We start from the raw sequence: 71,709 nt of genomic DNA on the forward strand, positions 1-71,709 counted from the left end.
CATTGCTTTTCCTGATTTGACTGCTGATGTTCAGAAGACCGAAGAATCGATGTACCGAGGGAGCCTTCGTGAATATCAAGCTTTGATTCCTTAAACTTCCGTCAAAACCAACATATCCAGCTACCTCCTCTAATGTAGGAGTGAGCTCGAAGTCAGAGAAACGAAAGACATTGTGAACAGGGTCCCAAAAAGTTACTAATGCCGCAATCAGATCATCACGGGGTTTAACTTTCATAATGTCCGGGAGATTTCCCAAATGCTTGATGACCCACTTTTGACCATCTTCGCCTAATTCACACCACCACATTTGAAGCTGGAACAGAAACTCCTCTGTATTTGCGGAGGAGGGGTTTTGTGTGGTGCTCATTTTGTATCTGAAATTTAATTTAATAAAGTCAAGACTCATTTTGAAAACATACTCTAATCATTTTCAGTCAAAACTATTTTCAAGATTTAAAACTATTTTTTGGGAATTTTTCAAACTATTTCCAATATTAAATACCTTTATTTCAAGATTTGAAAGCTATATTTTATTTTTATTTTATATTTATTTTTTTTTAATTATGAAAAACCCATTTTATTCCTCGGCTCTTACCATGATTTCATTTAAGCCGGTCAGCAAGCATGTTCGAGGCAAATGAATGCACATATAGCAAGTAGGATGCATCAGGATGGTCTTTTTATTTCGGGTTCACCTGTCTTAGACAGACCCAACCCCTGTGTTGAGTCCCCTAAGTCAAATGCACGTGATGCAAATAAACGTTCCTACTAGGGATCCGGTACATGACTGAGTTATTCTAAGTGTAAAACCTGAGGTTGATTGTTCTACCCTGGCTTACCCAAACAGACAGTTTGAGCCGAAGCGGGGGCAACGTACCGGGAGCACGAAAGTCTGCCCGGCCTAGTCACTTGTCCCAACTCCGTCTTATTCGGTATGACTTTAACAGAAAGGTGGGTCACGCGCACGTGTACACCATAAATTCAGAAGACTCAGAAAGAAGGGGGTTTCATAACAGTTGTATATATTCACAATTCAAATAATATTAAAGCGGTAAAAGCATCATTTAGCACATTAGGCATACATCATGTAAAAAATCAGATAATAAATAAAGCCAAATAATAACAATTATTCTAAGCTCGAATTCTTAACCCTGAACCAGTGGTTCTGGGCATAATCCCCAGCAGAGTCGCCAGAGCTGTCACACCTCCTTTTTCCGCACCTCATGGGGCGCAAGGGAGTTTTTCCAATTAAAGGACAATCGAAACGGGATTTGTTTATTTATTTCAGAGTCGCCACTTGGGAGATTTAGGGTGTCCCAAGTCACCAATTTTAATCCCGAATCGAGGAAAAGAATGACTCTATATTACAGTCTGCGTACCAGAAATCCGGATAAGGAATTCTGTTAACCCAGGAGAAGGTGTTAGGCATTCCCGAGTTCCGTGGTTCTAGCACGGTCGCTCAACTGTCATATTCGGCTTGATTATCTGATTTTATACAAGTGTGAACTTATGTGCAAAATTTGACTTTTAACCGCTTTTATCATTTACTGTTTTTTATCAAGAATTGCAACGTTGTGAAAATGTATCTCGAACCGCGTTACAATCAATGTACCCGTGGTCGTCGACACACTTTGACTCCGTTGAGATTTGGATTTGGGTCACATCAATGCGCACCCGAGTTTAAGGAAATTAAATTATTAAAGGCGCGCTTAAAGCGACTAGCGTATTTATTTTGGGTAGGACCGTGGAATTTTACTAAACGGTCCATCCCGAAGTCTAAACAATTTTTAAAGCAAATATTTACTGAGGGCCCCGCAATTTGTATTTTTATTTGGCGAGGCTCATCTCATTCTTATTTTTTAAAGGAATTTGCGACTTCATGGACATATATTTCGAACCACGTCACAATCAATGTACCCGTGATTAGAAACACATCTCGAATCCGTCGAGATTCGGATTTAGGTCACATAAATGCGCACCCGATTTTAAGAAGGTAAAATTATTAGATACGCGCTTAAAGAGACTATCGCATTATTATTCTGGGAGGGCCGTGAGATTTGCTAAACGACCCATCCTGGAAACTGAATGCTTCGATAATATACATTTAACGAGGGCCCCGCCGCTTGCGCGTTTTTATTTATTTTTGTCGAGGCTCATCTCGTTCTTATTTTAAAAGGATATCCTATAGCAACTACGTTTCTTGTCGCGTTTGTCTCTACTAATTGAAAACAATAGATAGTCCTAGTTAATTATGTGCTTGCAAGTTATCTATAACAACATTCAGAAAAGCTTGAAAATCAGAAATGAGGCTGCGTGTACAGTCAGCCGAACAAATAATCACGGGCCCAAATCCAGCCCATGCGTGATAGGCCAGACCTGGGCCACTGCTTGTTCGATGCGGGCCTGCCTGGTCTGTTTTGACCTGGGCTCGACCTTCATGAGGTTGAGGCCCTGAATTTGTGTTCTTTGTTTTAAAGGTGTGGTTTAATCAATTATAATAAGGCAGTTTATCAAAAGAAATGAACTTAGCTAACAATGGATGGCTTCATGCTTAGCATGTATTAAAGAATATGCTACACGATTAGACTAAGTCTAAGATACAACCCAATGCATTGGGAATACTTTTAACTAGCAGCATACATATACAAACTGATATTCAATTACCATGCATTGATATCTACTAGGCGTGCAAGCTACTTCCAGCATCCAAACAAGAATAAAATTATTCTACATTACATGATATTTAATGCAACAATCTATGTATAAAAAGACATTCTTCAGGTCTTTTCATTTGTATTCATGCTCAATTTTCCAATTACATCTGACAGTGTATTAGGTGTGTACCTGGTATAGAGAACAAAAAGAAGAAAGGAATGGTCAGTCGGGCAGTATGCCACAAACACAGCAGCAGCAGATGCACAGCAACAGCACAGCAACAAACCAACAACCACAAGTGTTTTCCACAGTCCACAGACAAACAGCAATAATTCTCAGAACAAGGAGAACCAGCAGATGATCGAGTACCAAACAAACAATCCCAGGAAAGAGTAAGGAAACAACAGGAGGGACAAAGTGTTCAATGCAGCAAACCAACAGTTTGACAATCACAAGCAGCTCAGTCAGTGCCAAAGAAACAGAACTTGGCCAAGACAGCTTGACCAATATGAACTCTTATATAGCTCTCATACAGTGTTTGGTTACAGTGTTTTACTGAAATTTTCTTATGTTTTCAGTCTTTTTCTTTAAACTCACAAGATCTCTCTCAAGACTAAAAATTCCAGCCCCTTTTGAGTTCTGAAATGGCCTATTTATAAGCCAAACGACCAGTGCAGTCAAGCTGCCTGGATTCTGCCATTTGCAGACTACCCATACCCTTTAAACCCATGCTTAAACATCTTTTGGTGCCAGCCCTTTGTTCCCCACGCCTGGTTTATTCTTTAATCAAGAGTTATGGGTTCATTTAAGTATTCACTTTAAAGCCCCATACTCTTGTGTCTTGTTCCCCATTGGTATTAGTTTAATCCCAAATTAGTACCCTACTTGTCAGCTCATTTAAACTAATCATTTTGTCCTTTTCAACACCCCAGAATACCCTTGTTAGCCCTTGATTATTACTGCCCTGCCCATTGCAGTATCAGGGCATTTTTGAACTTCTGAAAGTTCAATTTCAGAACTACCCTGGACTGAACCTTTTCAGTCATTTTTGCAATGCAAACAAACTTATTTCAGACAATGCTAGGCATTCAGTCAGTGACAATGTTCAATTAGTCATGTGACATTATTAGCTCATTCGATCCATTAGTTATAGAAAACTAATCGACGACGTTTATCGAGTCGACTATACTAATTATAACAGGTAATAATCAGTCGTTCAAATAAACAAACACATACAGGGACCTACAGGCATCAAACAACTTTTGTTCAATTATTGGGAACCTATATGAACTATTTATGCGTCGACTAATCTAATCGAACATGTATATCACAGAATACATTCAAAACATACACAGAAGACAATCGACCAAATAAAAAGGTCTTTACAAGGACGGAAGAAAACAGAAAAATAACAAAAGAACAAACAAACACAACGAAACATGCTGACAACTTAATTAGAACTAAACAAAGGGAAAGGAAAACTTACCGAAAAATGTTTAAACCAAACAGACCCAAATCAGACTCAACTTTGACCATTTGAGGCCGAACAAATTTTAACCAGGGTGTTCTCACATGAGAACACCTTGGTTAAGATCCATTAAACCTCAAACCCCTTTCAAGACCGGCCGGATTCCCCAGGTGCATGTGTTCTAAGGTCTGGATTTTCAGATCTGGTTTTTTAGGAGTTGTGGGTAGATTCGGACCAAACCAAGTCTGGTTTGGTCACGAGGAGGGTCCGGGGAGTGTCTGGTATGAAGATGGGGTGGTTTGGTATAGGTCCGGGTTCGACTCGAATCTTCAAATGAAGATTCGAGACGAGGGAAGGTGATTCGAGGCTAGGGGGTAACAGATCCATGTTCAGGAGAGTGAGGGGGTCTTAGGGTGTTCAGGAGGTGGTCACCGGCGTTCGTGCCGCTGGGTTCTGGTGAAAGGGAAGCTAGGGCGGCTGCTAGGGTTTGGGGGGGCTTCAGTGTTTGGGTGAAGACGATGAGTGGAGGGGGGTTCGAATAGGGGCGTGGGGTATGATAGAAGGCTTATATACGGGGAGGCTGATTCAATCCTGGCCGTTGGATTGATCACAATTGATGGCCAGGATTGGGGAAGCTTAACCATACGGTGCCGTTTGGTTAAGTAGGGGGGTCGGTTAAAATGGGAATGGGTCGGGTCATGAGGGCCAATAAAGGCCATCGGATCAATGGAAATGAATGGCTCAGATCAATCGTCCCTGAAACGACGTCGTTTGGGTTCGTACTTGGACAGGCCTAGTTTGGACCGGACTTGTGCTGGTTTGGGCCCATTTTTTTGTTTTATTTCCTAAGCCTGACCCGATTTTCATTCACTCTTTTTGTTCTCTATTATATTTTTATTTTATTTTTTCTTTTAAAACAAAAATGAAATAACAATAATAAAACAATGAAATTAAAACCAACAACAATGTAACATTTTAACACAATTATCACAAAAATATTTAAGTAAGTTAACTAAAAACCTAGAACGAACGATGCACATATATTACGGTTTGATTACCAGGACAGACATACTTTGTATTTTTGATTGATAGCATCAAATGTAACATGGACTGAACCACCAATGACTGATAACACGCGTCACGAACAAACGAAAAATTGTACAGCGGAGTCATTTATCACTATTTTTGTTTTCTTTTGGAGCAACTGTCCATGAAGCAAAAATCACGTGCTTACACCTTATTGGTAATCAATTGTGTTTCTCCAAAATAGTATAATTGGCTCTTCCAGAGCTCTCAATTAATTTTGTACTACCACATATTCATCAACATTCATATGGTCATATATCTCTTTCAAGGAGAAAGTTATATCATTATGATCATGGTCAAAATTATATGCAAGATATGTTTCTTGCATTATTGTTGTCCTTTAATAATCACATTGCCAAAATATTCTGGCGTACAATAGGTACGTGACCAATGACCATTCATGCTATAATAATGACATTATTTTCTTATATCATCTTAACCTCCTTTTAGAGGTGAGTATGGTATATTCACTACCACTAGCACGTTCATATTCTTCCAAGAATGAATATGTATTCATAAATAAGATGTTGTCACATTCACATCATGAATGGACCATAATCATCTATATGTGCTTTATAAAATCTCATGTCAAATCGATGACAAACATTACTTTCACAGAGTGAAGGATTATTTTGAGAATCCTTGTTATTCTCATTACTCAATGATGACGATTATAATTTATTCGTCTATTGCCACATCCACATCCATTGATACATTCATAGTAGTAATTTTGTCTTCTTTCAGATTTATCACACACTGCTATCACATTCTCTAAAGGGAATGAGAATGGAGCAAATTCAATGGGACGGGTTTTCAATTCTTTGCCCACAATCATACATGAATTTGATCATGGCAAGACATAGAAATTTTACCACTTTGGGTGGTTATAATTTCTTCAAACTCCATTAGAGTTGCAATCAAAATTTATCGTCTTTGCTTGTATTTAAAATCAAAGTTTAGAATGTCAAGATTTTAAAAGAGAAAAGTAAAATACTTACCTTAAATCCAGAATTTAATCATGAAGGAAGTTCAAAGAACAATTGACAATCATTATGCTCAATCCCAAAGCTTCTACTCAATTGGTTAGAGTCTCGTGCTGATAACGTGTTATGAAACAATAAAAGAAGAAGAAGGTATTGCAGAGCAAAGTAGAGAGAGAATTCTTATTGATATTGAGATGAATTATAATGGAATAGAACCCTCTATTTATAGGGAGAAAGTAACTTAGTCATCAAATAATAAACCCTAGAATCTCTCTAAATATAAACATTCACCGTAAATAAAATTCTATTTATAACAATGTCATTATTAATAACCGCAACAAATGGAAAGGAAATGCAATATCTGCAACTAGAAGATTTTTCATTTGCTATAAGTATCATATACATACAATTATCCTTTGAAAAGGGATATATTCATCATCCTCGAAATCGTTTGAATAATTCTTTTATCAATTTCTTTCAAGCAAATGCATCTAGTATTTCAAATTGTATCATTCTTTTTTAAAGGAAAAAATCACTCTGTTATAATACTAACTAAATCGCATGAATATCTGTCTCACGTTACCGCTGTCAATGGCCATTGACAGGGGCGGAGCCACAGTATTTATTGTGGGTTCGACCGAACTCAATAAAGTTTTATTCAAATCTTGTATTTGTATTAAGAAATCCAATGAATACATAAATATTACTCCTTACAGTCTAAAATAAGTGATTTTTTTTGGATGTTTTCATACAGATTAAGAAATTCACCTTTTAGCATTAATTAATAATACAATTGACCATATTAACCTTTACAAACACTCCTAACACATATTCTAATACTAGTTACTCCAAGGATAATGTAGAAAAAAAATAATTAATTCATTCTTAAAATCTGAAAAAATTCCTTATTTTGGACCAGCCAAAAAATCACTTATTTTGGACTGGAGGGATACTAATTTAGAATTATAATCTCGAACCCATTAAAATAGTAACCGCCTCTGCCCATTGACCACTCTCCCACTCTGATAAATAGCCGCTCTTTTACCTGAGAACGCCGTTGGAACCGGTCTATCCATTTTTGAGCGCTTTATCGCCCTCGTTTTCCTCTTATTCACGTCACGTCCTTCTTTCTACTCCTGCATCACGCAACACACACACACACACACCGACACGCACTCTCTCAATGAGACCCTCTGGGGCGAAAAACAACTTCCTGCCACCTGGGCTAGTTTCCAATCTTCAGGAAGTCCTTTCCAGCAGAAAGGGTGGTGCCCAAAATCAGCCCAACAATGAACCCGCTTCGTCCAGCTCGGTTCCACATGATGCTGGCGAGGTTGACAATACAAAGCCTGTAATTCTGGTTACAAATGGTGATGGGATCGAATCCCCAGGCCTTACCTATCTTGTTGATGCTCTCGTTCGTCAAGGCCTTTACAATGTTCATGTCTGCGCTCCTCAATCGTGAGTTTCCTTTTAAATTCCTCTCGCTCTCCCTGTAACTGATACGTATTTGTTCACATAGATTACGTTTTTTTTCATTCTAATATAGTAGTGGTAATAGTTTATTAGATTGCATAAATAGATTTAATGTTATAATTTGCTTGCATACCAAACAATCCTTAATAATCTATGGTTAATGCATTCCAAATGCTGTTGTAGAGATAAATCAACAGCAGGCCACTCTTTTACTCTGAAGGAAACCATTGCGGTTACTTCGGCTGAGATTCATGGTGCTATTGCTTATGAAGTTTCTGGTATCACACTCTTACTGTTGGTTTTAGAAGTATATATATTTTGTTCATTGTTTTGTTGTAACGTTTGATATCAATTTTTACTAGAGCTTTGTAGGAATACACTTGTATTTTGAAACTATAGATATAGTATTTCAACTCTAACATGTTAGGCCGTTTGAATTTGTTCTGGTATTAGGGACTCCTGTAGATTGTGTGTCATTAGCCTTGTCTGGGGCACTATTTTCCTGGTCCAAGCCTATGCTGGTATTCTTTGACATGCTTCCAGTTATACTGTTATCCTATTTCGTCTTTTGGGTTTGGTATTGCTTACCCGCTGAGTATCCTCTGTTATTTCTTTCTGCTTGGACTTTTAGGTGATAAGTGGAATCAACAAGGGATCAAGTTGTGGCCATCATATGTAAGTAGAAATTTCTTTTGTGACCTTCCTGTTGTCTACTAAGTACTAAGTACGGACCATGTTCATTTTTAGTGGTAACTCTAAGTTAGCACAGTTCTTTTGCTTGAGATTGTTTTATTATTACTACTGCTCATATTAAAGTTGTGAATTGACATGTTCTTGCTCTTTTATTTGTTACTTTTATATACAACAACAAAAAACCCAGTGAAATCCCACAAGTGGAGTATCTCCTTAGAATTTTCTGATTATCTGTATTACTTCACTGTTTCCAGGTTTTACTCAGGTGTTGTAGCTGGTGCAAGGGAGTCATTGTTCAATGGTGTCCCATCTTTATCGATATCACTTGACTGGTATTTGCCTTTCATTTATGGTATACTGCTGAAGTTTTGATTACTCTTGATGGTCTTAACAATGCATACCCATAATCTACTTTAGGAAGAATGATGAATGTCAAGAAAGTGATTTCAAGGATGCTGTAAGTGTTTGTTTACCGTTGATAAATGCAGCCATTAGAGATATAGAGAAGGGAGCTTTTCCCAAATGTTGCTTGCTGCATGTGGAAGTTCCAAAATCTCCTCTGACAAACAAGGTCTGTTTTATTGTCACCCTTGGGCCGCTTCTTCCAAATGAAAAATAATAAAGAATATGGACTTGTGGTTCATTGATCAGACCAATTAAAAAGGCGTACATCCATTTGACACGGCTATTTCTAAAACATTGTGAAGGATGTTTGTGTGAGTCTATTGGTGTTGGGGTGCAAAACCAAAGTTTCGTCTTCGTTCCCTTTGTCACCACGTTCCGGTATCAGGGCTTAGAGTTGTGTTTGTATTAGCATATTGTATCTCTTCATATATGTGGATACAGAGAGATCATTTTTGTCCCTTTACGTCACAGGGGTTTAAATTGACCAAGCAAAGTCACTGGAGCCCTAAGCAATGCTGGCAAGCTACTTCAGCAAACAGGAATCCAGCTGCCGGACATTTTCTTCCCAATCAGCAAAGCATTGGAATACAGCTCGCGCAACTAGGACGAGATGCTTCTGCAGCAGTGAGTAGATGTCATAGTATTTTGCTTAACTGGTCCTTTACTGGCATGTAGTGACCTCGATGATTGATGATGCTAAAAGCAAGTTTATGATATTGCCTCTAAGTTAGTGACAACCCAATTGCATAATATTGCTCTTTAAGTTAAACAAGATCAAGAATTAAGCTATCCCTCATCCATATATCTGAAAGGAATTTATATGGAGTACAAATTCTGTTGAATATTTAAAAAGTAGTGTCCAGAGCTTAAGGCAAGAGGTAGTAACTTCAAAGCTGATTCATTTCCCAGTTCCCAATGTGTTGAGTAGTATCTGAGTGGCTCTTTTGACTCCATTACAGTATGCAATAAGGCAACATGCACATAAATGGGTCTAAATACAGTTATTTGTGACATGCCTTTGCAGTTTATATATCTTCTCCAGTCATACCTCTACCTTCTCATTTTTCTCAGGGTGCCGCCCGTCGGTTAGCCACTCAGAAAAAGAATTTAGAGGAGGTTGAATCTGTTGGTGTAGCAGGGAAATCTGATCCCAACCGGAAAGTCAAGTATTTCAGATTGGAGGTAAGGAAATATTTTCCAACTCTATGGAAATATGATATCGAGTTGGCTGTCTTGGATAACTAATAGAGGAATCTTCAGGTTATTTTTTTATAGTGAAAATGCAATTTTCAACTTTATCAATCTCTGTCAATGGAAAAGAGGGATCTTATGTATCAGAATGTGTTAAGTGATTTTCATGCTGTCAGATATATGCTTATTGCACTGTCTCTGTGACTATAGAGCATGCTTGTTCTTCTATTTGGGCTGTCATATTTATGTCCTCGGATGTTGCAAAGTTGTGGTTCTCACAGCCAAGCGTCACATGTTTCCATCTACTGATTTTTCTCATCTCGATATCTTTTTATGTGGTACCAGTTGGTTCTAACGTTAAGTGAATGACCGTATTGATTATTTGCATTGCAGTTACTTGAAAAGAAGCAGGAAGAAGGGGATGAGGATTTAGATTATAGAGCTCTTGAAAATGGCTTTGTAAGTTTATTACTCCTATCCTTGATGTAATTGTCCTTTTCCACATGGTGCTGGGAGGGAGCTTTGGAGTTTCTTAGCTTGTTCTCTGCCCTTGTAATCATATGTAATGTTACAGTTTAGACAATCTCGCGCTAGTGGATTTGCTGTGTCTTTATATGCCTTGATCAGTTGATGTTAATGTGCTCAACAGATAGCGGTCACTCCAATCTCTCTTGTGATGCATGTGGAAGCAGATGTTCATGCAGCTGCTTCAGAGTGGATTTCTACTGCATTAGAAGTTGAACAATGAAATTCATCCAGTCAGTTGATCAGTTTTTGTATATTTCTAGATGAATTTGTTCCAGTCATCTATGCAAAATCCACCTGGAGTCATATTGGTGATGCCTTCACTGTTTATTTACTTTTGTCTATTGCCTCATCCTTTTGAATTTTGTAGTGAAGCTAATCCATCAGCTTTTAATTCAAAAGTGCCAATTTTTTGCTTGGTACCGCGAGGTTGTGTTGTAGGCTGCTGCTTTATTGACAAAGTGTGGGTAGGCAGGATGGTTAGGTTATTCTTTTCTACCTTGTAAACAGAAAACAAAAACAGCCAGATGAGATTACCTGACTAGATGTTCTACTGTCTGCTCTTTTATCTTTTTACCCTCTTTAAAATGTAGCTCTTTCCAACTTGGGCACCCTCATATGATGAAGAAACTCCACAAAGAGTTGGAAGAAGTAGACTTTAATTTTTGTTATGCAAATCCTTATACACTAAACGAGTGATGGAAATCCAAATATTCTTTTAGACATCTCATCTTCGGGTTCTTTTCTACAATTTTTGTGATTGTTGTGTACTTCACCTGCTATTCTGCAGATACTGCAGTGATAATACATCCATGCCTAATTAGATTGGTATTTTTTCAATAGTCTCACTACATATACAATTGACCTTTTCTTTTCTTGTTTCTTTTTGAATGTGTGTGTTTGCAGTTCAAAGTTAAAAGTGGAAAATTATACTAGCCTCAACTAGAGGTGTGTGCTGTGCGCTCAAATATTTTGCAGCATGTGCAGAAATTAGCATAGTCTGAAGTTTCTTTTTTTCTTTTTTGTTGAATCTGAAGTTTCTTTCTGTGAAAATACTCCATTAGCTTCTTTGTGGCTTCTTGGTGGTTGGTTGTAGTTTTCTGATATATGCCATTTATTTCGATGCTTAAGCTCTACCAGCACAATATGATACAATAATCCATTAGAGAAGATCTATTAAAAAAAGGAAAAAAAAGTAAGCAGAAAGAGAAAGATTAATACATTTGAAGAAGTGAACAAATAAATAAATCACTATAATAACAAGCGTTATCATTTTTTTATATTTATACCAAATATTATTTTTTTTATTATCTATATATACATAATTACATATTAACGAAACTTTTTGATGAAGCGGTGGTGCCTGCGCACTGCTGATATTAGGATATATAAAATTTCACTAAGAAATGATTAAAATTACTTGTATAAGCGATTTATGAAAAAATTAGCTCGAATGCCAGTTTTTGATCCGCTTCTAATATTTAGTCACTGTGATTTAGTCTAGAGGTATGATCGTCCAAATGATGTTTCCTGTATTAAAAAGCGGCTAAAGTGTAATTTGTTTTGAAACGTTGGGCCAAAGCTTGATTAGTGGTTCAAAAAGTCAAAAATTTGCAAAGATATGACATTTTTTGGTGTGGTCTATAATTTTTGACTCATGTTTATCCTATTGTCACGATCCGAATTTTCCATCCTCGAGAGTTGTGATGATGTCTACTCGTGAAAGCTAGGCAAACCAAGTACTATGGATTCACTAACTCCTTTATTCAGCCCTTTTTAACAGTTTAGGTCAACATGCGATCAACCGTGAAATATTAACAGTAATTAAATATATGCGGAAGACGTAATCTGATAACTTAGCCAAAAACCAGTACGACAATACCAAATACATCTCTACCCGGAATCAGAGTCACAATATCACGGACCCTCTACAAATGCTACAAACAATTGTCTGAAAAGAAAGATACAATTTATCTCTGAAGTAAATGAAAATAAAATATAAGGATAGAAGAGAACGTCGGGGCCTGCGGACGCCTACAAGACTACCTCGGGATCTCTAACTGGACTGAAAGCAGCCACCCAAAGTTATGGTCCGAAAGCTGCCGCTCCGGGATCTGCACACAGTGCAGAGTGTAGTATCAGCACAACCGACCCTATGTGCTGGTAAGTGTCTGGCCTAACCCCGGCGAAGTAGTGACGAGGCTAGGACCATACTACCAACTAAACCTGTGCAGTTATATAATATACAGCAGAAAATAAAACAGAAATAACAAGTAAAGATGGGAGGGGGACATGCTGCGGGGGAATGTCATTTATCAATAGTAATTCAAGAGAAAAGCATAAGGACAATTTAGAATTCACGGCAAAAAAGAGTAAGGAACTTGTAACCAATAAATAAGCACCTTTTATTATCTATTGTTGCGGCGCGCAACACGATTCAAATCATAAAAATACTGCTACGACGTGCAACCCGATCCAATTATATTATTGTTGCGACATGCAACCCATTCCAAATATAATATTGTTGCGGCGTGCAACCCGTTCCACTTATACAGTTCAACACCAAATCACAAAGGGAGTCCCGGCAAGGGATCAGTAAAGAAACAACATTATCCCGGCAAGGGAACCGACAATATGAGTAAATACGTCCCGACAAGGGAAAATCAGCTATAACCAAACTTGTTCCAACATCTAACTTCCTCAACTAACACCAATACTCAATCATAAGTAATTTCCACGAGAATAATCATAATCCTTGCTCAACACAGAGAATCAACAACTTAGGCATTCGTAGTAATTATTAAGAACAGAACAATTTTACTTTACGACTCACGGTCATGCTTGACACCAACGTATAGATACTCGTCACCATGCCTATACGTCGTACCCAACAAATAACACGTAGTAAAAGGACACAACTCCTAATCTCTCAAGCTAAGGTTAGACCAAACACTTACCTCAAACTTCCACGGCCAACTCAAACCTCAAACACCGCTTTTCCTTTAGAATTCGCCTCCAAACAACACGTATCCAGTTCAAATTAATTTAACAACATCAATGAATGCTAAAGAATTCATACACAATGCTTAATTATAGGTTTTCTATCATTTTTTGCAAAAAGCCCAAAATTGACCCGGGGCCCGCTTGGTCAAAACTCGAGGTTCAGATTAAAACCTCGATCACCCATTCACCCACGAGCCCAAATATACAATTAGTTTCGAAATCCGACCCCAAAACAAGGTCTAAATCCCAACTAATCAAAAAGCCCTAACTCTACCCAAATTCCTAATTTCTACCATAAAAACCCTAGATTTTAGGATGAAAGTTGATGAAATGCAATGGGAAATCGAAAGAAAAAAGGTTTAGAATCATTTAGCGATGTTTTGAGGAAGAAATTGTTCTTTGAAAATCGCCTCAATGCTCCCAAATTTTGAAAATATGAAGTAAATGGGTTCTGCCCGTTTTTGCTTCTGTTTTAAAATCACTAGGCACACCTTTATCGCGTTCACGATGGGTGTGTCGCATTCCCGATGGGTCAGGCCCAATTGGCCATCGCGTTCGCGATCACAGGCTCGCGTTCGCGGAGCTTTGACTCCTCGAGCCTTCGCGTTCGCGGAGCTTTGACTCCTCGAGCCTTCGCGTTCGCGGGCCACTGGCCGCGTTCGCGTAGAACAAAATCCCCTTCCCCCCTGCCCAGGCCCAAAGGCCTTCGCGCTCGCGATAGCAGGTCCGCGTTCGCGAAGGGAAACATCCCCAAGGCTTCGCGTTCGCGTATAAGGAAAATTCTTTCAGCCTGACTTACCCTTCGCGTTCGCGAGAGTCCTTCCGCGAAAGCGAAGAAAAACACACCAGAACACCAGAAACTAAAAACCTGCAACTTTTTCTAAGTTTAAAACCTTCCGAAACTCACCCGAGTCCTCGGAGCTCCAAACCAAACATGCATACTAACTCAAAAACATCATATGAACTTATCCGTGCGATTAAATAGACAAAATAACATCATTAACAAAGAATTTAGCATAGAAATCTAAGAAAAACCTCAAAACTTTCAAAGTATCAATTTTTACAACTACGGGTCCGAATCATATCAAACGACTTCCGTTTCTTATCAAATTTCACCAGCTCGACTCAAACCACATATGAGACCTGTACCGGGCTCCGGAACAAATATACGACCCGATACCAACAACTTCCTAATATTTTTCATTTCTAAAAACTCATATATTTTCCAAAAAACAATTTTCTTTAAAAAAATTATTTCTCGGGCTTGGGACCTCGGAATTCGATTCCGGGCATATGCCCAAGTCCCATATTTTCCTACGGACCCTTCGGGACCGTCAAATCATGGGTCCGGGTTCGTTTACCCAAAATATTGACCGAAGTCAACTTAAATTCATTTTAAAGGCAAAATTCATCTTTTTCACAGATTTTCACATAATGGCTTTCCGGCTACGCGCCTGGACTGCGCATGCAAATCGAGGTGATGCTAAAAGAGCTTTTAAGGCCTCAAAATGCAGAGTTTATTTCTAAAACAAGTGATGACCTTTTGGGGTCATCACATTCTCCACCTCTAAAACAACCGTTCGTCCTCGAACAGACATAAGAAGGAAGCACCTGAGTCAGGGAAAAGATGGGGATAACAGCTCCGCATGTCGGACTCGGACTCCCAGGTCGATGCCTCAACAGGCTGACCTCTCCACTAAACACGAACAGAAGGAAAACTCTTCGATCTCAACTAACGAACCTGCTGGTCTAGAATAGCTACCGACTCCTCCTCATAAGATAAGTCCTTGTCTAACTAGACAGTGCTGAAATCTAACACGTAGGATGGATCGTCGTGATACTTCCGAAGCATGGACATATGAAACACTGGATGCATGGCTGATAAGCTCGGCGGGAACGCAAGTCTGTAAGCCACATCTCCCACTCGATCAAGGATCTCAAACGGGTCAATGAACCTAGGGATAAGCTTGCCCTTCTTCCCAAATCTCATCATGCCCTTCATAGGCGACACTCGAAGCAATACCCGCTTATCGACCATGTAAGCCAAATCACGAACCTTACGGTCGGCATAACTCTTTTGCCTGGACTGATCTATACGAAGCCTATCCTGAATAATCATGACCTTGTCCAAGGCATCCTGTACTAGATATGTACCAAACAACCGAGCCTCTGACGGCTCAAACCATCCAACTGGCGACCGACACCGCCTGCCATACAAAGCCTCATAAGGAGCCATCTGGATACTCGACTGGTAACTATTATTGTAGGCAAACTCTGCTAAAGGCAAAACCTGATCCCACGAGCCTCCAAAGTCAATGACACAAGCTCGGAGCATATCCTCCAAAATTTGAATAGTCCGCTCGGACTGCCCGTCCGTCTGAGGATGAAACGATGTGCTCAACTCAACCCGTGTGCCCAACTCTCGCTGAACTGCTCTCCAGAAATATGAGGTAAACTGCATACCTCAATCCAAAATGATAGACACGGGCACACCATGAAGACGAACAATCTCCCGGATATAGATCTCAGCTAACCTCTTGGAAGAATAGGAGACTGTCACAAGAATGAAATGTGCTGACACAATAACCCATACTGCATCGAACTTCCTCTGAGTTCGTGGGAGTCCAACAACGAAGTCCATAGTGATACGATCCCACTTCCACTCAGGAATCTCAATCTTCTATAAAAAACCACCGGGCCTCTAATGCTCGTACTTAACTTGATGACAGTTCAAACATCGAACCACATGTGCAACAATGTCCTTCTTTATTCTCCGCCACCAATAATGTTGTCGCAAATCCTGATACATCTTAGCGGCACCCAGATGAATAGAGTATGGGGGACTATGGGCCTCCTCTAAAATCAACTCTCAGAGTCCATCCACATTAAGCACACAAATTCGACCCTGCAATCTAAAAACTCCATCATCTCCTAAGGTAACCTGCTTGGCACCTCCGTGATGCACCGTGTCTTTAAGGACACACAAATGGGGATCATCACACTGTCGATCTCGGATACGCTCCAATAAAGAAGAACGAGAGATTGTGCAAGCTAACACACGACTGGGCTTAGAAACATCCAATCTCACGAACTGATTGGCCAAAGCCTGAACATCCAAAGCAAGCGGCCTCTCACCAACCGGAATATAAGTAAGACTACCCATACTGGTTGACTTCCTACTTAAAGCATCGACCACCATATTGGCCTTTCCCGGATGATATAAGATGGTGATATCATAGTCTTTCAACGGCTCCAACCACCTTCTCTGCCTCAAGTTTAGCTCCTTCTGCTTGAACAAGTACTGCAGACTCTTGTGATCTGTGAACCCTTCACATGCCACGCCATACAGATAATGCCTTCATATCTTCAATGCGTGAACAATGGCTGCTAACTCCAAATCATGAACTGGATAGTTCTTCTTATGAATCTTCAACTACCGCGAAGCATAGGCAATGGCCTTGTCATCCTGCATCAACACCGCACCAAGTCCAATACGATATGCATCACAATAAACTGTATATGGCCCTGAACTTGTGGGCAAAACCAACATTGGTGCCGTAGTCAAAGCTGTCTTGAGCTACTGAAAGCTCGCCTCACACTCGTCCGACCACCTGAACTGGGCACCCTTCTAGGTCAACCTGGTCATTGGGGCTGCAATAGATGAAAACCCCTCCACAAACCGACGATAGTAGCCTACCAAACCCAAGAAACTCCGGATCTCTGTAGTTGATGCGGGTCTAGGCCAGTTCTTGACTGCCTCTATCTTCTTCGGATCAACCTGAATACCCTCTGTTGATACAACATGACCCAAAAATGCAACTTAACTCAACCAGAACTAACACTTCGAAAACTTGGCATACAACTGACTATCCCTCAAGGTCTGAAGAACCACTCTAAGATGTTGCTCGTGCTCCTCCCGGCTGCGGGAATATATCAAAATATCATCAATGAAGATTATCACGAACGAATCCAAGTAAGGCCCAAACACTCGGTTCATCAAATCCATAAAAGTTGTTGGGGCATTTGTCAACCCGAATGACATCACCAAGAACTCATAATGCCCATACCGAGTGCGGAAAGCTATCTTAGGGACATCGGATGCCCTAATCCTCAACTGATGGTAGCCAGATCTCAAGTCAATCTTCGAAAATACCTTGGCACCCTGAAGCTGATCAAACAAATCATCAATCCTCGGCAATGGGTACTTATTCATGATTGTCACCTTGTTCAACTTCCGGTAATATATACACATTCGCATCGATCCATCATTTTTCTTAACAGACAACACTGACGCACCCCAAGGCGAAACACTAGGTCTAATGAAACCTTTTTCAAGCAAGTCTTACAACTTCTCCTTCAACTCTTTCAACTTAGGCGGGGCCATATGATATGGGGAATAGAAATGGGCTGAGTGCCCGGAGCCAAATCAATGTAGAAGTCAATATCCCTATCGGGTGGCATACCCGACAGGTCTGAAGGAAATACCTCAGGGAACTCACAAATAACAGGCACAGAATCAATAGAAGGAACCTCGACACTAGAATCATGAACATATGCCAAATATGCCAAACACCCATTTTCGACCATACGCCGAGCCTTCACATAAGAGATAACACTACGGGTAGAATGATCAGGAGTCCCTCTCCACTTTAAACAAGGTAAACCCGACAATGCTAAGGTCACAGTTTTGGCATGACAGTCCAAGATAGCATGTAAGGTGATAACCAGTCCATCCCCAATATGACATCAAAATCAACCATGTCCAGAAGTAACAAATCTACACGATCTCAAGACCCCCAATCACAACTATACATGAACGATGGACTCGATCTACCACAATGGAATCACCTACCGGTGTATACAGATATATAGGGGCACTCAAGGAATCACTCTAGGCATGACCAGATACAGTGCAAAATAAGATGATACATAGGAGTATGTAGACCCTGGATCAAATAGGACTGAAGCATATCTACTACAAACCAGAATAGTACCTGTGATAACTGCATCGGAAGCCTCAGCCTCAGGCCTGGCTGGAAGAGAATAACATCGGGGCTGGGCCCTACCACCCTGAACTACATCTCTGGGACGACTTCTGTTGGCTGGCCTCCACCTCTAGCTGATTGACCTCCACCTCTAATACCTATACCTCCACCTCTAGCACCTCTACCCCCAACCCTAGCTGGCGGAGCTGGCGGTGGAACACCTGGTGCCTGAACCATAGCACGGGAACCCTGCTGCTGCGAATGAGTACCCACCAATCTCGGACAAGCCCTCTGGATATGACCATACTCACTGCACTCAAAGTATCCACCTGAATGCGACGGCTGAGGAAACTGAGACTGACCCTAGCAACCTAAATAACCACCCCGAAAACTCTGGAGCGGCGGTGCACTTATAGGAGCTGGTGGTACACTGTAGGGCTGCTGATTAGAATACTGCATGTAAGAACCACGATCACCCAAAGCGCCGTGAGAAACCTGAAGTGCTGACTGAAAAGGCCTAGGAGGATGGCCTCTACCATACGAATCCCTACCTCCAGATGAGGCACCACTGAATCTACCTGAATGACGAGGCCTCTTGTCAGACCCTGACCACCCTCCTACGACAGAACCATCTCAACTCTCCTGGCCACATTGGCCGCCTCCTGAAAAGAAATCCCACTCCTTGTCTCCTTAGCCATCTGAAGTCGAATCGGCTGAATAAGTACCTCAATGAACCTCCTTACCCTCTATATCTCTCGGTGGGAAATATGATAAGAGCATGATGGGCCAAGTTGATGAATCCGGTATCATACTGAGTAACGGTCATAGAACCCTACTGTAGACGCTTAAACTGCCTCCGATAGATCTCTCGATAAGTGATAGGGAGAAACTTCTCCAGAAATAGTTGAGTAAACTGCTCCCAAGTCATGGCTGGCGATCGGGCTGGTCTGGCCAAACAATAATATCTCCACCAAGTCTTGGCGGATCTAGTCAAGCGAAAAGTAGCAAAGTCGACCCCATTAGTCTCCACTATCCCCATGTTCCTGAGAACCTCATGGCAGCTATTTAGATAATCTTGGGGATCCTCAGAAGATGCACCGCTGAAAGTAGTAGTGAAGAGCTTGATGAACCTTTCTAATCTCTACAAAGCATCGGCAGACATAGCTGCTCCATCGCCGGTCTGAGCTACCATACCCGGCTGAACTGCTCCAACTGGCTGAGCTGCTGGAGTCTGAAACTGGGGAGCCATCTGCTCCGGAGTGCGAGTAGCAGGAGTCTGGGCTCCTCTTCCAGCCTGAGAGACGGCTGGTGCTACAAGAAGCAAGTCTGCTTGGGTGATACTCTCCATAAGGCCAACTAGATGGACCAGAGCACCCTGGAGTACCGGGGTAGCAATAAACCCCTCTGGGACCTGAGCTGGGCCCACCGGAACTATCTGGGTCGGTACCTCATCATCAAAGTCAACCTGAGGCTCCGCCGCTGGTGCTGTTGCTCTGGGCTGAGCTCTGCCCCTATCACGGCCTCGGCCTAGGCTACTGGGGGCTCAGGCTGCTGATCGATGGATGAGAAAGTACGTGTTCTCACCATCTGCGAAAGAACAGAGTAAAAATTCAATTAGCATTAAGAAACCAAACCGCACAACAGCAAAGAATAAATATGAAGTTTTTCCTAACTCTGTAGCCTCTGAGGATAAATACAGACGTCTCCGTACCTATCTCTCAGACTCTACTAAGCTTGTCCGTGAATTGTGAGACCTATGTAACCTAGAGCTCTGATACCAACTTGTCACGATCCGGATTTCCTACCCTCGGGAGTCGTGATGGTGCCTACTCGTGAAAGCTAGGCAAGTCGAGTACTATAGATTCACTAACTCCTTTATTTAGCCCTTTTTAAAAGTTTAGGTCAATATGCGATCAACAGTGAAATATTAACAATAATTAAATACATACAGAAGACGTAATCTGATAACTTAGCCAAAAACCAGTACGATAATACCAAATACATCTCTACCCGGAACCGGTGTCACAATATCACGGACCCTCTACGAATGCTACAAATAATTATCTGAAAAGAAAGATACAATCTGTCTCTGAAGTAAATGAAAACAGAATATAAGGATAGAAGATAACGGTGGGTCTTGCGGACGCCTGCAGCACTACCTCGGGATCTCTGACTGGACTGAAGGCGGTCACCCAAAGCTATGGTCCGAAAGTTACCGCTCCGGGATCTGCATACAGTGCAGAGTGTAGTATCAGCACAACCGACCCCATGTGCTGGTAAGTGTCTGGCCTAACCCCGGCGAAGTAGTGACGAGGCTAGGACCAGACTACTAAATAAACATGTGCAGTTATATAATATACGGAAAATAAAACAGAAATAACAAGTAAAGATGGGAGGGGGACATGCTGCAGGGAAATGTCATTTAAGCACCTTTTATTATCTATTGTTGCTGCGCGCAACCCAATCCAAATCATAAAAATACTGTTGCGGCATGCAACCCGATCCATATCATTTATCATTGTTGTTGCGTGCAACTCGATCCAATTATATTATTATTGCGGCGTGCAACCCGATCCAAACATAATATTATTGCGGCGTGCAACCCGTTCCAAATATAATATTATTGTGGTGTGCAACTCATTCCACATATATAGTTCAACACCAAATCACAAGGGGAGTCCCAGCAAGGGATCAATAAAGAAACAACATTATCCCGGCAAGGGAACCGATAGTATAAGTAAATACGTCCCGGTAAGGAAAAATAAGCTATAACCAAACTTGTTCCAACATTTAACTTCCTCAACTAGCACCAATACTGAATCATAAGTAATTTCTACGAGAATAATCATAATCTTTGCTCAACATAGAGATTCAACAACTTAGGCATTCATAGTATTTTTTAAGAACACAACAATTTCACTTTACGACTCACGATCATGCTTGATACCAACGTATAGATACTCGTCACCATGCCTATACGTCATACTCAACAAGTAACACGAAGCAAATAGGACACAACTCCTAATCCCCCAAGCTAAGGTTAGACCAAACACTTACCTCAAACTTTCACGGTCAACTCAAGCCTCAAATACCGCTTTTCCTTTAGAATTCGCCTCCAAACAACTCGTATCTAGTCCAAATTGATTTACAACATCAATAAATGCTAAAGAATTTATACTCAATGCTTAATTATAGGTTTTCTATAAATACATTTTTCATTTCTAAAAACTCACATATTTCATTTAACAACATCAATAAATACATTTTTCATTTCTAAAAACTCACATATTTTCCAGAAAATAATTTTCTTTAAAAATATTTATTTTTCGGGCTTGGGACCTCGAAATTCGATTCCGGGATACGTCCAAGTTCCATATTTTCCTACGGACCCTCCGGGATCGTCAAATCATGGGTCCGGATCCGTTTACCCAAAATGTTGAACAAAGTCAACTTGAATTCATTTTAAAGGCAAAATTCATCTTTTTCACATATTTTCACATAATAGCTTTTCGGCTACGCGTCCGGACTACACACGCAAATCGAGGTGATGCTGAAAGAGGTTTTTAAGTCCTTGGAACGCAGAGTTTATTTCTAAAACAAGTGATAACCTTTTGGGGTCATCACACCTCTAGGCAGAACTTCAAGGTCAAAGTTGAAAAAGTTGCCCACGGGACAAGCGAGAAGCAGCACTTGTTAAATTTGTAGTTCTGGCTCAAGCGAGGACAAAAATTCAAGGCCATCCACTTTGATGGCTATTTGTGTACTTCACCCTCAAAAAGTGGCTATTTACCCATTTGTGCACTTAGGCCCAACATAATTGGGTTAGAGACCGACGTCTAGAAGCCAAGGCCCAGGAGAAAGATCGGCCCATACAGGCAAGAAGTTCTTTTCATAAGGAAAATGGAGGAAATTGGCAGCAGATGCGGAAATAGGGTTTAACATTATTCTGTATCAACTATCAAGTATAAGGAAATGTCGCAATGGCGGCTCCATAATGTTTGTGGCCTAAAGTGAAATTTAATAAGAGATCTTATACTTTTTTATTAGTATATATGCACACATGACACACTTATACAAAAAAAAAAGATAGTGTTGCCATTTTTTTATACTTGTTATTTATAGTATAACATGCTTAAATTATGAAACCTTTAACTTCACATAGTAGTATTATCATTTATATTAGTAAGAGGTAACTTAAATAAATTGGATGTAAGACATGTATTTTCAATATGTTACCTTTGATTTTGTTGTAAAAAAATATATTTACTAATATGAAGATCTAAGTAATTTAATTCAAAGTTCTAAAATATTTTTAGTGTTAAAGAGTAGATAGTCTTCCTTTCTTTCTTTCTTTTGTCCAAGGTTTATTGTAATTTTTTTTTTTGGCAAACTTTAATATTGTCTAACTTGAAATAAAATCATAAAATCCATTATTAAAAAATTTTGGGGACCTAAATTAAAGCTTTACTAGTCTCCTAATCGAGCCACATGTCCATCCCCCTGCTATTCTCAATCAAATTTTATACAAGTCTCAATTAAGATAAGACAACAGTAAGTGAATGTGTTATTTAGTTACCAAATGTGAATAGAGCTGTTGAATAATACGTTCATGGGTAGTGGTCTATAAATAATTGTTGATCGTTAATGAGGGCGGCTCAACGGAACTGGTGGCTTAAAACTAAAATATATTAAAAGACCCCGAAATTCTTTCATAATATCCATATAATATTGAGACAAAAAAGTGGTGAGAGAACAACGTATAATATGTGGGTTAGGCGTAAGTCATATGGTATTGAACTCCCTGTAAAAATATATAGTATTAAATAAAAATGGTAAAAGAATTGAGCCTAGTATCGATCGTATTTTGAACCTTACAATAATTTTTTTTTGATAAAACTAACATTTTATTTCATCAAAAAAACTGTCATTACATATCCAGGTTAATGCTGACCATTAATCTCCTATTAACTATTTATATACATAACACTAATCTACACTACTTCATAGTGACTATATCTCGCCTAAAGAAAATTATTTAAGCTCTCCAATTCCTTTTGCCATTTGGTTTTCTTTCTCCCTTGTATGTGTATATGCATAGCAATTTCCTTGCATACTTCATCTATGTTATATCTACCTTTGTTGAATCTAATCGAGTTCCTTTCACGCCAAATGCAGTAAACTACCATCGCGAAAGTTGTTGTAGTCATTTCTGCTTTACAGTTCTTCCTACTTGCCAATTTGTTCATCCAATTCAGCTTATCTTGCCAGCTTCCTATCTGTCTTGTGATGCCAAGCCATTTCAATACTCTGTCCTATAATTTGTGAGTTTTTGGACAACCAAAGTATAGATGCTCAAAAACTTCCATGTTGGTTGCACAGAACACACATTCTAATGGAGCTTGAATTCCAAATTTCATGAGTTTATCTACTGTAGCTAGCCTTTGATGAATAGCCAGCCATAGGTGAAATTTGAATCTAGGATGAATATTTATATGTAAATGAATGCTTTTCCACATAACTTTTGGAAATTGAGGCTGCATTTGAACATAAGCTCTATGGATTTGGAACTTGCCTTGCTTTACTAAGGTCTCCAATGTAGATATAAGGCTATTCTGTCCCGGCCTCATCTGCTTCACATCTTCTCTTGCCTCAATGATCTTCCTGATCACCCATGCTACTGCTTTGGGTGTGTCCATTTCTGCAATGTCTCTGTTCTTTATATAATAATTGTGAGCCCATTTGATCCACAATGTATCTTTCTTCATAGCCAATACCCAGAGATGTTTCAGTAGTGTTGCTTTATTCCATATCTTCATGTATATAACATTCAAACCTCCTGTAGCTTTAGGCTGACATAACGTATCCCATGCAATCAAAGCTTTTTTTGAGCATTCTATTGAGCCAGTCCACAGAAAGGTCCTACATATAGTTTCTATCATCTTCATAATCTTTTTTGGCAACAAAAAAATTTGAACCCAATATGTTTGTATTCCAAACAGCACATATTTGATGAGTTGAATTCTCCCAGAATATGAAAGCAACCTGGCTGACCAGCATCTTACTCTTTTAGTTATCTTTTCTACCAGTGGTAGACATTGGTGAATATTCAGCTTTCTTGTCGACAATGGAACCCCCATGTACTTAAATGGTAAAGATCCATCTGCATATCCAGTAAGCTTCATCAATTGCTCCTTTATATGCTGTGCTATACCAGTAATATATATGGAACTCTTTTTTGCATTTGCTTGTAGCCCTGATGTAGGTGAGACTCCATTAAAAGCTTCCTATAATTTAGTAACTGAATTTATATCACCCCTGCAAAACATTAACAAATCGTCAGCAAAACATATGTGTGTTGCTCCCAGCTTCTTGAATTTGGGATGGTATTTGAACTCCTTTTGTATAGCCAGTTAGTTCATCTCCCTTTGTAAATATTCCATAGCAATCACAAAGAGATAAGGAGACATTGGATCTCCTTGCCTTATTCCTCTCTTAGCTGGGAAAGGTTTGGTCAGTCCCCCATTTAGAACCAAAGAGTAGGATATTGTTGTCACACATTCCATTATCCATAGGATGAATTTCTAAGGGAAGCCAAGATCAGTAAGCATGTACCTAATAAATTGTCAATCAGTGAATCATAAGCTTTCCTTAAGTCTACCTTGAGAACACATCTTGGAGATAAGTCTTTCCTATTGTAGTCATTGAAGAGTTCATGACTGAATAGAATATTATCAACAATACTCCTCCGTTCTATAAAAGCAGACTGTGCTTTCCCAATTATAAGCTCAATCACCTTTTTGATTCTTTTAGTCAGTATCTTAGCACTGATTTTGTATACAGTAGTGCAGCAAACAATAGGCATATAGTCCTTCACTATTGTAGGAGCTGGAACTTTAGGGATCAAAGTTATGGTTGTACAGTTCCATGCCTGCTTCATCTTGCCTGTTTGGAAAAAGAATAGCACAACATCATATATATCTTGTCTCACTTCCTGCCAATGTTTTGTGAAGAATTCTATTGGGAATCCATCCACTCCAGGGGGCTTTATCATTTGGCATGTCCTTCACTGCTTCATTTATTTCTGCATATGTGATATCCTGAATTAGGTCTTGTTGTTGTTGCATTGAGGGGCACTCTCCTTCTTTGATGAATTTGGTATTAGGACATGGCTTTAGACCTGTGGCTTTTCCCATAAGCTGTTTGAAAAAGCAAGTGAATTCTTTTTCTACAGCTTTAGGGTCAGTGATCTTAACTCCCAATTCATTATATACAGAGGTAATTGTGTTCTTGTTTGCTCTGATCTTCAGCTGTGCATAGAAGTACTTGGAGTTTGAATTCCCATGATCAATCCAATTAACTCTAGCCTTCTGTCTTAGTATTTTCTCCTCTATGATTCTCCATTTCTCTAGATCTTATAGTGTTTGCTTTTCATGATCTATCCATACTTGGTTGAAAGGATCAAGTATCAAATTGGCCTGTGCACACTCCAATTTCTGTCTAATTTGGATCAATCTCTGTTCATAACTTGTCATCTCTGTTCAGCCCTCTAGTCTCACCTTTCAGCTTTTGTAACTTCAACCAGATACCAGACATAGGATCATTTCCCATCTTCTGCTTCCAAATTCTTTCTACAGTAGACTTAAACTCTTTGTGCTTCATTGTTACCATGTACAGCTTGAATGGCTTGGGATATATAGTATTCCTTCTCCATATTTGAACCAAGATTGGTGAGTGATCTGACACTCCAGGTTCTAAGCAATCAGCTTCTACATGCCCATAATCTTTAGTCTATTCAAAATTGCCAAAAGCCCAATCAATCTTACTGTATACTCTATCATTTGCACTTTGCTTATTACACCAAGTAAAGAAACATCTCTTAGTCCTCAATGGGGTCAGTTGCATATTATCTATATAATCCTTGAACTCCCGAACCTCATTCATAGTGACTGGTTGTCCTAATCTATCATCTGTGGTTAGGACATTGTTGAAATCACCACTTATGAGCCAGGGGATTTGAGTCTACCTCCCTAGCTGTTGCGGACCATTCCATAGACTAGCCCTTTCTTGCAATTTGTTTCTAGCATACACTACAGTCAACATAATTTTGTATCCAGTCACTGGTTCCATCATTAAACAATGAATGAATTGCTCATGGACTTGAATTATGTTTACTGTCAAATATGTTTACTGAACCTTACGATAATTTTCTCTGGGATTTCTTAGTTAAATAAAATGAGACACAAAATAACTTGATTACTGGTATGAGGATCTATCAAATGTGACAAAAAGGAATAGCTAATTTAGAGAATTTGATTTTAAATTAGAAGGTAAAATAGTAAAAAATATGAAAAAAGAAAGAAAGAAAAATAGAATTTATTTAATTTAGTGAGAGAAAAGTTTTATCCTATTAACTCATTCAATGCTACATCTACTAAATTTAAATAAATATTAGAATTTAAAATATTTTATCAATAATTTTATAAATATAAATTACATATATTATATAATAATATAGTAGTACTTTATATTTTGAGAAAACTCCATCAAAATTTTAATAGCACATATTTTTATCCACTTACAAAAAAAAAATGTTTACCTCTTATAGCAAAAGTTAACACCTTATTTATTTTAAATAAATACCATTTTAAAAAATTATATTCTATAACCCTTATTGCTTTTTTTTAATATGACGAAATCAAAGTTTGTAGACATGGCTGGTTATCTTCAATCGAGGAATTTCAGAAGGAAAAATCCAAATTGCTGAAGAAAGAAGCAGAAAGCGGTAGTTTGGGCTAGCCACTAGAATTGCTTTTGGGCAATAAATTGTGTATTGTAATTTTGGGCTAGTAGATGATATAGATTTGGCCCGAATGGCTATAAATAATATTTGCTCTTATATTTTTGGGGCCTTAAATATTTAGGGCCAATAGCTTCACTTGCCTTACCGTGGAGCCGCCCTTGAAATGTCGTCCTCTTCGTCGAAAACCCTAATTCGGACGGGCGTTTCTCTGATAACCCGTTTGATGAATCAAAACTTAAGATTCTCAGCTCAAAAACCAGAAATTGCAAATCAAACCCTCACTTCTAGGCTTTTCCCATCTCTCTCCTCTCAGTCTCCGATTCCTCTTCATTTGCCTCAATCCGACGTCGATTCGTTCAAAAAGGTTTCCTCTGAAGGTTTCTTATATCCCACTGGCCTCCCTTCTCTCCCCTTTTTCCTCCCCGACGGTAAATCTCCTTTTCCCTCTTTATATTTGAATTTACAGTACGCTTTGGTGCAATGCTGGTATTTAGCTGTAAAGTTTAGGTATGTGCAATATTTATTTATTTCGTTTCGGATATTTTCAGTTGTAGCAGTTCTATCCGAAAGATGTTATTTATTTATATAATTTAAGCTCCAATACTTTATGCTCAAAAGCTACTTAAATTCAGCTAACCTGAATGGGCTCATAGTTGATTGATTGATTCTGATTTTTTTTTAAGGAGGCACATTTAGAAAATACCTTGCACTCTAGGGTGCTAATTGCTTGGGTTTAAATGCAATGACCGCATTCTGAATGTTTATGTGCGGGTTGAAGCTTGGGTTTCAACCCGGAATAAGCTAAAAGTGGGTACATTGAGTTGATTTTTAGTGGGTTGAAACAGGACGAGTTTACCAGATTTATAGTCCAACCTAGGGATGGCAAAATGGTTAAAAGAAAACGGTTAACCACCCATTTTATTCACTAAAAAATGGGTTGGATAATGAACTTTTTAAAAACGGATCAAATATGGATAAGAACCATATTATCCATTTAGAAAATAGATAACCAATGAGTCTAACTTTTACATTTGTAAAGTCTCAAATTGGGGGTTCCTCAAGTTAAAGAGACTAAGAATTCTCCCAAAAGTGATCATATGCAAGAAGTCATGGATAATATGGTTACCCATATTATCCGCCGGTTAACCTATTTTTTATCCGTATTAAATATGGGGCAGGTCGGATAATTTATCAGTTTTTTCATTACCCGTTTTCAACCCGAATCATATCCGACCCGGCCCACCCGTTTTGCCGCTCCTAGTCCAACCCATTCATGTTTATGTGTGGGTTGAAGCTTGGGTTTCAACTCCTTGTGGGTTTGCAATAATTTCTCTCTTAGACCTACAATATACTAATTTTATAACTTGAGGAATTTTTATTTATTTTCAAGGCTACAGAACTTAGAAAAAGATTGAGACTTTTGAACATTGCTAGATTGATTTCTTCCTTTTCTGAATATGCTTGGCTTTCGTCACTTTGTTATTTTTTAATGATGCTTAAAAAGTCGAATTGCTAACTACGTAATGTTTATTAAAAGAAACAGAGAGCCACTAGCAACCTAGATAAATAGTTTAGTTTTCTTTGAAATTTAGCTTAGTAATTTTCTCAAACTAGAATGGAAAAGGAGCTCTCATATTTTAAACTTGCTACTCCCCCTGTCCCATTTTATGTGAATTCTTTTCTTATTAAATTGTCCCAAAAAGAATGACACCTTCTAAATTAGAAATAACTTAACCTTAAACTTCTCATTTTATTTTTTATGATATGATTTATAGCCACAAGTCTTGCTTGATTTGGAGCACAAGTTTCAAAAGTCTTTCTTTCTTTCTTAAACTCCATACCCAATTAAATATCATCACATAATTTGGGATGGAGGGGGTATATATCTATGAGTTGCTTGCTCCTTCCTTCGACCAGTTTGGTTGTGTGAACCATCTTTGTAAAAATAACTATAATTTAATTTGTATTGTTTGTTATTTCATGTTTATTCATTTAAACCATCAGAGACTTGAATACAAAGAATCGTGGAATTAACCTGGTTTGACATGAGCTACTGTATGATTCTTACATTTATTTTCATGCAGTTGATGATTCTACGTCGAGTGGGATGCTTTTATTTCCTAAGAGAACCTACCAACCCAGCAACATCAAGCGCAAAAGGACCCATGGTTTCCTGGCTCGGTACGTTTCTCTGTCTTGCTCACTTTAGCTGCTGGACAAATGGCCACATTCTAGTGAGAGTAGCACTATGAGTATGCACCATTTTGCACTTATATTGTTCTATTTAAGCTTTGGGTCTTTGAGTTGCTGAAAGAATATGAACAGGACCACTCATTGTTTCTCTTCATGCTTCTGGATACTGTAGTAGTCGTACAACGTATACAGTACGTTCCCCTGAATTCATATATTAGGTTATGGACAGAGTATTTTACTTTTAAAACAATTCCAAATAGATGCAAGTGTAAATGAAAGAGGAGTTGGAGTCAAGGACTTCCTGTGTACCGCTAGGCTTAATATGTAGTAGTCCAGGACTCTGGCGTGCGCTCATGCTGGCAATGAATATTAGCTTGTTAGTTGCCTCCTAGGTTAGCTTACCTGATCAGCTCAGTCACTAATTTGTGCAGCTAGTTTCATTTTTCATAGTCCACTCTACTTTACAGGGAGATTTAATTGTCTACACTATTTGTTGAGTTCTGACTAACACGTATTTTAATCATTGAGCAGCAAAGCAACAAAGGGCGGCCGGAGAGTCATTGCTCGACGCATTGCAAAGGGCCGATCAAGAATAACAGCTTAGCAACTATATTTGTTGCATGGTTCGCAAGGTGTACGGATCAAGGCTAGAAGGCAAGTTTGGGGCATTTTACGGACAACTGAATAGTTTAAGTTGCGACTGTTGAAAAGAATAGGGTAAGGAGATGATGTTTTGGTGAGCCTCAAAAGTTATAACTGGAGTTTTATATTAAGGCTCCTACCTCCTATCTTTGTCCACAACTCTTCTAAGTATTTCTTTTGCAGAAATTCATTGAAGCTGGTTTCGATTCCTTAACAATATGCTCGATTTGTAATAAGGTTTTTTTCTTAACTGAACTTAATGTAGCCCATAGTGTCATATAGTGTTAGTACCACAGCCTTGGAATCCTCTCCCCTTTAGGTTACTCATAGTTAGGATCTTGATAAGACTTTTTGATTCAAGTTAAGAAACCAAGGACACCTTTTTATTTCTTTCAAAAAGCTAATGAAATAAGAGCTCTCATGGAAGAAAGTCTACCAAGGTACTCAATATCGAATAAAAATTAGGGTGTGTTTGGTATGAAGGAAAACATTTTTGGGAAAATGTTTTTCAATTTTTCATGTTTGGTTGGCTTAAATGTTTTGGAAAATATTTTTCTTCAATTGAAGGAAAATGTTTTCTTTATCAAGAGAAGGGAAAATATTTTCCAAAGCTCCTTCTCAACCTTCCCCACCGTCACCAATCTACCCCATCCCCTCTCCAAAAAAGGTTTTTTTTTTCTTTCAAATTTCAGTTTTTTCGTTACCACCCACCCTACTACCCCTCCATCCCTCCCCCCCCCTCCGCAAAAAAATATATTTTTTTGCCTTTATTTTTTTTTTTTTTTTTTTGCTATTTTAAATTTCTGTTTTTTTATTTTTCTACGCCACTCACCACTCATCACCCACCCCAATCCTCTCGCACAAAAAAAAAATTTGTAATTTAAATTTATGTTATTTTTTCGTTTTACTGCCCCCCCAGCCCCCCCCCCCCCCAGCCCGAAAAAAACTTTTTAAATATATTTTTCAGTTTTAATTTTATTATTTATCGGTTTAAAGGCTTAAAATTTTACAAATTCCAAAATTATGAGTTCGGAGGTTTACGTGTTTGGAAGTTTACGGGTTTAGAAATTATAAAGTTTACGGGTTTGAAATTCCGCGGTTCGAAAGTTAATGAAATTTGTGGGTCCGGAAGGTTGTTGGTTTGAAAGTTTATGGCTTCATGTTTATTATATCTAAATTATTTATGAATACTCTTGAGAAGTTATTTTCCTTAATTTGCGTCAAACACCGGAAAATGAATAAGATTACTACTTATTTTCCTTTCCACGGAAAACATTTTCTATTATACCAAACACACCGTAGTTGTCTCCTATTATCAAATTGTAGATCTCCTTCCCAGCCCTATCTTTTGCCAGACTAAAGTTCCTATATAGTTTAACAGCATTTGAGTACATAGCACATGTTCAAATTGATTGTAGTTCACACTTTCATAACGAACTAATTGAATATACTTTTCTTAATCCGTCAAATGTCCTTGAGATTGACGTGTGAAGAATATGCTCCCCTCTACCAAATATCCTTCTTGAGTAGTCTATTCGATGCAGAAATATGTGAAGAAGTTTAGAAGTGATTGATTATCATGTCTTTTTCCATTAATTTGATCGACACTAACATATCGTCTATGGTGTTTTATGATATGTCACTTGATGGCCACGATGGTGATGTCAAAGCGAAATTCATAAATAAGTTATCTTAATTTAAGCTATTGTAAAAGTTGCTTAAATAACAATTCATGCATTCCATTCAAGAGTTCAAGGCTGGTAAGTTGCAAATAAATAAAAAAGGCCAAATACATAGACAGACCATTAAACTTGGCCCAATTTTTCATTTTGGCACTTTAACTCAGTCTTGTTCCATTTTGTCCTTCCAACACTATTTCTTTTGTTCTACTTTAACACAAAATCTTTTATCCTAGGTAAAAATGTAGCGCGTGCAAATACCCAGCACTTATCCCCCTCCCCCCCCCTCCCCCCGCAAAAAATAAAAAAATTACTTTAAGATTAAGGCGTTTGAATCTGAATATCAAAATGTGCATTAAGATTAAAACGTCTGAATCTGAAAATTAAAATGCATATTAAGATCTGAATACTAAACGATTAACACTGTTATCAATAAAATATATATTCTATAAAATATGGTAGTTAGTGGTGGTGATTACTAACGGTGGTGCTTGTGAATGCCGATTAGAGGCATTAGTTGGTGGTTCTGAGTAGTTGCTAGTAGTTATTGAAAGTGATGTCGATTATGGTTGAGAGTGGTGGTGGTAGGTGGTAATAATTAATAACGATAGGTGGTGGTTGTGATTGAGGAAGGTGGTGGTAGGTAGTGGTTGAGTATGGTGGTGATGGTAATAGTTGATAATGGCAGGCGGTGGTAGCAATTAATAATGAATGTGAATGTTAGCATCTTAATGAAATTAAGTTTTTGTTATAGATATTAATCATACAGACGTAATATGACCCATTAAGTAGTTGTAAGGTAAAAAAAAAACTAATGATTAAGATCTGGATGATTAAAACTTAGACTTTAAAAACAAGCACATTTAATATCTAAGATCAATGATTAAGATTCATACCTTCGTTAAGTGCAAACAAATTAGGCCTTAGCTTCTTCCAATATCAGTACCTTTGAATTGGTTATAGTATGTTGTTTATGAATAGTACCTACTGTTAGATGCATAAAAGTTAAACCCGTAAATCTCTATTGAGAGTCATTATGTTCTCTATTGAGCCCTTACTTTGGAAATTCAGGAAATTATATTCAATGACTTTTAAAAATGAATGGTCTTGATTTTTTGATTCCCTTATCATATGGGCAAACTTTTACGGTCAAAAGTCAAAAGTGTTGTCCATGAAGCAAGCGAAGGCCAACACTTGTTAAAGTTAAAGTCATGTCCCTAAATAAACGGGGGTCAAAAAATCAAAAGTGGCACCGAAATGTGCTATTTGTGCAAATCACCCTTGAAAATCCAACTCGAAGCAGCGGGCTTTGCATAGCCCGAAGCCCACGTTGTTTTCTCCTTTGTAATTTAGTACTATCCACATCTCCCGAACCCAAGTTCTTCGGCTTCTCTCTTCTCCTGCAAAACGGTTTCTATTACCTGATCAGAGCCTTTCCCATGGCAGAATCTAGAGGAAATGAAGCCGCAACATCTACTTCTGGTAATGATTTCCTTTTTCCTATTATCTTCCCTATTTCTAATCCTATTCTCTATTTATTGCAAACGAAAATGGGTCTCTTGAGAAAAATAAATCATTGCAAATTAAGATGCTGACAGATTTATAATTAGAAGAAAATATATTGCAATTTTTGGGTCTATTTCATTTACCCACGTCCTATTCCCCATATATTCATGAATTACTGGATAGAATTTCGTTTTAATGTCGAGATTTTGGAAACCATTTTTTGCTCTTGCAAAATTGTTCCATTTTGAGCACATATGTGGACAGTATTCGCTTAAAAATTGAATCTTTTTACTAATCTTGCAATGTTGATGCTTAATTTCATAATTTCCAATTGATATTATTTTCCCCTTTAGTTTCAGTTGTCTGCTGGGAAATGATTTATTTTTCATGCTATTCTAACTTGTTATTTACACTTAGTATTTTTTTTTAAAGAGAAAATGACACTGTATAGACGTTCTTAAAATAATTGCCGAAAAATGTATATTTTTTGTATATATATACATATGTCTGAGACACCTAGTGGCAATGTTGTGTCTTGCTACTCTTTCGTTTTTTCATAGTGGCGGGTCTATTTACTGGCTATCGCTTTTGCTTTGCATCTATTTTCTTGTTTTCATGATGTTGTTATTTTTCCTACGGTATCTGTCGGTGATATTGATATTTTCTCTTTTCGTCTTCTTGAGCCGAGGGTCTTTCAGAAACAGCCTCTCTGCTCCCTCAGGTTAGGGGTAAGATTTACATGCACACTACCCTCCCCAGACCCCACTAGTGGGATTTCACTTGGTCGTTGTTATTGTTGTTGTATGTTATATATAAAAATTATACAATTTTTATATACTTTTTCGGCTATGAAATATAATAGTTTTTTGCGCGGGCTAAAAGTAAAAAAAACCCTATTTTTAAAGGGCTAACAAGGAAGGGGATGGTGTGTTTTAAGTTTCTTATTGCCATTTTGATCTCTCTATTGGTAGATTTGAAAGATGTAAAAGCACCAAATTTGATAGAGCGAGCAAAGGAAGAGATAGAGGCTATGATTCACCACGATAAAAAACCTCAGCATCACAAAGAAACTCATGGAACTAGTGATGACATTGATGAAAGCACCCCAGTTGATGAAGTTAAGGGGCCAAATGTATTTGAACGAGTTAAGGAAGAGATTGAGGCTGTTGTGCAAAGTATTCACCCCAAGAAATGATCCAACTCTTTTTAAATTAATTGTTCTCAGTGTTATCATATTTACTAACAATATTGGTTTCCTTGTTTCCTTCTGATGTATAATGGCTAATTGACATGTATAATAGTACTAATTTCTTGGTCTTTTCATGGAATGTGTTGCTATTTGTGACTTTTAGAAGGGTCTTTGCTGATCTTATTTTCTATATAATGACAAATGTGTCTTGGATACTACTTGTTTTTATTGTTTCGTTTTATTTTTTCTTAGTCTGAGGGTCTATCGAAAACAATGTCTCTACCTTTTCAGGATAGGGGTAAAGTTTGCGTACACACAACACTCCCTAAACCGTACTTGTGGGATTCCACTGGGTTGGTGTTGGTGTTGTTGTTGTTGACAAATGTGTCTTAAAGTTATCAATACCTTTGTACTTGTGCTGGTAGTGGGTAAGATGTGTCTGACACCTCCGTACTTGTGCTGGTAGTAGGTAGGATGTGCCTGACATAATAGTCGAAATGCGGGCAAGCTGGCCTAAAAACCACCATTATCCACACCAAAAAAAAAGTAGTCACAATATCTTCTCATGGTGAAGTATATGGGCCTACTATTAAGATCTATTTTAGTCCCCACTGCAGGAGTAGCAGTGATATGGTTGAGGATGAGATACTGCAATTTGTTCTATTGATAATGGTGAAGTCAGGGACAGGTTAGAGAGATCTAACACAAACAAATTTGCCAGCTGAAAATAATCTGGTAACTTTTATCTGTTAGTTCTACAACCCAAATATTCTAATTTGCCATTGAATTATAGTAAATGTTTTTGGAGCAACAATAAAGTTATCTGTGTTTGATCTATAGGTCACGGATTTTGAACCGTGGAAGCATTCACTAATGTTTACATTAAGGTAGGCTGTCTACATCATATTTCTTGGGATGCGATTCATCTTCGGACCATGCGCGAATATCATATTTCTTGGGATGCGATTCATCTTCGGACCATGCGCGAATACGGTATATCTTGTGCACCGAACTGTCTTTTTTTCTTGGAAGTTTACTAACAAGTGGAAATCATTTGGAGTTGGTTTATGAAGTACTGAAAAATTATGATGGTCATATGTAACCTATGGTGGTCCAGCCTAATTAGCTCTTGTTTATATTTTTCCTCTTTCTTCATGCATACTCCTGTCTTGAGCCCAAACGACAAGAGGGCAGAGAATTCTCAAAACGAGGATCCATAAAAATCAACAACAGAATATACTAAAAGAATACCATTGGGAATAGATTTGCTAAGTCGAAAATACAAATCATTATATCTTTTGTTTTATTTCTTATTGGCTTTCAGACATTAGGAGTCTTGGAGTAGCGATAAAATTGTATCAGTGTGACCTTAGGTCATAAGTTCGAGCCGTGAAAGTAGCTATTAATGCTTACATTAAGGTAGGTCGTCTACATTACTAATGCTTGCATTAAGATAGATCGTCTACATTACACCTCTTAGGAGTGCGACCATTCCCGAACCCTACGTGAACGTGGAATACCTTGTACACCGAGTTGCCCTTCTGATCTTTCTAATATTGTACCTTTATATAAGCTCCCACCAGTTTATCTCTTTCCTATAATTCGAATTAAATTTACCAAAAAAAATAAAAAATGTATCACAAACTTTTGGTTTGGCAAAGCTTATCCCTGACAAAGCTACATCATGTGGGAAGAGTCACTCTCTAGTCACTGCACCTAATCCTGTTTTGCTATAATTGGATATTTGATGAATTCAGTATTCAGATATCAGACAGTATATAAAACCTTGGCACATTCTTATCATTTAAATTCTGGACTCATTATGTCATGTTCGTGGTACCCACGTCGAATCAGATACGTAGCTTTCTGGTAAACAACCAAGAAAAAAAAATACTTTAGGCTAGCACATTAATCGGAGGCAGAGACGGATCCAGGATTTGAGACTTATGGGTTCTTATCGTAATTTCAGATTAATATGCAATAATAACTGGGTTCATAGTCAGATATTTACCAATATTTAGTGAATTTCTTAATATAAATACAGAGTTTATGCAAGAGTTACTAGGTTCCCGGGAACCCGTAGTCTATGCACAAGGTCCGCTCCTGATCGAAGGCAAATATAGGATTAAAGTTTATGGATTCTTATATCGATATTAAATTAATATACCGTAATAGCTTGGTTTATAATTAAATATTTATAAATATTTAGTGGACTTTTAATACATCTCGATAAAAGCTAAGTTCCCAATTTCCCATGCGTAATACTCTGGATCCGCCTCTAATACCAACGATGACAATAATTATTGATATTGTCAAAATATCTGTTACCTTTCAAGATTTTAAGTCAATGCATTCGATTCACTATATGTATTAGGAGTCGTTTGGTAGGATGCATTAGACAAAATAATGCTTGCATTAGCTTTGCGTATTAATAATACCTTGTTTGGTAGATATTTTGAACTTATGCATTAGTTATGCAAGCATTAGTTATACATCCTATTTGGTATTATCCTATGCATAATTAATACATAGAAAACCATGATATTAGCAATGCAATGGGTTTTAATGCATGCATTAGCTTAATTAAAGACAAAATTGTCCTTCAAAATTTATGCTTGATTAAAATATGCTAGTTATTATATTAATGCAAGTTTAAAATAATTCAAATAGTGAGAAATAAAATTACATCTCTAGTAAATAAATAAATACTTAGCATATTTTCTTTTTTATAAATAAATATTTAGTTATATTTTACAATATAGGTAGACAAATCAAATAATTTTTTTAAAACTTTTTCATATAAAAATATTTCTCAGCATATGTTTCTTTTAAAAAGTTAGAGTGATGGACTGGTTTTGAGGGTATTTTTGTAAACAAGCAATTCTTTTAGAAATTGTGCAATGCTTTAATACATCAAACCAAACAATGGATAAGAAATATGTCAACATAACTAATATCAGCATAACTAATTCAAATATAACTAATACCAGCATTATTAATACACCATATTTAGCATTATTCTTATGCACCCTACCAAACGACCCCTTACAGTAGATTATACTGCTTCCCTCATTGTGGCTTGTTTTCTAATAAGGAATTTACTTATGTACACTGACAACAATGAACAAGATGAATCATACCTTTAATATTTTTCAAATAGGAGAAAGTTATTACTATAAAAAAGAAAGTATATGTTCCTTCTTTTTATTTTTTATTTTAATTTTTGGTTTGAATCATGAATTTAAAAACAGGCTACAATATCGGGAAGTCCCTTGGCGAAATTGAGCTCTACACAACTTAATTTCAATCTCTTATAGAATGATAAAATTAAACTTCACTTTTATTGGGACAAGCGAGCTCAAAGATACTTTTGACATAATGTAATATTGTGCTATGTACAAACACTAGCTTAATAATGTAATATTGTTCGTTTGGGTTAAACTTGCACGATTTCCCCAAAAGACCTCACATTATTAAGCTAGCGTTTGTACATAAACTTGGTTGAAACTTGAAAAGATGACTTTTTGAAGATGAGATGAAAAATGATTTTGAAAGTTAAAATTGTGTTTGGACATGCATTTTACTTGAAAATAATTTGAAGTTTTGCGAGTAAAAAGCTTCAAAAACTATTCTAGAGCTATTTTTGAGATTTGAAGATTCTGTTTTCAAAATCTACCAAAAAATGGTTTAACAAACAAATATTTGAAAACAAACTTTGAAAAAAAAACTCCTAAATTTCATGGCCAAATGGGAGCTAAGAGATTCCTACATCTTACATCTAGGCTCCCAATTTTTGCAGCTACCATGTGAAACTTTGTTCGCACACTCAATACTTTAATTAATTTTTCGATTAGTTTAGGACAATAGGGCATATATTTAAAAGGTTGAGTCAGAATTTGAAGTTTATAGATTTTAAACGGATTAAACTTTAAGGGTATCTGGATTGGCTTATTTAAAGTGTTTATTAGTTTTTAAGCACTTTTTTTAATTTTTGTGGTGTTTGACAATGCTAAAAAGAAATTAAAACACTTACTTTTAGATATGAAAAAAAAATACAAAAATAAGCCAAAAATCATAAGTTAAATATTGTCAACTTATGGCTTTTGACTTTTTGTTTGTAAGTTAGTAATTACTTTTTAAAAGTCAATCCAAACACTTCTTATTATACTATTCGTTTTAGTAATTGGGTCTACTGCAGCTCCCCCCTGCTAAATTTAACATACGCCTGCTCTGCACAGGCTAAAAGTGGCTACGAGAAAAAAGAGGGAGAAATTCAAAAATAGCCAGATTTATAAGTGATCATTCAAAAATAATTACAGTTTCAAAAGTAATCAAAATTTAGCCACTTTTCATGTAAAGATAAATCTGAATGAAAACACTGTTCAAAATCCGGAAAATACTCCAGCATAATATACTGGAGTTCCAATATAATATATCGGTCCAGTATAATATGCTAGAAGTTCATACATAAGTGTTCCATATGTTGGAAGTTTATATACAGGTGCACCGATCTCCAGTATATTATGTTGGACCGATTCCTATTGCGGCAAAATAATGACTATTTTTCAATGACTTTGTAAATATTAACTATTTTTGAATGACCAGTCCGAAAACTGGTTAGTTCGTGCTATTTTAACGAAAAAAAGAAGAATGTAGTCTATAAAGTAAGAATCACGTCCGAAACATTGTCCAATATGTACTAGGAATATCAATACGTGGAAAAGTTAAAAAAGCGTAGGAAAGTCTATCAAATAAAAAGCCAAATTAACCTTTAATTTATGCGTTAAATCTTACCGAGTAAGTCATTAGGAAGTTTCTCTTTTCCTTTTGGAAAAAGATTTCTTTGCCATTTCATCTTTTCAAGAAGAGAGATATAATAATGAAGGTGGCATGGGAAAGAATGACTCTGCCAATATATTCATATTTTTCTGAAATTCTAGTATGGCGTATAAGGAATATCTATGACAACTAATTAAATTACATCGAGTTGGGATTAGTTTTTTTTGGTTTTTCATTTGGTGTTCGGTATTTGTATTGGAGCCCGACTATATCAGGATTAGCGCCGGGTAAGACCCCATTCGGGAGGTAGCGCTCCCCACCAAGGATTTTTCTATATCCAGGACGACTCAAACTCGAGACCTCTGGTTAAGGGAGATCCACTGCACCACATCCTTTGATGATGGGATTAGCTTCATTACTTGATGCCATACTAGATAACAAAAGAGATACTAGTGGACTCTACACCTCAAAAAGCTGCACCAAACTTCAAAAATAGCAAAAATAGTACCTCCAGATGTGAGTTCGTGTTAAATTCTTTATTGACGGTTTCTGTTAAATCTAACAATTAAAATTTATTAAATATCTGATAATGAATAAAAAGTACTTAATTTTGGCAAACTAAGGGACCAAAAACCACTCATGAGTATATTTAAGGGACTATTTTGAACCTACGTACAAACATAAGGAACTAATTTTGTCATTTTATCTATCTTTACCTACCTATAGAGATCAAGATCAATTCAACCCAAAAAAGGGTATGAATTAAGGTCTTCACACCTTCTACTTGGAATAAAATGTAACCATGTTATGCACCTCCTCATCTTGCCTACAAAGCAAAGAACAACATGAATCATACCCTAAATATTTTTCAAATTGGAGAAAGCTATCACTACAAATAAGAAAGTATACAACGACAACGACCCAGTATAATTCCACAAGTGGGGTCTGGGGAGGGTAATATGTACGCAGACCTTACCCCTACCCCGAAGGGTAGAGAGACAAATAAGAAAGTATACTTTTCTTTTTCTTTTTTTTTTTTCAAAATTTTGTTTTGGTTTGACCTATGAATTTAAAAACATAGGGAAGACCCTTGGCGAGATTGAACTCATATTTCATATTTAGATGTGAGTGAAGTTGCTACTATCATTAATTTGCAATTTCAGTATTCTCTTTAAACAATAAAAATAAATAATGAATAAAACCATGCTTTTACAGTCATCTAGTTCAGGAGAATATGACCCTAAATTTAGTACGTATATGCAGAAAATTTTATTTTGTGTCTCATACAACTGACACTAGTTGTATGAGGCAACTTTTTTGTCTTACGATTTTGTGGACCCAGATTTCTGTGGACCCAAAAGTGTAAGATTGGGGTCCACAAATTTGTGAGACAAAAAGGAGCCTTATACAACTAGTGTAAGTTGTATCCTTATACAATTAGTATAAGTTGTATGAAATACAAAATAAAACTTCCTCCGTATATGCCTACTTTTTACAAACTCATAGTGGTAACTACAAGCAATGAGAAAGAATCTAAAAGTAACAATCACATCCTAAACACTACCCAATACTAGAAAATATAGGCGGGCGTTTGGACATAAGAATTGTAAAATTCCACAAAAAAAATTAACTGAAAATGGTATTGAAAAATTAGAGTTGTATTTGAACATGAATATAATCATGGGTTGTTTTTGAAGTTTTATGAGTGATCTAAGTAAATTTGAAAAACAGTTTTTTGGAGTTTTTTAAATTTTCGAAAAATTCCAAATTTGATTTTTAAGTGGAAATTCGAAATTTTATGCCAAACACTAATTTCGAAAAAAAATAAAATTCTATGAAAAAAAGCCAAAAAATTCTTATATCCAAACGGGCTCTAGGAATCTCACTACGTAGGAAAGTCACTCTTAAGTAAAAAAAGTCAAATTAAACTTTATGCTTTAAATTTTACCCGAGTACGTCATTAGGAAGCTTCCTCTTTAAATTTTGGAAAAGGTTACTTTGCCACTTGTTCTTTTCAAGAAGAGAATTTTGCAAATGTATAATAATGGATATGCAGTGACGGAATTAGAATTTTCGTTAAGAGCTATTAAAATATAAAAAATTAAATATATCAGAAAATTAAGGGAAGTCAATACATAATATATATGTGTACACTACTAGAAATTCGGCAAAAACTGACTAACTTTGGTCGGTTTTCTTTGGAACAAAAATGCGGGAAACTATTTTTGAGTCCAGCAAAATTTATTTTTTAAGAAACCGACCAACTTTGGTATGTTTTTGCAATTAAAATAAATAAAAATTAATATTAAAAAAACCGACCAACTTTGGTCGGTAAATTCGGCCGATCATTTTAAAAACCCGACCAACTTTGATCGGTAATTTTATTTTTTAATAAAACCGACCAACTTTGGTCGGTTATTTTCGTGCGAAAATACAATTAAAGAGTATAAATAAAACATAAGACAATCTTAAAATAAAACACACCAATGGTCTAGTGGTAGAATAGTATCCTGCCATAGTACATACCTCGGTTCGATTCCTAGATGATGAATCTTTTGATTACATAATTAAAATACCAACCAACTTTGGTCGGGTTTTTTTTTGCAATATTTTTTTAAAATTTAATTGACCGACCAACGTTGGTTGGTAATTTCCGACCAACTTTGGTCGGTATATTAAAACGACCATCAAAATATCGTCCAAGCGTATTTGGTCGCGTTTTGGTCGGTAATTGACCATAACCAACCAAAGTTAGTCGGTTTTTTGGTCGGTATTTACCGAATTTCTAGTACTGGTATGTGTGTGCGTGTATATATATATATATATATATATATATATATATATATATATATATATATATATATATATATATATATATATCTTTTTTTTACCTATCCATACAGTGTATTTTTCCCGCTAATTTAACACCACTTCCTATAAGGTAGCTCCGCCACCGTGGATGTGGCATGGAAAAGAATGACACTACCAAGATATATGTTGTTGAAAAATTCCCGCATGACGTATATAACGAAGAAAAAAAAGAAGCAAATCAAAATCCAGAAAGGAGAGGGACTACGTATCTCAAATATTCCTTTTAAGTAAATTATTATTGGTTTTTTTTTGTTGCTTAAAGACCGTATTTTGTACTTTTGAATCAAATAATTGTACAAAGACACTTCTTTATTTGATGGAAATTGGGAATACGTGAATTATATTGTGAGTTTCAATTGTCAGGAAGAAACAAATAAATAAAAGGATAAAAAGAATGAGAAAACAGAGGTGGTAATTTTTTTTCAGAGAGGCATTTGACTAACATACTGAGTTATTTAAGGGGTCGTTTGGTAGGAGTCATTAGAAAAAATAATGCAAGCATTAGCTTTATGCATTACTAATACCTTGTTTGGTACCTTTTTTCAATTTGTGTATAACTAATACTTGTATTAGTTATATATCATACTCGGCATTATTCTATGCATAAGTAATGCATAGAAAGACATAGCATTAGTAATACCAAGGCTTTAATGCATGCATTAGCATGGTTAAAGATAAAATTGTCCTTAAAGTCCCTTAAAACTAGAGAAAATGGAGGGCATTTTTGTAAGCAACTATTTTTAAAAAAAATTATGCAATGCATTATAATTTTAATACACCACACCAAATAATAGATAAGAAATAATATTTGCATAACTAATGCTTGCATTACTAATACATGCATTACTAATACACATTATTCCGTACTATTCTTATACACCCTAACAAACGACCCCTAAGAATGAGAAGGTCGAAAGACAAAAATTCCATATTTTTAATGCGATGATTGTTATTTTTTAAAACTTGAAAATAGAAATAATGCTAATATCTCTCTATATATATAGATTAATATTATTGGAGTAATAGCTTATTTGGCCAAGCATAAAAATCAGCTTATTTTGAGAAGTGTTTTTGAAAAAAGTACTTTTGGAGAGAAGCAGTTTGTGTTTGGCTAATCACTTTGAAAATCACTTTTAAGCAGTAATTTGTGTTTGGCCAAGCTTTTCAAAAAGTACTTTTAAGTATCAAATTACGAATAAGGACATGAATAGATTTGCTTAATAGTTAATATTATTAGTAAATAAATAATCTCAAAATTTTGTTATTACAGATAATAATTCAATCTTTTTATTTTATTTAAAATAGGAAAATAAAATTAAAAAGTACTTAATTCTTTTAATATAAGTTAAATATTAAAATTCATTCAACAAATATAAAAGCATTCACCCCTAAAATCACTATAAATTAGAAAGCTATCTTAAAAATAAGAAGAAATACTTATACATTAATATCCTAAGTATTAGGTTTAACGATTATTTTGGTATATATTATATTTGTTAAGGGTACTTTAGATAAGAAGAAACGTCAAAACTGCTTATGTTTCTGCTTTTGGGAATAAACTATTTTTTTCAACCTCTCAGAAATTGCTTCTACTTCTTCCCAAAAACACCCCCCCCCAAAAAAAAAAAGCTATGTCAAACACCTCAAGTTAGAAAAAAAAAAAGTACTTTTGGCCGGTTGAGAAGCTTGACCAAACTATAAGTACAAATGTGCTGACTTACTTGCTTCTCCACTCTTAGAGGGTGTTTGGATTGGCTTTTAAGCTGGTCAAATCAGCTTTTAAGCTCTTTTTAACTTTTTTAAGTGTTTGGTAAAGTCAAAAAGTGCTTAAAATAAGTTAAAAACTGTTTAAAATAAGCCAAAAGCAATAAGCTGGACAATCCCAACTAATTATTGTTTTTTAACTTAAAAGCTATTTCAGCTGAAAAATCACGTTTTTTAAGTCAATCCAAACGAGCTCTTATTCAGACCCTACTGGTGCTAATTATTAATGTTATTGCTCAACAGGCCAAGTCTCCTAACAAGTACAAATATCTAATCTACACTAAGGTTTGTCCTATTAATTTCTATTTGACATTAATACATAGAGTTCCAAATGATGGCCTATTCTAAATTCTAGTTTTTGAGCTTTTTATTACTTTTTAATAAGCCAGCAGTTTGCCTAATTAGTTTTCTTCCTAATCGTTCATAATTAAATTTAGGTGTCTAATCGACAAATCATGGTCCTCTTTCTCGAAATATTAACAACCTAACCATGCAAAAACCTTTTGTTTTGCAGATTTTTGGGAAAGGGTAAGGGATTTCTGTGTAGAAATAAATACGAAGATTTAGGTGAATGTTGAATGTAATACAATATACAAATTTAATTTTTCCGTTCTAAAATTATATTCGATCCAATGATACTATTTTCCCATAAATTAAGGACCAGTTTGGCAAGGGGCCGAGCCATCAGTGAGATACCACTCTGGAAGAGTTAGAATTCTAACCTTGTGCCAGTTTGGCAATGAGCTTTGCCAAAATAAATTTGGGATTTATTTGGCAAACTCATGTTTGGTCATAAGTTTTGCCCCATGTTTTGGCAAAATCCCAAATCCCAAAATTACCTAAATTGCTGATTTTGGGCATTATGTACGTGTTTTTTCCAAAATAAAGTTGAGAAATATGTTTTGAAAACGTACGTCCAAACACATTTTCATTTTCAAACCAAACTTCACCAAAATCAGATTTTTTCAAAATAAATTTGGGAATCTATGACCAAACGCTAAGATACAAAATTTCTAGAAATTTGCTTTCTAAAACCTTTTTTTTTTCAAAAGAAGAATGGAACCATTATCAAGGAACTGATCAACCTGCATTTTGATGTAGAAATGCATATATGGTCCCAGCCCACATGGTGATTGATATTTTTTTCTAATTTCCACCAAGATAAGTGTCAATTCTTTGTGACTTTTATATGGGATAGGACAATTAAACAACTAAAGTACCATTCCCATTTTCCACCGTAACGTATTAATCACGTTTAGATTTTTTTATAAATTTAGAAAATGAAAACTCATACTCCCTCCGTTCCGATTTATTTGAACCTGTTTGATTGAGCACGAAATTTAAGAAAACATGAAGACTATTAGAATTTATGGTCCTAAGCAAGTTAAAAACGGGTCCAGAGTATTTGTGTGATTATAAAAGCTTCTCATTAAGGGGTCGTTTGGTATGAGGTATAAGAAGGTATAGGGGTGGTATAAAAATTTATATCACATTAATACTCTGTTTGGTTAGCAAATCAGGTATAAGTTATCCTGGTATTAATTTTAACACTGGGATAACTTATACCTTATAGAAGGTGGGGTAATTAGCACCGATATAACTTATACCTTCTTCTTAGAAATTATGCAATTGTCATTCTTAATACAACATACCAAACAATGAATAAACAATAATCCGAGCATAACTTATCCCAATATAACTTATACAAGCATAATTTATACCGGTATAAATCGTATTCCAAACGACCCCTAAGGATAAAATTGTAAATTTAAGTTAAATTATTTCCAAATTTAAAAATTGATCATTCTTTTTGGAAATAACCTAAAATGAAATAGGTTAGGAATAAAGGGAGTAACAAAAAGTCAAAGATGGAATTAGTGCGGACCCTTGTTTAGAAATTGGAACCAGAAATTGACTCATAAAAAAGAAAAAAGAAACAAACAAAAAAAAAAGATAAAAGAGAGACGTGCATAAACAAATACTTTATGTAGTGAAAATTATGAATTATGTGATCTTTCCAATCAATTCCTAATAAATAATCATTTTAATTAAATGGATAGGTTTTCGCATGTTTGATTTTGATGTAGAGGAGTGGGAGGCCTCACCTGTAGGTCCCAAACTTAAACTCTGCCAACAACCTTATTAATAACGTTTTTTTGGTTTCTCATTCGGTATTCGGTACCCGCGTTGGAGCTCGACTATATCCGAATTCGTGTCGGGTAAGGCCTCATTCAGAGGGTAGCGCTTTCTACCAAGGATTTTTCCATACTCAGAGCTCGAACTCGAAACCTCTGGTTAAAGGAGGAGCAGCCCTATCCACTGCACCCTATTAATAACGTTGCAATATTAAATAGTACAACTAATAGAGAAAAATTACAGGAAAAAAATAAAGAAATTGCTTAAGTACTCTTTATGATATAAATATTTGTGATTGGGCAACCAGAGTTTGCTGAATATTTGACGTTTATAATTAAAAAACCATTTATTACATGTTCTCAAATCTTACTTTTTGTTTTTTAGTAGATTGTTAATTAAGTGATATACTAATTAAATAAATAAACAACAGAGCGAGTATAATTTTATTTGAAATTGCACTAGTCAAACTCTTTTATTTATGCAAATATATTATTATATAAAATACTTTCACTAAACATTTAAATTTATTGAGTTATAATTGAGTTAGAAGAGTACTATGTTTGACTAGAAGTATTAGATGACAAATGACAGCTCATTAAAAATATAAGATTGCGATTTATGTTGCAAAACGTATTACAATTAATCTTAAAAATTAGGTAGGATTCTAAACCTTATTAATTAATATCGAAGAGATCTACTTCTTTGTTTTTATGTTTCCACCCACAACTCCATATTTTGCCTTGGCGTAACTGGTAAAGTTGTTGTCATGTGACCAGAAGGTCAGGGGTTCAAGCCGTGAAAATAGCCTCTTGCAAAAATGCAATGTAAGGCTGCGTACAACAAACCCTTGTGGTCCGGCCCTTTCCCGGACCTCCCACATAGCGGGAGCTTATTTCTGCAAGGTAAGGCTGCGTACAACAAACCCTTGTGGTCCGGCCCTTTTCCGGACTCCCACATAGCGGGAGCTTAGTGCATCGGACTGCCCCTTTTTTTTTTACCCACAACTCCATATTTCACAGGAAAATATAGAAATACCATGTGAAAATAAGAAAAGAAAACCGAAAATTAGACTCGCTTGTGAAATGAATGCAAGCACAATGTAGAACTAGCACCAAACTTGCAGTTTGATTTACGGATAAAGTTAGGTAGGAATTATAATACATAAATAATAATTTTAAAAAATCAGTATAAGATATTTTAATGAATATATATTTTTTCCGGATATTCCGTTAATTGTGTTAAAAATAAGATACGATTTATAATATAAAAGTTCATACTTTATCTTTATTTTAACTAAATAAAAAATAGAAAGATGGAATTAAGATTCTTTTTTCCTCGTAAAACTAATTCCCTATAAAATTATTAAATTCGATATAAAATAATACTACCAAAATTATATTCCTTCCGTTCTAATTTATGTGAATCTGTTTGACTGAGCATGAAGTTTAAGAAAAAATGAAGACTTTTGGAATTTGTGGTCCTAAACAAGTCAAAAAGGGGCTCAGAGTATTTGTGTGGTTATAAAAACTTCTCATTAATGGCAGAATTGTAAGTTTAAGCTAAATTGTTACCAAATTTAGAAAGAGATCATTCTTTTTTGAACGAACCAAAAAGGAAATATTATAACATTACATCAATATTGCTTATATTGGAAATAAAATGCCATATAGACAAAATAGGAAAAGAAACGAAAGAAGAAAACGTTGGAGTTGTTTGTGTTATGGGCACAAAAAAGGAAATAGCCAAAAATTTAAAAAAAAATAAAAAAAATGACTGCAGGCTCTGATTAATAGACTCATGTGGACCATCTTGTCAGAAAAACCAATCATCTTCGACGTTTTAGTTAGTGCCACGTATTACAAAGTGGGACCTACCCCATTCAAAATACCCCTACGCCTGTTTGGTTCCTCCGTAAATTAATTCAAGTAGGAGTGATGAAATTATACATTTTCCGAGAATAATAATGAGAAATAAATGGGAGGTTTTTCTAATTACTCTCTTCTCGTTCACTTTTATTTGTCCATTATACACTTTGCACACCCCTTAAAAAATAATGAATGAAGGACATAATTTACCATGATACTCATACTAATTGATGCATATTTTTAATGAATTTAAGAAAATGATTTGAAATGAGTAATTAATACTGTAGGTATAACAACAACAACAACAACTCAGTATAATCCCACTTAGTGGGGTCTGGGGTGGGTAGTGTGTACGCAGACCTTACCCCTACCTTTGGATATAGAGGTTGTTTCCAAATAGACCCCCGACATTCTTTCGTCCAAGAATTGTAGGTATAACAAGAAAAAGAAAATTATCTTCTCTTGATATGTTAAAAGTGACAAGTAAAAGTGAAAATTTATTTTTAAAATATCGAATAAATAAAAGTGAACGGAAAGAGTATAATTTTTTCCTAGCGTCAGGAAGATTTGACTTTTGAGTAAAAAAAAAGGAAAACAAAGCCCCGAAAGAAAAAATCAGAGGAAGGGTTCAAGTAAATGATGGTAGTTGATTATACTTTTTACTTAGTTCATATGAGACTTTCAAAGTTATTACTATAGAAAAAAAATAATCTTCTTCTTTTAGGAGAAAAAAATACAAGCAAGTAAGTATCAAGAGATTACTTCCAACTTTCACGGCCATACATGAAGCGAACATTCTAGATTATAAATATTTCTATGTAAATTATCATCTCAGATATATCTTGGAAGGACTGTATTGTGTTCTTGTATAGCCACCTCAAAGGTCGACGTACAATAACAATTACTCCATTTCATTCTTTAATTATGTTTTGATTATCATTATTACTTTTTATTTTATGCAAAACACTTTGGATAAATCTATTTGCTAGTGATCCTAAAATATAAATTTAAATACTAATTCAAATTAAATTTTGGGTTAAACTTTAAAAATAGAGATTAGAGTTGTATGTAATTGGTCACGTAAAAGCCGGCCAAACTACTCCTACTACTTACTTTATCTTTTTAGATGACCAACTTCACCAAGACTTAGTCATGTTCCAAAGTTTATTTTGCAACTTTAGAAAAATGATACTTTTTTCAAAAAATAAAAATAAAAATGTTACAATGATTAAACTAGGAAAATGAAAGACATTTAAGGGTGTGTTTGGTATGAAGGAAAAATATTTTCCAATTTTTTCATGTTTGGTTGGTTTAAATGTTTTGAAAAACATTTTCCTTATGAACCCATTTTACTCAAATTGGAGGAAAATGTTTTCCTTAGTTTTTTCATCTTTCGGTTTACAGGTTCGAAATTTTAAAAATTCCTAAATTATGAGTTTGAAAGTTTATGTGTTTGAAAGTTTACGGGTTTAGAAATTATAAAGTTTACGGGTTCGAAAGGTCACAATTTCAAAAGTTTAGCGGTTCGAAAGTTTTTGACATTTGTGGGTTCGGAAAGTTGTTGGTTCGAAACAACCTTCCGAAAGTTTATGACTTTATGCTTATTGTATCTAAATTATTTATGAATACTCTTGAGAAGTTATTTTACTTAATTTGCGTACCAAACACCGAAAAATAAATAAAATTACTACTTATTGAAAAATATTTTCAACGAAAAATATTTTCCGTTATACCAAACACACCCTTAAGTGTTATATTTGTACAATTGAGAGAATGAAGTAGAGTAGTAGTGAATAGCATGTCGTAGTCAAAATACAAAGCAACAGCCTACATTTCTTAAATACACTTCCATAAATAAATAAATAAATAAATAAATAAAATTCAGTAAAGGGACAAAGCCCCGTAAATTATATAGTATGTAATACTTTACTGAAATAATACTGAAACTGGTTTGAATCTTTCTTTCAACACAGAGAAGAAGTCTTTTTTTGGCCTAAACCCAAAATCCTCTCCTCTTTGTCCCTTTCTCTCTCTTCTCTCTTTCTCTCTCCTACATTCTACATTGCGCGATCTCTGCAATTCCGAAGCTAATTTGGTCTTTTTAAACTACCTGGGCCTCTCTCTGCTTCTATATTTCCTTTTTCCATCTTTGTTGACTTCAGGTGCCCGTTTCTTCTCATTGTTTTTATCATTCAAGGAAAAATGTATGAATTGTTTGAGCTTTTTATATGTTGGATCAATTGTTTTACTAGTATGTTAGATTTCATTTTGTCGGTTAATTTTTTGTTATGTTTTTAATTTGTTATATTAATGTGCTTAATTAGCTGCAACTTAGCTGAATTTTTGCCCCCGTTTGGCCAGACATTTTGGCAAGTTTTTTCCAAATTTTTTTTGAAAACATTGTTTGTCCATAGATTAGTGATCTGTTTTTGAAAAATTTCTGAAAATATTTTTTAAGTTTTCAAAATCTAGTTTATGATAGATTTTGGGTGAAAATCAAGTTACTACTCACAAAACTTCAAATTTTTTTCAAATAAAATGCATGTCCAACATAATTTCAACTTCCAAAAATTATTTTTCAAAACTACTTCAAAAATTATTTTTTCAAGTTTCAACTCAATCTATATCCAAACGCTAGCTTTATGTGAATTTTTTTCTACTTTTTCTTTATTTGCTTTTAATTTTTGATTTATCGTATTCTGGGAAAATGAGGAGATTTTTGCAGCCATCAAGTTGGGTAAAGTGGATTTTGATCGTTTCAATTTTCCTATTATATTTATTGATTTTTTTTTGGGGTTGGTCAACTTTAAATTTGTTTGTGATTTGGATAAGAAGCTAAATCTGCGGTAATTTTAATTTTCCCTAGATATGCTCTTGGAGGTCTTTTTCCCCAATTTACTTCCTAAGTTGACTAAAATGTTAATTAAAATTTTTCTATGCAATTGGATGGGTCTAAACAATAATTAGTACTCTGTATAGGGATGTTATTTTGTTAAATCTTGGGGTCACTTACATTCTGCTGATTTTAATTTGTGCTTTTGAGGTTAATGTATCATCAGGAATGTTGTTTGCTGGAATTTTTCAGCTTTTGAGTTATGGGCTTGGCCTGTCTATTACTTGTTTGCACTTGTGTATTGTATATTATATGAGAATCAAGTTTTTCGATTGACAGCTCAAACCTCAGGGGGAGTTGAAGAGGGGCTGATCCCATATTCAGTCGAGCACGGTTCTGTGCACGAGGATCAACCCTTCAATTGTCCTGGTGAAAGCAAGCGATAATTCTTTTTTAAACGTATTATGTGGGTGTGCGACTGATTTTGGCTTTCACTGGGAGGAAAAGAATGGCACGAGGCAGCAAAAGGGCAAAGATCCAATGGAGCAATCTGTATACATTTGGTTGCTATAGGCCACGAACTGATGAGGAAGAGGGTCCTCATCAGCTAGGTGCCGGTTTTTCACGAGTTGTCCATTGCAATCAGCCCTATCTCCATGAAAAGAAACCTCTTAAGTATTGCACAAACTACATATCTACCACAAAGTATAATTTCATCACATTCCTACCCAAGGCCATATTTGAGCAATTTAGACGTGTTGCTAACTTGTATTTCCTCATGGCTGCTATTCTGTCAGCCACGACGGATCTTTCTCCATTCTCACCTATCAGTATGATAGCTCCTTTGGTCTTTGTTGTTGGGTTGAGCATGGCGAAGGAAGCATTGGAAGACTCACGACGGTTCATACAAGATATGAAGGTCAATCTGCGAAAAGCTAGTCTACATAAGGAAGGTGGTGCATTTGGTCCCAGGCCATGGATGAAGATTCGTGTGGGAGACATTGTGAAGGTGGAAAAGGATCAATTTTTTCCGGCTGATTTACTTCTTTTATCATCCAGTTATGAAGATGGAATTTGTTATGTGGAAACTATGAACTTGGATGGAGAGACAAACTTGAAGGTAAAAAGAGCTTTGGAGGTTACCCTACCATTGGATGATGATGAGGCTTTCAAGGAATTCAGGGCTACCATAAAATGTGAGGATCCCAATCCTAACCTTTACACTTTTGTGGGCAACCTTGAATATGATCGTCAGATTTATCCTCTTGATCCTACTCAGATTCTCCTCAGGGATTCAAAGCTTAGGAACACGGCGTATGTCTATGGAGTTGTTATATTCACTGGTCATGACAGCAAAGTTATGCAAAATTCTACGGAATCTCCTTCGAAAAGGAGCAGGATCGAACTACAGATGGACAAGATAATTTACATCCTCTTCAGCCTCCTTGTCATGATATCATTTATCAGTTCCATCGGCTTTGCCGTAAAAACAAAATTCGACATGCCGAACTGGTGGTATATGCAGCCTAAGGACAAGAACAAGAATACAACTGATCCAGACAGGCCTGAGTTGTCAGGCATTTTCCATCTGATCACTGCACTAATATTATATGGTTATTTAATTCCTATTTCCCTCTATGTTTCTATTGAAGTAGTGAAGGTCCTACAGGCATTGTTCATAAACCAGGATATTAATATGTACGATGACGAGACAGGAACTCCTGCTCAAGCACGAACATCAAACTTAAATGAGGAGTTGGGACAGGTTGATACCATCCTCTCGGATAAAACTGGCACTTTGACATGCAACCAAATGGACTTCCTAAAATGCTCCATTGCTGGTATTGCATATGGCACACGAGCCAGTGATGTAGAACTTGCAGCTGCAAAGCAGATGGCAGAGGACCTTGGTGGGCAAGATCTTGAAATTTCACAGAGACGGTCATCAGAAATTGAATTAGAGACGGTTGTCACTCCTAAAAATGAGATCAGGCCTGCAATAAAGGGGTTCAGCTTTGAGGATAGCCGACTTATGAAGGGGAATTGGACAAAGGAGCCAAATGCAGATGTGATCATGCTATTCTTTAGGATACTTTCACTGTGTCATACTGCGATTCCTGAGTTAAATCAGGATACTGGCAGCTATAATTACGAAGCAGAATCTCCTGATGAAGCAGCATTCCTTATTGCAGCTAGGGAATTTGGCTTTGAGTTCTGTAAAAGAACTCAAGCAAGTGTTTTTGTACGGGAGAGATATCCTTCTTTTGAAGATCCCAATGAAAGGTGAGACTGCCTAAATTGTTGCCAGTTGTTTCAAGAATGACACTACCCTTGTAGTATATTACCACTTACTCTTGATCTGCTATCTTTAGGGAATTCAAAGTTCTCAATCTACTGGACTTCACCAGCCAGCGGAAGAGAATGTCTGTTATTATTCGGGATGAGCGGGGCCAGATTCTTCTCTTGTGTAAAGGAGCAGACAGGTCTTTTTTCTTTTGACATTTTTTAAAGTTAGTCTCTATTTTGTATCTACTTGGGTATCCAGTAGTAGGTCACTGAAGAGGCTATTGTGCAATAAAATATGCTGTTAACATGCCTGTAAATTCCAGTCAGATCGTCTAGTTATTACTCTCCATTACTGCTTCCCCGCCCTCTCCCTTGTATCGGGTGAAGTTCATTCCTTTTAATAGTTTCTGTTCCCGAATTTTTTATTTCCTAGACCATCTCTTTGTGATGAGACCTGGGACAGGGCTTTGATAAGTTTTGTGATTGTTGAATGCATGAAAAAGGAAATTCTAAGTTCTTATTATCATCTTGCCTTGGCTAATTGTTTAGTCATAGATGTGGCGTATGATGACCTTTCTGATGTAAAATTTTGGATGATATGCTGTTTTTTGGATTATGCAGCATCATCTATGATAGATTAGCAAAAAATGGAAGGAGATTTGAGGAAGCTACCACAAAGCATTTAAATGATTATGGGGAAGCAGGGTTGCGTACTCTTGTGCTTGCCTACAAAAAGCTGGATGCAACAGAATACTCTGCATGGAATGAAGAGTTTACTAAAGCAAAAGCTTCAATCAGTGGTGATAGAGATGCCATGCTTGAACGTCTATCTGATATGATGGAAAAGGATTTGATCCTTGTTGGTGCTACAGCTGTGGAGGATAAACTACAGAAGGGAGTATGTACTTTATGCTCCTCAAGAATCTGAAGTATATCTATTCTGACATAGTAGCCTTTTTTGACTATTTCACATCTATCCTTTTCATCAGGTTCCTCAGTGTATAGATAAGCTGGCCCAAGCTGGTCTCAAGATATGGGTTCTGACAGGTGACAAGATGGAAACAGCCATCAACATAGGGTCTGTCTCCCGCTCAGAGATATATCGTCTGCCATCTCTTTCTTACTTGTTTAGTTATTGGATTTGAGCTGATAAAATACAATTCTTGTTTCCATGTAGGTATGCATGTAGTCTACTTCGGCAAGGGATGAGACAAATATGTATAGCGACTATGAACGCAGACTCGGTGGAACGAAGCTTGGAACGGGTTGGTCATTATAAAACAAGTTTATTAAGTTGTTACTTTTATTATGATTCATGTCCATCTCTTTATTTATTAGAATTATTCACGGCCATCTCAATTGCTCTTTCACTGATCAGGCTATAAAGGAGAACATTTTGATGCAAATCACAAATGCTTCTCAAATGATCAAGCTTGAAAAGGATCCACATGCTGCATTCGCCTTGATTATCGATGGGAAAACTCTAACATATGCTTTGGAGTTTGATATGAAGCATCAATTTTTGAATTTAGCAGTCGATTGTGCATCTGTCATTTGCTGCCGAGTCTCTCCTAAGCAGAAGGCCTTGGTAAGATATGTGAAATCAAATTAGCCTTTTCAATTCTAGTCCAACTGTTCATCCATGAAATTGGTCATATGTACATTTATTTGTATCAATTTGGATCTCAGGTTACTAGATTAGTAAAGGAGGGAACTGGAAAAACCACCTTAGCAATTGGTGATGGTGCAAATGATGTTGGGATGATCCAAGAAGCAGATATTGGAGTTGGCATTAGCGGTGCAGAAGGAATGCAGGTTGGTGATAAATCTAGCTTGGCGATTTGGTGTTCTTAATATACTAAAAGATTTTTACATTTTCCTTTGGACAATTTTTTTTTAATACTGCATTTAAAAATTTGTTAGAGAAATAAGATCAAAGGGGTGCGACACATATACATTTTATAGTATACAAGCTGATTTGAAACAACATGATACTGGGTTCCAGGATTACCAAAGTCAATTCCTTAGTGCAATTTTGTTCCCATACTCCAAAATTTTTCGGTTTATTTCTGTTTGACCAAAAGTATTAAACCTTTTGTTAAACTAATTAAATAGGAAGATACTGGGTAAATCCTAGCTAAACATAATAAATTCTAGATCTGAAACGTATTTGTACAAATAACGTGAGATTGCGTTAAAACCAATTTAATACAATACATTAAATGATAAGCAATAAATACATTAAATAGCAATAAATGTAAATAGAGAGAACGATTCAGCCAATATTGAATAAGGTGGATGATTCCTCTTTCTGACAATGATGCAAGACAAATGGATATGAGAATATCGGGAACTTTCTCGAATCTGATGCGAGAAATATGGGATAAACAGCAAATCGAATCTCTATGGAAAGGCAATATTTGTATTTTACTAGAGAGTCAACTTTTCATAAGAGTTCTTATCATATAGAATATTACATGCCCCTTTTCTTCTCTCTACCTTTCTATTTATATGAGACATATTTCTTACCTAACATAAAGTACAAGTGCATAGAATATTCCCCTGAAATGTCTTGCTACAAAACTAGCCGTTATGGCCGGCCTGAGTGTTCGACCTCGCCCCGGTTACTCAGCTCGCCAATAGGTTCCTTCCATCTTGAGTACGACCTCGGCCTAATCGTCTCTTAGTAATCTATCTGTGAGCAAGATTCCCTTGGTCAGATTTCGACCCATACAATTTCCTTATCATAGGACCATAATGCATCTGTATTCATTTTTATGGAATCTCTATATATGTCTAAGGCGTATAGATTAACTATGAAAACCAGGGCCTATAGCTGACCATTTGATAATGTGTCAAAAGACCACTTAAAATCTTAAGCAGTAACAAAACCTCAGGCCTAATTAGCCCAAAAAAATGATTTTTCTGGAGACTTCTGGAATCACTACTCTTCCTGTTGAACTGTAGAAAAACAGTATGTCGAGAACCTTTCGCCTGTTTGAATTTCTTGCCAGAATGATCTGACAAGAAAAGCAGAGTGCATTTCTGAGATATTTTTTGTACGCTTCTACTGAATATATATCTCCCAGGGATAACCTAGTATCATCTTTCGTAAAAGCTAGCCAGATTAACATAAGCCGTCTGATCCAAGGAACAGTAGCAGCTGGGATGGAGAATCTTTCCTAATTGAGGAAGATGATCATAAATCTATTTGCTTAGTAGATTGCTGCACATTGAAATTCACTGAAAAATAGTAAGTGATCTCATCGGAAGATATGTTATGTCATACCAAACACACCCTAAATCACCTGTCTTTGTCAAATTAGCTCTGGTCATTTTAGATCTCCGGTTGATTGGTGAGAGAGCTAACATATTTAACTCAAATGGTAGAATAAACACTTTTTCACGATGTTTTTCAAATAATTATACAACTGTAGATTTCATGTTACTTCTGGAAAACAAGTACGAGTAATGTATTATCTCCATGTAATAAATTAAGTCTTGCATTTCCTTGATCTATGTAAGTTCAAACTACAAAGTAACAAAAGCTTTTATGTTCTATTCCCTATGGCCTTGGATGAGGTTTCCCTGGTTTAACTTGCTACCTGTTGTCTGCATAGATTGATTAGCCTAAGTAGGATCTGGAGAATATTTTCTAATTTGGAAAGATAACCTTAAATCCAATGTCCCAAGTAGATCATTGCTGCATTTATAAGTTAAAAGGATCAATAACAACTCATATTTGCTTTCCAGTTTTTTATACATTAACTCACCCATTTTTAAAGTTTGGGATGCCAGATTACAATGATTGAGGAATAAAACAAGGCTACTATCCTCTGCAAGCATATTTTGCTCTTGGATGCTGTAATTCGGCTTACTTGATTATCACTTCTTGCAGGCTGTGATGGCTAGCGACTTTGCTATAGCACAGTTTCGGTTCTTGGAGAGGCTTCTTGTTGTACATGGGCATTGGTGCTACAAACGAATTGCTCAGATGGTAATAACTAGGATTCTTTTTCATTTTATTGATTGAAAATTATCGAAATTTGGATTCTTGACATAATTCCCATACTTGTCATGTTTCATCTAACTTGCTGTGCATTCTGCATGCAGATATGCTATTTCTTCTACAAAAATATAGCATTTGGCCTCACACTCTTTTACTTTGAGGCTTTTGCGGGCTTTTCGGGACAGTCTGTCTATGATGATTCATACATGATTCTGTTCAATGTGATTCTTACCTCACTGCCTGTGATCGCGCTTGGAGTATTTGAGCAAGATGTGCCTTCTGAAGTTTGCTTACAGGTGAGACTATTCTCAATACCCTCTTTTATAAGATTGCAAGGTAACCTCCACTGAACAATAGTAATTTAAACCGTAATGCCCTGTGCAGTTTCCAGCACTGTACCAGCAAGGGCCCAAAAACTTGTTCTTTGACTGGTATAGAATATTTGGTTGGCTTGGCAATGGTGTCTATACCTCCCTCATTGTTTTCTTCCTCAACATTATCATCTTCTATGATCAAGCCTTCCGTGCTGAAGGCCAGACTGCTGACCTGACTGCTGTTGGTACTACGATGTTCACCTGCATTATCTGGGCTGTCAACTGCCAGATTGCACTCACGATGAGTCATTTCACATGGATACAACATTTTCTTATCTGGGGAAGTATTGCTACTTGGTACCTATTTCTTTTGATCTATGGTATGCTAGCACCAGATTATTCTAAATATGCCTTCAAAATCCTTGTCGAAGCTCTAGCTCCTGCTCCAGTGTACTGGTGTACCACCCTTTTAGTAACTGTTGTCAGCACTCTGCCCTACCTTGCGCACATATCTTTCCAAAGATCATTCAATCCGATGGATCATCACATTATTCAAGAAATCAAATATTATAAGAAAGACGTTGAAGATCATCATATGTGGAAGACAGAGCGGTCTAAAGCAAGACAGAAGACCAATATCGGGTTCACAGCTAGAGTAGATGCAAAAATTAGGCAGTTGAGGGGGAGGCTGCACAAAAAGTATTCCTCAATGGGTCCCCAAATTGAGTCACCGCGTGCATAGCTGTGCGTTACTGATTTTCTTTTATTTTTTTGGGATTCTCCCCCTTGACAAAGCAGAATTTAGGGTTTTTGCCATTTGCAATTCTTTTGCTGGCCCTTTTTGACTTGATTTGTAAAATTATTTGTGCAGTATAGGGAGCCTCAGTTGAGGTCATTCGTTAGTTCCAAGTTAGTGTGCACATTGTATTGTACTGTATTCAAGTACAGTTTGGGAAAGTAGCCAATACATAGTTTTTTTATTATTCTCATATGGTTTGTATACTCTTTTTTCAAACAACTTCTGGATGTTGATTCCCTTGAAAGATAGTGCTATATTCAGATCTGGCTATAGTTCATTGTTTCTTTATTTTACCTGAAATAACAGATGATCATATACATTACCAGTCAAGTTCGATCTGTTCTTCTGATCATAGTAATATTCTCCTCTTTCGTTGGAGCAACCTTATTCTTTGCTTATTGTGGTCATAATTATATTTCGTCCTTTTAGTTAGATTAAACATATATAATCAGCTCCTAAGATATATATTACAGTTTAGTCAACCTGAAATACCTTAAAGTGGCAATTTAAAAAGTTGTTGAGCTTACAGCCTACCTCATTGACTAAGCTTGCAGTGCGATTGCGACTCTGGAATTTGGTTCTGTTGGGTAATCTTTAGCTAACAATCTTATCAATATTTCATATCAGACCTAGAGATTGAGCCAATGGGCCATTATTTTAGGTTGAACCAAACTACCCAACCACTCTTATTTTTTCGGGGCATTTCGTAAAAATAGCACGGTATAGCCAGTTTTCGGACTGGTCATTCAAAAATAGTCAGTGTTTACCAAGTCAATGAAAAATAGCCACTATTTTACTGCAACAGAGACCGGTCCAGCATAATATATTGGAGTTCAGTGCACCTGTGTATGAACTCCAGCATATTATGTTGGACCGGTATACTTTGCTGGCTCCAATATAATATACTGGAGACTTGAGCACTGGTGCTCCAAACTCCAGTATATTATGCTGGACCGGTATACTTGCTGGAACTCCAGTATATTATGCTGGAGTTCTAGTGTATTTATGCTGCAACTCCATCATATTATGCTGGAGTTCTAGCATACTTATCCTGGAACTCCAGTATAATATGCTGGAGTTCAAGTATACTTATGCTAGAACTCCAACATAATATACTGGCGTATTTTCCGGGTTTTGAACAGTGTTTTCGATCAAATTTATCTTTACATGAAAAGTGGCTAAATTTCAATTACTTTTGAAACTCGGCTATTTTTGAACGACCAGTTGTAAATTTAGCTTTTTTTAATTTCTCCCCATTTGCATTTATACCCGCTTTTTGGATCACGTTTTAACTTGTGCCCGCTTTGCAAAAAAAATTGCAAACGTATCCATTTTTTCGCGTAACTTCAGCATACGGGGCTGAAGTAGCAAAGACAATCACGCAAAACTTCAGCATTCTAGTAGACGGGCCTGAAGTAGCAAAAATTGTTGAACCAAGTGTGTTGAAGTTTTTGTTTGTAATTGCTGAACTTAAGCATAGCAGCTGAAGTTTTGTTCTCTATTTGCTGAAGTTTTTGTTTGTAATTGCACTAAATAAACTGAAGTTTTTTTGTCTTGGATTCATTAGTTTTGTCATTAAGCTTTTTCAAAATCTTCAGTAGAAGATGCTGAAGTTATTTAGTTCATTTATAAAAACTTCAGCACTAAATAAGCTGAAGTTTTTTTGTCCTGGATTCATTAGTTTTGTCATAAAACTTTTTCAAAAACTTCAGCAGAAGATGCTAAAGTTATTTAGTTCATTTGTAAAAACTTCAGCACTAAATAAACTGAAGTTTTTTTTTTGTCCTGGATTCATTAGTTTTGTCATAAAGCTTTTTCAAAAACTTCAGCAGAAGATGTTGAAGTTATTTAGTTCATTTGTAAAAACTCCAGAACAATATAAGTTGAAATTTTTGAAAAAGCTTTCTAACATGCTAGATAAATAATCAGATTGCCAATAGTATCTAAACCATACATTTTGGAAACAATAAACGTGAAAAGAACAGAATTACCATGAAAAGAATCACTAAGTGTGATCTTAAACTTCCCGTAGTGAAAATATTCACAAATTATTGTCTACTAACTTACGTAATTATTTATAATTTGTTTTTAAATAATCTGATAAACATACTTATGACAATCATCCAATGAATTGAAGTTTCATAGCAACACCAACATCAGCAGAAGAAAGAAGAAGAAGAAGAAAACGAGGAGGAGAAAGGGGGCTAAAGTTGTTTAAAAAGTGGGTACAAGTTAAAACTTTTTAAAAAATGGGTATAGGTTAAATGGGGGCGACCAAATAGGGCGCCCCGTGCAATTTCTGCTATTTTTTCTACATAACCCTTTCTTCTAATATACATAAAATAACATCCTTTTATTAATTGGGGTATTATCACTTTTAGCACACACCAGAAATTATTTATATTCTGTAGCCAAAAAGGTGTATAAAAATTATATAATTTTTGTACAAAACATACAAAATGTATACATATGAAAAAAAAATATTTTTCGACTACTATTTTGAGAGCGACTATACATTGTCATTTTCCCTTTTTAATTCACCATTTGTCTACATTATTCCGGCAAGAGGTCTCGGTACTTAATGACTAAAGAGAAAAAAACATTGATACTATATACATAAACTAACTTTTTTCGGCTTAGATATGAACCTTAGAACTTATCTTCACCTATTTTTTTGATCATTAAGCCATACCTTATAATAAACTGGAAATGATACTGGATAGATCTTTTCAAACCACTATTTTTATTTGAATCCTATTATGAAAGTTTTGGGATAATGGCCCCGTGTTAGAATTTTAATCCACGCTAGTTAGAATTTTAAAGCACGCTGGTCAGAATTTTGAAGCACCAGAATATTCAGCTATAATGGGAAAAATTCTGATGATCGGTTAGAATTTTGTGGTCAGTTGCAAAAAATATGGCAATCGTTAGATTTTTTGTGCAAAATTAATGCAACTATCAGAATATTGGCAAATTACCATAAAATTTGCTCAAGAATTTTTGATTAGCATGCTTTAAAATACTAATCGAGACTATTTTCTCAAGATTTTGTTTATCGAGGTTAAAATTTAAACGGTAGCACCAAGTAATCCTATATTGTCATTCTCCCTTCAGTAAACACACTAATATATATATATATATATATATATATATATATATATATATATATATATATATATATATATATATATATATATATAATTGTATTTAAGGTAAATATCTATAATTTAGAGAGATTTTAAGGTTTGTTACTTGGCGGCTAAGTCACTTTTTCTTATAAATGGAGGGGTTCTATTCCATTGTAATTCATCCCAAATCAATAAGAATTCCCTCTCCCTACTTTTCTTTGCAATACTCTTCTTCTTCTTTTATTATTTTATAACACGTTATCAGTACACGACTCCAACCAATTGAGTAGAGGCTTTGGGATACGTGCATGGTCCTCAACGTATACATTATATTGAGCACAATGATTGTCAATTATTCTATGAACCTCCCTCAGGAATAAATTCTGGATATAAGTTAAGTATTTTACCTTATTTTTCTCTTTTAAATTCTTGATATTCTATAATTTGATTTTAAATACAAGCAAAGATAATAAATTTTGGTTATAACTCTAATAGAGTTGTAGGAAATTATGACCGCCCGAAGTGGTAAAATTTCTATGTCTTGCCATGATCAAATTCATGTATGATTGTGAGCATAAAAAGTGCAAACCCGTCCCATTGAATTTGCTTCATTCTCGTTTCCTTAAGAGAATATGATAAGTTTGAAAGAAGACAAGATATTATCATGAAGGTATCAATGGATGTGGACGTGGCAATAGACAAAATTATAATCGTCATCATTGTGGTAATGAGAACAATAAGGATTCTCAAAATAATCCTTCACTCTGTGAAATTAATATTTGTCATCAATTTGATATGAGATATCGTAAAGTACATATAGATGTCTATGGTCATAATGTGAATGTGATAACATGTGATTTATGAGTACATATTCATTCTTGGAAGAATATGAACGTGCTAGCGGTAGTGAATATACCACACTCACCTTTAGATGAATGTTTGAGATGAAATAAGAAAATAATTTCATTATTATGGCATGAATTATCATTGATCATATACATATTGTAATTATGCCAAAATATTATAGCAATGTGATTATTACAGGACAAAAGTAATGCAAGTAACATATCTTGACTATAATGATTTTGACCATGATCATAGAGGTATAACTTTCTCCTTGAAAGAGATATTCACCATATCTGATAGGTGTTGATGAATATGTGATAGTACAAAATTAATTGAGAGCTCTGGAAGAGCCAATCATACTATTTTGGAGAAATAAAATTGATTATCAACAAGGTATTGTGTCGTAGTAAGTCTCAAAAAAACTTATTTAGTTTCTAAAGTATTCGCGAAAGCGATTGGTTATATTGAGACTATAAAAATGGTCTCATTCACATGCCATGTATATCACATAAGATTAATTTGTACTGCACAAATAAAAGAATGCCACAATAAAATAGAAGTTTATTGATATAAAAACCTATATCGTAATAAACTTGGAGATTATTGGTAATTGTACACGTCATGGTGTAAACCTGAAGTTTATCAATGTTGTTAATTTATGCAGTTGGTATAACTACTTTAGCCATATCAATCTAAGTATGATGTGCAAAAATAAAAGAGAATTAAATATTGAAGAACTAAAAAGTTCTTTACGACTTCTCTTATATTGCTTGTTCTCATTAATTAATAGATCAACTAAAATTGGGATTGAATCCCATGAATGCTGGAAATATCAAAAGTAAATATGGGCCAATTCACCTGCCATGTATACCTCATAAGATACATCTATGAAATGGTTACATGCGTAATTATTATTAATCCGCAACCTGATGTTTGCGAGGTAATTTGCTCAATAATTTAATTTCAAGCATAATTTTCATATTTTTTTTATTCAAGACATTTCATCTTGACAAGTTGGTTTACATCACAACTAGTTTAGCAAAATGATTTATTGAGTGCCTCCACTTAATAGCTAAACTATTTCTTATGAGAACAAAGTTATCTATATCAGTTTGATATAAGTTATATCCGAAAGTATATTACATTCTTCATTTACAAGTTGTTTAGGGTTAGGATCCAAATAATTTCATCTTTTTCTTATTATTATTAATGGGCGGCGTATATTTTGATTAATACCATAACACACAAAGGTGAGTTTTCAAAGTTGAGGAAGCAAGTTAGTTTTTCTAACATGAGGGGGAGACATCATAACTGTTGAGAAAAAGTTATGTAGAATGAATTATCATTTGTACATCTGGATCCTCGAATAAGATAATGTGAACTTGAAGTTCATAAAAGATAGTGCATCTGCAATATATTGCAAGGCATTCCAGATGGATTTGCTGACCCATAGAAAGTAACAGTATTCTCACTACAAATGCTCATATTAAAATAAGTCCTAGAAGGACAAAGTCTATGATACACTTATATAGACAAATTGCTTTCAAATAAAATTCTTGATTAAGAAGATGGGCAACTGATCATAATAAGGAGGCAAAAAATTTAGAAGATCACATGACATAGTACTTCATAAAATCTCAGAGAGGTTCAGGCACCTGAAAATATGAATGAGAAGATTTCTATTTCATGTCTTTATGAAAAAGGTGGTTGGAACTGATATAAATTGTTCGTCGATTACATCTATGATAACGCTAAATATATATGAGGATATTAGGTCTTGTGAAACAATTCAAGTAGAACTAGTGTCAGATGAAAGATGTGTAGTTTTGGACCTGCTGTTCAAACACTTGAAAGTATAAAGTCAATGGTGTGTGCAATCACCTTTATCTATCTTATATGTCTAGCATGACATGAAAACTTGACGTAAATCTAAAGTCGTTAGATGACTGATATGACTTAATTTATGACAATCCTTGAATGATTTAAATCGCGTAAAGCATATAGAATTCTTGGTCATAAAGTACTACATTCTAAATGCAATCTGTGCACATTTGTATTTTGCTGTAACTATAAGCATGATAATATGATAACGAGATTTTTTTTACCTCTATAGAGATATTGAGAAGGCCATTCCACGACATTACAAAGGCATTATATATCCATCAAGAATGATTTTTTCAGGGTGCAATATATTCACTGGAGTTAATATGGATGATTTATTCACCAAATCTCTGCCGACGTCAATCTTCAAGAAGCTAGTGTACAAGATCAGGATGCGAATGCTTAAAGATGTGAATTGATGCTCTCATCATGGAGAGTTGATATGCGATGTATTCTTTTTCCCTTATAAGGTTTTGTCCCACTGAATTTTCCTTGCAAACTTTTGTAACGAGACAACAAAAGGCTTATTTCTAAACACGTGTATTCTTTTTCCTTCACTAAAACATTCAAGGGGAATTGTTATAAATAAAATTGTATTTAAGTGAATGTATATTGCTGTATGGACATTCTAAGAAATACACTGTATATATGCAGTGTTTTCTGACAAATTTCCAAAGAATCGTCATTGAAATATCTATACGTGTAGATATAGCAGACCCGAAGATCTCGCAAGACAAGAGTACGACATCGTATTTTCGGACTGATGGGGAACAAGAAGATATTACAGAAAGCAAAAAGACAAATAAAAAACGTATAATAATAGCAGCAAATAAAATGGGGTAAAGAGGATAAAATCACGGACTATTCAATTCCAATGGGATGATAAGCATCGTTGAAGCCGTGATGTAATCTTGGTGATGCTACTTATTCCATTTTCCCTTCTTGAGCCCAAACTCATGAAGGTCAAAAATAAAAAAATTACAAAAAGCTGAAATCTTGCAGTTTTTTTAATTATTTAATTCGTCCTATGTTGGATTAAGTTTTGCGGTTAATAATTCCCAATTTCTAGTCTCCAATGGAGCCTCGTGTTGGTAATAAGTTCCGGCTTGGCCGGAAAATCGGTAGCGGTTCTTTTGGAGAGATCTATCTCGGTAATATGAACACCTTTCATTCATTTTCAGGTTTCATTTTCTTTTTGGGGTTAGTTTAATTGGTGATTTTGTATGCTTTTCAGGGGCTAATGTTCAAACTAATGAAGAGGTTGCAATTAAGCTGGTAAGTTCAAAATTTGATCTTTTTTATTTCCCAATTCATAATCTATTAGTTCAAAGTTGTTACAGAAGTATAGTTCTGTAGTGTGTAGTCTCTGCTTTGGTAATTGAAAATGTAAAGAATATGTTTTGCTACTAAAAGCCTGCGAATTAGCTGTTATTCGATGATGGTAGGTTATGGTTAGCCACTAAAACAAACAATTATGTGGATGCACGGTTTGTGTTCAATTGCTAATTTTTTTTTGGGGGTGGGGGTGGGGGTAGGGGTAGGGGTATTAAGCTTAAGCTGTTAAAGAGAATGCATTTAGGTATACTTTAACATCCCTACTTATGTGCGGATGTGATTTTGCCAAGCACATGGAAATCTTTTCTTGATGAAGAGTGATAGTGAGGCTCAGACCCATGACCTTTGCTTGTTCTAGTAACGTATTAGTAAATGATTTGAGTAAGCAACCCAAAACCTTAAGATAATGAGTGGAGTGACTCAAGACCATTATAAACCCCTTGCAAGCCCTTACATAACCGTGTGGGACAATTTTATAACTCAACACCTCCCGCGCGCTTAGCTTCATTTGGGTTTCACTTGTGAACCTTAATGTGTGCTTTTGGGGTGGGAGAATAGGTTTACTAATGATTGGCTCTAGTACCATGTTAAATTGTGTGGCCGGCTCAATTTCTACGCGCATGGCATGAATCAAGCCCACTTTTGAGTTGCGTGTTAAAGATGTCATTAAGCAAATAAAGTTGTGCCATCTTTAATCGCTTAAGTGTTTAGATTAAATAAATACTCACACACTCAGCAAACAATGTTGACCATTTGATCGTTTGGTCGTATGATCAGAGTTTGGTTTAATGGGCTGGGTTCAAGAAGCTCTGTGTGGAATAAACATTTTTGTGTTATGAAGTAATGAAATAACCACCAAGTTTCGGGAAATGTATAAATTTGTGAAGAATTTGTTATACATAGTCCGGTTCTGATTTATTCTCTGGTTACTATCTACACCTTTGTTACTTAGCCTGCAATATGAGACTGAGTGGTGAATTTGCATGAACTAAGCAAGTTCCGTGGTTTTGAAGAAATGAAAACAGTTTCACTGCTTCACAATGGTCTTTCTGGAGTTTTTGATATAAAACTTGATAGATATTGCATATTAGATTTTAAATTGAAGTTGTGCCTGTAACTTGTTGATACTCATGATAATATTGTACAGAGCAGTTCTGCTAATGCTCGGTCATTCGCGACTTTCCTTCGATTGCTTCACTGAGGAAATGTTCTTTGATTTGCATGGCTAAGTTGCTGATTTCTTATTTCTTATACTCAGGAAAATGTGAAAACAAAGCATCCTCAACTATTATACGAAGCAAAGTTGTATAAAATACTACAAGGAGGAAGTAATTTCTCATATTCATGTTGCCTGCTTTTTCTTTTCTCAATACTCGATGCTTATTTCTTGTCCTTATCAGTTGGATTTCTTTTTTGATATTGGTAGCTGGAATCCCCAATTTAAAATGGTTTGGAGTTGAAGGAGATTATAATGCCCTTGTGATGGATTTGCTGGGGCCTAGTCTTGAAGATCTCTTCAACTTCTGCAGTAGGAAGCTGTCTTTAAAGACCGTTCTCATGCTCGCAGATCAGATGGTAAGAAGTTTTGCATTTCTTTATTTATTCCATTGACGATATAAAGAACTCTTCTCATCCTTGTCGATTTACAGATTAATCGGGTTGAATTTGTTCATGCCAAATCTTTTCTTCATCGAGATATAAAACCTGACAACTTTCTTATGGGATTAGGAAGACGTGCAAATCAGGTACTGGGATAAAATTTCTTATTTTGCTGCTTATTTCACCTATTGCAGGTATGGTATCTGTTGACTCCTAATTGCCATGGATTAATATAGGTCTATATGATTGATTTTGGGCTGGCTAAGAAGTATAGAGACTCATCAACTCATCAGCATATTCCATATAGGTCAGATCCCTTGGAACATTCTATGCGGCTGACTTTGGTTTGCTTAAGAAGATATAGTCCTTGAAATATGATCTTCATGCCCATGCGATTCCTATATGGTCCAAATAGAGTATTACTTTGAACATATACATGTTCTTATTTATACAGTCTAAATATAGTATATTTATATGGTCCAAATAGAGTAAATATTTAGTCTGTTTGATTACTTATGTGCTTCTGCTCGAATTATTTGTCTTTCAATTTATACGGACAAATTAATTAAACAAAAAAAAATGTACTAATTATGACAGCTTGACGCAACAAGGGGTTTCGTTCTAATGGAGAGAAGATTCTCGGGAGAAGAATTTTATATATATATATATATATATATATATATATATATATATATATATAAAATGTTGGTGGAATTTTTTATCGTTTAAAATAAATTTTATATTGATAAAATTATCATCAATTTTTTTAATATTTAGAACTTTAAGATTAACTAAAAGTATAGTTATTAAATCTTTTTTTTTATTTGAGTAGAAAGTCCTAAACTTTAAGTTCCAATAAGCTTATATAAATAATTTTCTTATTTAAACTATGTAACATAATTATAGTACCTTTTATGGTAATTTTCCTAATATTTATATTAATTCCAAGAGAATATAATATAAATTGATAATAACGATCATGAACTACCGTGATACTCTAAATTGTCACAAAGCCAAAATTGTCAAAACATCACAAAATTGTCACAAGGTCAGTTCGATCCCTCGCCTTAAGGATGACATGGTGATCTTCTACCACTGGCACCTTAGTGACTTTTGTTGCTTCGGGTGGCAACCCTTTTATTTAACCGATTTCGGGCATATAAATACATATATACATATAATTTCTACCGAAGCTTGCGGGTGGCGTACCACCCCCTCGGGCCTTAATAGATCCGCCCCTGCCCGTGGAATCGTACTTTTTTACTATGACCTCCCTCCATAGCATGCTCTTCTACCCCGAATCTCCACAGCCACTTCCCCAACAAAGCTCTATTGAATACCCTAAGATCTTTTACTCCAAGTCCACCCCACTTCTTTGGGGAAGTGACTGTCTGCCAATTCACTAGATAAACTTTCTAGTTCCATCCGCCGTATCCCAAAGAAAATTCCTTTGAAGCCGCTCCAATTTTTCTGTGATGCTCACAGGAGCTTGCAATAGGGACAAGTAATAGGTGGGCATACTCGATAAAGTGCTTTTAATAAGCACTTCCTTACCACCTTTTGACAAGTACAATTTCTGCCAACCTGCTAATCTTTGTTCTACCCTTTCGATCACTGAATTCCAAACCGTAGTATCCTTATGCGAAGCGCCCAATGGGAGACCCAGGTAAGTAGTGGGAAGAGAGCCTACCTTACATCTGAGAACATAAGATAGCATCGATGTTGGCAACCTCACCCACCGGGAAAATCTCACACTTGCCGAGGTTGACTTTGAGTCCTAATACTATCTGAAACCACTGCAGGACCTGCTTCAGGTAGGTCAACTGATCCATATCGGCATCACAGAAAACCTTGGTGTCATCCGCAAAAAGCAAATGAGAGACTCTTCGGGCACTGAGCACCCCGATCGAAGCTGAGAATCCTCTCAAGAAGCCTTCGCCCGCCGCACGATCCATCATTTTACTCAGAGCATCCATCACTAGAATGAATAGCATGGGGGATAGGGGGTCACCTTGCCCGAGACCCCTGGAGTTGCCAAAGAAACCACACTGACTACCATTAACCAGGACAAAGAATCTGATTGAGGAAATGCAGAACTTGATCCATCCCCTCCATCTTACCCCAAACCCCATCCGCATCATAATAAAATCCAGGAACTCCCAATTGACATGGTCGAAAGCCTTCTCAAGGTCTAACTTGCATAGTAAGCCAGGTTCTTTATTTTTCCTTCTGAAGTCTACAAGTTCATTTGCCACCAAAACAGCATCCAGGATCTGCCTACCTTCCACAAACGCATTCTGGAAGGACGAAACAGACACGTCAAGAACCTTCTGAGTCTATTGGATAGCACTTTAAAAATAATCTTGTAAATGCTCCCCATGAGACTAATAGGCCTGTAGTCTCTGATACAAGATGCACCTTCTTTCTTAGGCGCAATGGTAATAAAAGAAGCATTGATACTTCTCTCGAAAACACCATTCACGTGAAAGTATTCAATGGCTTCCATCAACTCCCCCTTAATGGTATCCCAACAGAGCTGGAAGAAGGCCAATGAGAAACCATCAGGTCCGGGGGCCTTATCACTAGCACAACTCGACACAGCCTCGTGCACCTCCTCCTCCTCGAAAGCCCTTTCTAGCCATTCCTTGTCTCCCTCTCCTATGTGGTTGAACTCTATTTCCCCCAAAGTAGACCTCCAACTAACTTCCTCTTTGTATAATTTCTCATACAACCCTACTATCGCCCCCTTTTACCTCCTCCTCTCCCTCAATCCTCACCCTATCCACAACTAAAGACTCTATGAAGTTTCTCCTTCGATTTGCAACCGCAACCCTGTGGAAAAACTTGGTATTCGAATCCCCCTCCTTTAACCAGAGCGCCCTCGATTTTTGTCGCCAACTAGTCTCCTGAGTTATTGCTAACTCGACTATTTCCCTCTTAACCTCCCCCAATCTCGCTTTCTCAGATTCATCTAACTCCCTCGCCCCTTCCCCTCTCTCTAATTTCCCCAATTCATGCATAGGCTTCCTCATTTTAATCTCTACCCTCTCAAAAACCTCCTTATTTCACCAAATAATCTCTCCCTTGAGCTATTTAAGTTTCTTCGAAAGACGGAATGAAGGTGTCCCTGATACCTCATAGCTTGTCCACCATTCTTTCACTTTATCACCAATTTTTTGGAACTTTCAACCATATGTTCTCTAATCGGAAAAGAGCATGCACCCCTCCTCCCTCTGCATCCATCTAGCAAGATAAGGTAAATGATTCGAAGTCAGCCTAGGTAAAGGAATCTGCAGCACATTCGGCATGGGCTTATCCCAGGAGGGCGATATTAGAAATCTATCAAGTCTAGACCTTGAGTTGGAATCCTCCGCCCTGGCCTAAGTAAACCTTTCCCCTGACAGAGGAAGATCAATGAGAAATTGATCATTGATGAAGTCAGAAAACTCCTCCATGGCCCTCTAAATCAGACTACACCCTAATCTCTTATTCGGGAATCTAATAGTGTTAAAGTCTCCCCCTAGAACCCATGGAATGTCCCATTCCCCCATAACATTGGCCAGTCCCTCCCAGAAAGACACCTTGGACCCTTCTCCTACCCGTCCGTGCACTCCCCCAAATCCCCACTCCATCCTACTCACTCTATCTTTGACAAGAGCTGCTAAAGAAAAAACTCCCTTCTTAATCTCCTTTACCTCCAAGCTTCTATCATCCCATATAAGAGGAATGCCCCCGGCACTTCCCGCTGCTGGGACCCTGTTATATTGTACCCAACTACCTCCTCAGACACTCCTCACAATCGCATCCGACAAAACTTCCATTTTAGTCTCCTGAAAACAAACTAGGTTGGCACTCCACTCTCTAACTCCCACTTTGATGATGACCCTTTTGTTTGGGTCATTCATCCCCCTCACATTCCATGAAAGAATCTTTAACTTCCATAAGTAACAATATCGCTCTTTTCCCCACCCCCCTAGCCGAGCTCCCTTCCTCCCTGTCACACACCCAACCCCTTCTTTGGTATACCATTACATCTCCTAAATTATTTTGCTTAACACCTTGACCCAACTCCCTCCTTGCACCATCATAAAAAGATTGTTGCTCAGTCTCCCTTAACAGTTCTAACACCCTATCTTCTTTCCTTTCAAAATAAACACCTAAAACTTCCCAAAGTTTAATGGTTTATCCTCTATCCAGAAGGACAAATCCCCTCCTTCAATCCGTGAGGAAATTGGACAAGCATCTTCTATATGTACTCTTTCCTTGCTCCTACCGGAGGAATACAAGACTATAGTATTGCTAGCAATAGGAACTTTAGGTGCCGGAAGGATCTCACCATTTCCTTGAGAGGCACCAATCTCTGAAATTAACACCCCGCTACTATAGGAATGTCCAGAAACGTCAGCAGGATAGCGGGAAGGAAGACATCATGGAACCTTTGGCGGCATATTAAATGGAATTGCTGGTCCGACACTAACATCAATTGGGGCATGCACAACAATCTCCCTAGAAGAAGAAGGAGCTTGAAGTGTAACCTCAGCACAGCTAAGCACATGAGAAGATGAGGGGGCGATGGAGTTGGGTCCATCAGAGGCGGGAGGCCGTGGAATAACATCACCAGCTTTAGCCAGTGCTGCCTCTGAAGCAGCGGCCATCAAAGAGGGGCACAGATCACTAGAGCTCGGTGAAGAAATACTACTGTGTGAAGCACCATTGGTAGAAGAAGAGGAGCGACTATTCCCATATGCTTAGGAGCGTTATCAGACGCCGCTTGAAATAATCTGT

General features: G+C 36.4%; 6 protein-coding genes across 7 annotated transcripts in view; 5 read left to right on the forward strand and 1 right to left on the reverse strand.

Moving 5' to 3' along the window:
- Positions 1–7,218: 7,218 nt before the first annotated feature.
- Positions 7,219–11,023, forward strand: LOC104244504 (uncharacterized). The gene is made up of 10 exons (XM_009799939.2): positions 7,219–7,653; positions 7,852–7,946; positions 8,122–8,189; positions 8,300–8,343; positions 8,616–8,693; positions 8,779–8,932; positions 9,238–9,390; positions 9,838–9,948; positions 10,351–10,416; positions 10,607–11,023. Exons 1-10 carry the CDS (start codon positions 7,376–7,378, stop codon positions 10,703–10,705), a joined length of 1,146 nt encoding a protein of 381 aa, XP_009798241.1. The 5' UTR covers positions 7,219–7,375; the 3' UTR covers positions 10,706–11,023.
- Positions 11,024–23,782: 12,759 nt separating this feature from the next.
- LOC138872000 (uncharacterized) lies at positions 23,783–26,129 on the reverse strand. The gene is made up of 4 exons (XM_070149931.1): positions 26,027–26,129; positions 25,459–25,875; positions 25,129–25,412; positions 23,783–24,754 (listed from the first exon to the last, which is right to left on the reverse strand). Exons 1-4 carry the CDS (start codon positions 26,127–26,129, stop codon positions 23,783–23,785), a joined length of 1,776 nt encoding a protein of 591 aa, XP_070006032.1.
- Positions 26,130–27,331: 1,202 nt separating this feature from the next.
- Positions 27,332–30,400, forward strand: LOC104244506 (uncharacterized). The gene is made up of 3 exons (XM_009799941.2): positions 27,332–27,698; positions 29,355–29,451; positions 29,995–30,400. Exons 1-3 carry the CDS (start codon positions 27,434–27,436, stop codon positions 30,065–30,067), a joined length of 435 nt encoding a protein of 144 aa, XP_009798243.1. The 5' UTR covers positions 27,332–27,433; the 3' UTR covers positions 30,068–30,400.
- A 2,651-nt stretch (positions 30,401–33,051) lies between these two features.
- LOC104244507 (uncharacterized) lies at positions 33,052–34,613 on the forward strand. 2 transcript variants are annotated; one of them, XM_009799942.2, is made up of 3 exons: positions 33,070–33,266; positions 33,974–34,018; positions 34,262–34,613. In XM_009799942.2, exons 1-3 carry the CDS (start codon positions 33,224–33,226, stop codon positions 34,483–34,485), a joined length of 312 nt encoding a protein of 103 aa, XP_009798244.1. In that variant the 5' UTR covers positions 33,070–33,223; the 3' UTR covers positions 34,486–34,613. The 2 variants fall into 2 exon arrangements, with proteins under 2 accessions (XP_009798245.1, XP_009798244.1); XM_009799943.2 differs by lacking the exon at positions 33,974–34,018 and having other exon boundaries at positions 33,052–33,266.
- Positions 34,614–49,833: 15,220 nt separating this feature from the next.
- Positions 49,834–58,325, forward strand: LOC104244508 (probable phospholipid-transporting ATPase 7). The gene is made up of 11 exons (XM_009799944.2): positions 49,834–50,056; positions 51,067–53,010; positions 53,100–53,210; positions 53,635–53,911; positions 54,003–54,091; positions 54,191–54,278; positions 54,392–54,601; positions 54,703–54,828; positions 56,912–57,010; positions 57,127–57,318; positions 57,407–58,325. Exons 2-11 carry the CDS (start codon positions 51,236–51,238, stop codon positions 58,076–58,078), a joined length of 3,639 nt encoding a protein of 1,212 aa, XP_009798246.1. The 5' UTR covers positions 49,834–50,056; positions 51,067–51,235; the 3' UTR covers positions 58,079–58,325.
- A 6,509-nt stretch (positions 58,326–64,834) lies between these two features.
- The window catches only part of LOC104244509 (casein kinase 1-like protein 2), a 12,976-nt gene continuing 6,101 nt past the window's right edge, over positions 64,835–71,709 (forward strand). Inside the window, exons 1-6 of the mRNA XM_009799947.2 lie at positions 64,835–65,141; positions 65,225–65,265; positions 66,584–66,653; positions 66,752–66,900; positions 66,975–67,070; positions 67,161–67,231. Coding sequence (XP_009798249.1) covers positions 65,066–65,141; positions 65,225–65,265; positions 66,584–66,653; positions 66,752–66,900; positions 66,975–67,070; positions 67,161–67,231 — 503 coding nt within the window. The 5' untranslated portion in view covers positions 64,835–65,065. The remainder of the gene's footprint in view (positions 65,142–65,224; positions 65,266–66,583; positions 66,654–66,751; positions 66,901–66,974; positions 67,071–67,160; positions 67,232–71,709) is intronic.

Source organism: Nicotiana sylvestris, chromosome 6, assembly GCF_000393655.2.
Source record: "Nicotiana sylvestris chromosome 6, ASM39365v2, whole genome shotgun sequence".
Lineage (NCBI taxonomy): Eukaryota > Viridiplantae > Streptophyta > Magnoliopsida > Solanales > Solanaceae > Nicotiana > Nicotiana sylvestris.

Excerpts from the sequence above, each read along its gene's own strand:
- LOC104244508 (XM_009799944.2), top strand. The coding sequence starts at position 51,236 with ATGGCACGAGGCAGCAAAAGGGCAAAGATCCAATGGAGCAATCTGTAT. Across the intron at positions 54,279-54,391 it reads TGGAACGAAGCTTGGAACGG|GCTATAAAGGAGAACATTTT; the intron begins GTTGGTCATTAT and ends TTCACTGATCAG. Across the intron at positions 57,011-57,126 it reads ACAAACGAATTGCTCAGATG|ATATGCTATTTCTTCTACAA; the intron begins GTAATAACTAGG and ends TTCTGCATGCAG.
- LOC138872000 (XM_070149931.1), bottom strand. The coding sequence starts at position 26,129 with ATGAAGCACAAAGAGTTTAAGTCTACTGTAGAAAGAATTTGGAAGCAG. Across the intron at positions 25,413-25,458 it reads TCACAAAACATTGGCAGGAA|GCAAGATGAAGCAGGCATGG; the intron begins GTGAGACAAGAT and ends TTTTCCAAACAG. Across the intron at positions 24,755-25,128 it reads CTCCAAGATGTGTTCTCAAG|GAAGCTTTTAATGGAGTCTC; the intron begins GTAGACTTAAGG and ends ACTAAATTATAG.
- LOC104244504 (XM_009799939.2), top strand. The coding sequence starts at position 7,376 with ATGAGACCCTCTGGGGCGAAAAACAACTTCCTGCCACCTGGGCTAGTT. Across the intron at positions 7,654-7,851 it reads CATGTCTGCGCTCCTCAATC|AGATAAATCAACAGCAGGCC; the intron begins GTGAGTTTCCTT and ends ATGCTGTTGTAG. Across the intron at positions 7,947-8,121 it reads TATTGCTTATGAAGTTTCTG|GGACTCCTGTAGATTGTGTG; the intron begins GTATCACACTCT and ends TTCTGGTATTAG.
- LOC104244507 (XM_009799942.2), top strand. The coding sequence starts at position 33,224 with ATGGCAGAATCTAGAGGAAATGAAGCCGCAACATCTACTTCTG. Across the intron at positions 33,267-33,973 it reads AGCCGCAACATCTACTTCTG|CCGAGGGTCTTTCAGAAACA; the intron begins GTAATGATTTCC and ends CGTCTTCTTGAG. Across the intron at positions 34,019-34,261 it reads TCTGCTCCCTCAGGTTAGGG|ATTTGAAAGATGTAAAAGCA; the intron begins GTAAGATTTACA and ends CTCTATTGGTAG.
- LOC104244506 (XM_009799941.2), top strand. The coding sequence starts at position 27,434 with ATGTCGTCCTCTTCGTCGAAAACCCTAATTCGGACGGGCGTTTCTCTG. Across the intron at positions 27,699-29,354 it reads CCCCTTTTTCCTCCCCGACG|TTGATGATTCTACGTCGAGT; the intron begins GTAAATCTCCTT and ends ATTTTCATGCAG. Across the intron at positions 29,452-29,994 it reads ACCCATGGTTTCCTGGCTCG|CAAAGCAACAAAGGGCGGCC; the intron begins GTACGTTTCTCT and ends ATCATTGAGCAG.